The sequence below is a fragment of the Hibiscus syriacus genome, unplaced genomic scaffold (assembly GCF_006381635.1).
Source record: "Hibiscus syriacus cultivar Baekdansim isolate YM2019G1 unplaced genomic scaffold, ASM638163v2 tig00110864_pilon, whole genome shotgun sequence".
NCBI classification, from domain to species: Eukaryota; Viridiplantae; Streptophyta; class Magnoliopsida; order Malvales; family Malvaceae; genus Hibiscus; species Hibiscus syriacus.
The window spans coordinates 3,463,024-3,535,112 of NW_024062893.1; the positions used below are offsets into that span (position 1 = coordinate 3,463,024).

Consider the following 72,089-nt stretch of genomic DNA (forward strand, 5'->3'; position numbering starts at 1 on the left):
TGGACAACTTTTATAGGAGTGGTAAACTGGGGAAGAATGTCAATTAATATTTTTTAGTGTTGATTCTGAAAGTGAATAATCTATTAAAAAAATTGGAATATAGACCAATATCGTTGGTGAACAGCGTGTATAAAGTAATAGCTAAAGTTTTAGCTAGGAGATTAAGATGAGTGATAGGAAAAGTGATAAGTGAGACTCAATGTACTTTCTTAGCTGGAAGGCAGATTTTTTATGGTATTTTGGTGGCAAATGAAGTAATCCATTTCTTGAAAAATGAGAAAGGATGGAGAGGTGGTTTGATATTAAAATTGGATTTTGTAAAAGCCTATGATTGTGTATGCTGGGAATTTTTGGATTCAGTGCAGAAATAAATGAGATTTAGAAGCAAATGGAGACGGTGGATTTGGGAGTGTATATCAAAAGTAAGAGTTTATGTATTATTAAATGAGTCTCCTACAAAAGAGTTCAAAATGTACAGAGGTTTAAGGTAGGGATGTAACACCCGAACACGTACCCGACCCGAATACGAGTCTGAGATGTCACATTGACTTTCAAAAACAATATTCGTTCAAAAATAACAAAAATATTTGAACTCATATTAAGAAAATACAATAATATACTATTAAATTATGCTTCATTATAAAAAATTAAGTCAAAAACGTATTTATGAACAGTATTATATGGTATGAATAGTTCCATGAACATTAATGAATAGTACCATGAACAGTTCCAAAATTTCGAATACAAATTGAGCATCGATGCACTGCTATAGTGCATCGATGCACTTCTACAATGACTTTTGTAAAATGTACATAAAACTCGTAAAAATTTAACCGTTCATTACTTTGCATTTATATTTACATAACTACGTTTAAAACATCACAAAACTCAATCAGAGCATAAATACTTAATTTACCTACTTTATTTACATTCCAACCTATTTATCATAAAAAAAAACATATTATCTAATCTACTTCTGATCTAACCTTCAAGTGGAGATATGTTGTTCTGCTGAGCTTATAATGGATCTCTCTTTGCTTTTTCAGTACCTACGTGTAAAACACTTACACGCTAAGTCATAGACTTAGTGAGGCATAATAATAATGACAATAAAATATGATGAAAATGTCATAATGAAATGCAATATCATGAAATCATATATTCAATTCATGCAAATTGCATAATCATGTATCTTACCCATAATCTGATCAAATTAACCATCATGAATTCATATAATAAGTTCAATAGGTTCAATATGTCCCGAAGGACCACGTAGAATTATGTCGAACACGTAGACCCTCTACTCTTGGCATTCCAACTATACCTATAGTTCTCATCTACATAACATGGGCTTTCACAATTCACATAGTTTATATCGTATAGGCATATCATTTCCATACCTTTATCACATAGACATATCATTTTCCATACCTTTATCACATAGCTCAAATAACTTTTCCTGCATATTCATGTCACATAATACATATAATATGAATTCATGTCATGTATCATAATATAGAATGTGATCATGTATCGAAATATTGAATCTAGACTTATCACAAGTCTAGAACTGAATATACTATTATATTCATGCTATGCATATGCACTCACCTATATCTCTTTGCCTTTTCCTCGATCGATATTACTTGTCACTTGTTTCAGAACTTATTTAGGCTCAATATCTACATAAATATAATTTTCAAGACAATTATAAGAAGCCTAAACCTAATAATTCGATACTAATAACTTGAACTAATTGAATGACCCAAAAATTCAGTTTTCCTTTAGGGGTGTACCGATGCACTATGGATACATCGATACCCAAATTAGGTTCAAAATTCCCATGCATCGATGCACCCTTTAATGCATCGATGCACATTCACATTTGGTCTTAGTGCATCGGTGCCCATTCATAGTACATCGATGCACATGTCAATAATAAATTGATTTCACCCAAACATTTCACAACTTTTCATTAAATTTCCTCATATAAAACTCCTTTCATACCACTAAACTCAACTACAACCATTTTAACTAACTTTTCATACCACTTTGAGATTATGTTGAATTTCCCGAACTTTCTCTTCCACATCTTGAACCAAATCCAGACCAAGAACACTTCGATCTTTGAGTTCATACCAATTTAATGGCGTACGACATTTTCTTCCATATAATGCCTTATAGGGTGCCATCTTAATACTGGACTGGTAACTATTATTATAAGCAAACTCTACTAGTGGTAAATATTTCTCCCATGACCCTTTGAACTCAATTACGCATGCTCTCAACATATCCCCCAAGATTTGAATAGTCCTTTCTGATTGCCCATTAGTTTGAGGATGAAAAGCCGTACTAAATTTTAGGTTAGTTCCCAATGCTCCATGTAGGGATTTCCAGAATCTCGAAGTAAATCGAGGGTCTCGATCAGAAACTATAGAAACAGGCACTCCATGTAATCTAATAATTTCTCTAATGTACAGCTCTGCGTACTTTTCCATAGAGAAATATGTTCTAACCGGAACGAAATACGCTAACTTAGTCAATCGATCAACAATCACCCATATTGAATCTCTTTTGTTCGGAGTCAAGGGTAACCCTGAAATAAAATCCATTATCACATTTTCCCACTTCCATTGTGGAATAGAAAACGGTTGTAACAATCCTGACGGAACTTGATGCTCAGCTTTAACTTGTTGACATACCAAACACTTAGACACAAATTCAGTGATACTTTTTTTATTCTTGACCACCAATATCGATCCTTTAAATCCATGTACATCTTGGTTCCACCCGGATGCATCATCAATGGACTGCAATGAGCCTCTATCAATAAATCTTTCTTCAACTCCTCATCGTCTGGTATCACCATTCTTCCTTTATAATACAATTTCCCATCCGACTTAACCTCAAAATCCTTAATCTCTTTATTCTTTACTTGCTCTATTCTTTTCAAACACATTTCATCTTTACTTTGTAATTCTCCAATTCGATCCAACCACGTTGGTTTAAGCTTTAACTATGAACATAGGCCACCATCTCTTGTTAAAGATAATCTTGCGTCCATAGCTCGTAAAGCTGCAAAAGTTTTCATGCTCAAACCATATGCTACCACGTTAGCCTTTCCGGGATGGTAGTTAATTATCACATCATAATCTTTTAAGAACTCAACCCATCTCCTTTGCCTCAGATTAAGTTCTTTTTGAGTCATCAGATACTTCAAGCTCTTATGATCTGTATACAAGTAAAAATATGATCCATAGAGGTAGTGACGCCAGATCTTGAGAGCAAACACTACAGCAACCATCTCTAGATCATGCGTCAGATAATTCTTCTCATGCGGCTTTAATTGCCTCAAATTATAGGCCACCCCCTTGCCTTCTTGCATTAGCACGCATCCCAAGCTATTTTGGGACTCATCACTATACACCACAAAATTCTTACCTGATTCAGGTTAAACCAATACAGGAGCTTTTGTCAAAATTTTCTTTAAAGCTTCAAAACTTTCTTAGCACTTCGAAGTTAGATAAATGGTAAGTTCTTTCTCATCAGCTTTGTTAAAGGTAACACTATCATCAAAATAATTCTTAACAAATCTCCGATAATAACCTGCAAGTCCAAGGAAACTCCAAACTTCTGATACATTCTTTGGAACTTCTCAGTCCATTATAGCTTTAATCTTTTGAGGGTCCGCCCGAATCCCATCTACAGAAATTACATGCCCGAGAAAAATCGCTTAGTTAAGCCAAAACTCACATTTGGACACTTTGGCATAAAGCTTCTTATCTCTGAGAATTTGTAAGACTATCCTCAAATGTACGCTATGCTCTTCATGGGATTTTGAGTACACCAGTATGTCATCAATAAATACAACAACAAACTGGTCCAAATAAGGTTGAAATATCCTATTCATGAGGTTCATGAAAGCAGCAGGTGCATTTGTCACTCCAAATGGCATCACAATGAACTCGAAATGTCCATATCTAATTCTAAAGGTTGTTTTTGGAATGTCTTTCTCCTGGATCTTCAATTGGTAATAACCATAACGTAAGTCAATTTTCGAAAATACCAAAACTTCCTTTAACTGATCAAATAAGTCATCAATTCGGGGAAGAGGATACTTGTTCTTGATTGTCACCTTATTGAGCTGTCGATAATCAATGCAAAGATGCATTGAACCATCATTCTTAACAAATAATACTGGAGCTTCTCAAGGTGACACACTTGGTCGAATAAATCCCTTCTCTAGCAATTCTTACAATTGCTTCTTTAATTCCTGCAACTCTTTCAGAGCCATACGGTAAGGTGCCATTGCAATAGGAGTTGTTCCCATCATTACTTCAATTTGAAATTCTACCTCTCTATCTGGAGGTAATCCTGGTAATTCAGCAGGAAACATATCAGGAAATTCTCTGACTATCGAAATCTCATCTAACCCTTTCTCTTTAACTCTCGTATCTACTATATTTGCAAGAAAACCTTGACATCCTTGTAGCATCAACTTCTTTGTGGCCATTGCCGATATTACATTTGCTAAAGGATTAAACCTTTCACTGATCACATTCACTTCTATTCCTTCTGGACTTCTCAAGGTTATCTTTTTTCAATCTACAATCAACATTCCCATAACGAAATAGCCAATCCATTCCCAAAATTACTTCAAATTTAACAAAAGGTAGTTCCATAAAATTAGTAGGAAATTCAATTCCCTGAATCTTTATAGGATATCCCTTACAGACCTTATTCACCCGAGTATTATGCCCTAAAGGGTTAGTTACTATCACTTTATTACTCGTAGCTTCTAACGGGATTCTCAATTCCTTTACTAATTTACTGGTAATATAAGAATAATTGGAACCCGGATCAATAAACACCAATACTAATTGATCATACAACTGGAAAGTACCTACTATAATATCGGGATCATCGCGGTCTTCACTTATCTTTAAATCGTATACTCGTGCAGTAGAGAGAATTTCAGGTTATGCAGAGGATTCAGATTGATTCCTCCCTCTACCTCTTCCTCGTCCTCGTTGTGAGGAAGATACATTTCTCTCAGATGGTGTAGACTCACCCGCCATTAACGAACAATCTCGGATAAAATGTTCAGCATCTCTGCATCAAAAACAGACTCTGAAAGCCATTCGACATGTCCCAAAATGATTCTTCCCATAATACTGACACTGTCTTGCTTGACCTTGAATGGCTCTCCCAGTACTGGATCCCACTGATTGCGTCTGTCGAGCTCTCATATGACTTGCTCCTCTAGCAGAGGATGCAATTGATTCTGATCTATCTTGAGGTCAGAATCTCGAATCTCTTCCTCTTTTAGGTGGTACTGTGCTTGAAGAAGCACCAGTCCTCTTAGATGTCTAAACTCTTGAGTCCCCAAATCTTTTGTTCTGAGCTCTCTCAAGAGCTTTACACGATTAATCACCTCTTGGAACGAGGACAAGTTCAGTACTATCAGCATATCTTTCAATCTAGGATGCAAGCCCTCCACAAACCATTCACAAGCATCTTTTTATGTAGTCACAAGCTCCAAATCAAACTGACTCAGCTTATTAAATTCACATTCATATTCGTATACGGAGCAATTCATCTATTTCAAATTCATGAACTCCTGCTTCATTTGTCTGATGAATTGATCTCCAATATATTTTTGCTTAAACTCTTCCAAGAACAGAGACCAAGTTACTTGATCACTTGACATCCTCCTGGTGATATTCGTCCACCATATTCTAGCTTACCCTTTAAATAAAGACACAGTTCAATCCAACTTCTCCACGTCAGAATAGTGGAGACCATCTAACATGATTTTCAAATCATTTAACCAAAGATCCGCTGCAACCGGACCTTCCTCGGCTTCTCCTTTAAATTCGGGAGCTCCTAATCCTCTAAACTCCTTTGCTACATTTACTCTGGGAGTTGAAAGAACAGGAGGTTGGAAACGCATTAATACTGCATCTAATGTTCTAAAGAACACATCTTGATCAACTACATGCACTCCAGAAGGTGTTTGTTCTTTACCTTGCCTGGCCAGGGCAGATGAATTACTGCTTTCAGCGGGCCTATCATCTCCTGCTTCACTTCGAGAACTATCATGTCCGGACATCTATTAAGACACAACCATATTATTCTATTAGCAAAATAACATACTCATTACTATACCATATCAGAAGTTTTCACTATTTTGTTGGCGTATATACATTATAAGACACTCTATACTTCGATTTATGTCGAGAATCGACTAAACAGTAGCTCTGATACCATTAAATATAACACTCCAACCCGTACCCGACCCGAATATGAGACTGATATGTCACATTGACTTTCAAAAATAATATTCTTACAAAAATAACAAAATATTTGAACTCATATTAAGAAAATACAATAATATACTATTAAATTATGCTTCATTATAAAAATTTAAGTCAAAAACGTATTTATGAATAGTATTATACGGTATGAATAGTACCGTGAACAGTAATGAATATTTCCATGAACAGTGCTATAGTGTACCGGTGCACCAAAAATTTGAATACAAATTGTGCATCGATGCACTGCTACAGTGACTTTCGTAAAATGTACATAAAACTCGTAAAAATTTAATCATTCATTACTTTGCATTTATATTTACAAAAATACGTTTAAAACATCACAAAACTCAATCAGAGCGTAAATACTTAATTTACCTACTTTGTTTACATGCCAACCTATTTATCATTTAATAAAACATATTATCTAATCTACTTCTGGTCTGACCTTCAAGTGGAGATATGTTGTTCTGCTGAGCTTATAATGGATATCTCTTTGCTTTTTTGGTACCTACGTGTAAAACACTTACACGCTAAGTCATAGACTTAGTGAGGCATAATAATAATGACAATAAAATATGATAAAAATGTCATAATGAAATGCAATATCATGAAATCATATATTCAATTCATGCAAATTGCATAATCATGTATCTTACCCATAATCTGATCAAATTAACCATCATGAATTCATATAATAAGTTCAATAGGTTCAATAGCCCATAATACAATACTGAGAACCCGAGGTATGTGAGTACTGTGAGGTTGTGCACAAATGATGTCACCACAACTCGTATAAATTACACCGAATTGCCACGTAGAATTTATCCCGAAGGACCGCGTAGAAATGCACCGAAGTGCCACGTAGAATTACACCATAGTGCCATATAATATGTCCCTAAGGACCACATAGAAATTCCTTAAGAATCATATACATATACCAAGGATCAAGTATGTGTCTCAAAAGACCTCATACATGTTCCAAAGAATACATATATGTCCCGAAAGACCACTTAGAATTATGTCGAATGACCACGTAGACCCTCTACTCTTGGAATTCCAACTATACCTATAGTTCTCATCTACATAACATGGGCTTTCACAATTCACATAGTTTATATCGTATAGGCATATCATTTCCATACCTTTATCACATAGACATATCATTTTCCATACCTTTATCACATAGCTCATATAACTTTTCCTGCATATTCATGTCACATAATACATATAATATGAATTCATGTCATGTATCATAATATAGAATGTGATCATGTATCGAAATATTGAATCTAGACTTATCACAAGTCTAGAACTGAATATACTACTATATTTATGCTATGCATATGCACTCACATATATCTCTTTGCCTTTTCCTCGATCGATCTTACTTGTCACTTGTTTCGAAACTTGTTTAGGCTCAATATCTTCATAAATATAACTTTCAAGACAATTATAAGAAGCCTAAACCTTATAATTCGATACTAATAACTTGAAATAATTTAATGACCCAAAAATTCAGTTTTCCTTTAGGGGTGTACTGATGCACTATGAATGCATCGATACCCAAATTATGTTCAAAATTCTCATGCATCGATGCACCCTTTAATGCATCGATGCACCCTTTAATGCATCGATGCACATTCACATTTGGTCTTAGTGCATCGATGCACATTCACATTTGGTCTTAGTGCATCGGTGCCCATTCATAGTGCATCGATGCACATATCAATAATAAACTAATTTCACCCAAAAATTCCACAACTTTTCTTTAAATTTCCTCATATAAAACTCCTTTATACCACTAAACTAAACTATAACCATTTTAACTAACTTTTATCATTCCAACACTTTAGAATCTCCCATATCTCATTCAAATTCTTAAATCTAATAATCATACCAAATTTTCCATGTAATCCAAACTTATTTCTAACACTTATAACTTATTATTCACACCTATGACAAGTCAAATTCAACTTCTAAATCCATTTATGCATCCTTATTCAAAATTTCACATATCTACTACCTATCTTTAATCATTCATAACTTACAAATCTTTGAGTTTTTATGACCTTTTTCATCTCCATCATCTTTCCTAAAGCTTCATGAATCAAAACCATACTTTAATTTGAAGGATTAACCAAAAGAAATCAAACTCACCTTGAGCTTGAGGCTTCATGTTTGGGAGAAGAGAAGAAGAAGAAGATGAAGATGAATGAATTGTCTGGAAACTTTTGTTTCCCACAATTGTGCTCCACGTAGGTTATAAGATAACCCAAACAATATTTTATTCATTTATTTGCTCAATGACCCTTTTACCCTTTTACTTCTCCTTCACTTATTAATTCATCCTACACCAACATCTTTTAATTAATTCCTTCACTTTTTAATTTATTTACTTTTCTCATTGAATTTAAAAATCTTACACTTTAATCACTAACCCGGTATTGAGGATCTTACAAGGGAGACCCATTATCCCTATTTTTGTTTATTATGATAGCAGAGGCTCTTCATTTACTGCTGGAAGAAGCTGAGCGAAAAGGATTCATTGAAGGCATAAGCAATGTGGCACCAAATTCAAGTATAACGCACTTATAATTTGCGGACGATACAATATTATTCCTCCAACCAGGGCAAAGAGTTCTCATAAATGTAAAGAGGATACTGAGATCCTTCGAAATGGGGTCAGTGCTTAGCATAAACTTTAGGAAATCGTGCTTGGAAGGGGTGGGGTTGAAGATGTCAGAGTTTATCAATTGTCACTTTTGTGTGGTTGTTCTGTGAGTAAACTGCCATTTAAATATTTGGGAATACCATTAGGAGCATATCCGAGAAGAGTTTCGACGTGGAATCCTGTAATTGAAAAATTCAAAGTTAAATTGGCATGCTGGAAAGGCAGAATGTTATCTTTTGCTGGGAGTGTGGTCCTTATCAACTCAGTATTGTCAATGTTGTCGCTTTATTATATGTCAATATTTCCCATCCCAAAAGCAATAATATCAAAGATAGATAAAATAAGAAGAGGATTCCTTTGGGGCTATGATGGGAACAAAAAGAGGTTGTCAAGGGTGAACTGGGGAAGATTGTGTAATCCTAAAAAGAAAGGTGGGGCTAGAATTACGAATCTGAGGGTAAAAAATAAGACGTTATTATCGAAATAGGGGTGGAGGTATGCAAATGAAAGAAAGGCACTATGGAGGATAGTAATAAGCCATAAATATGGAACAGTCGGACTACCTTGGTTGGTTAGTCAAGGAAAAATTAAAGACGCTTCCATAATATGGAGAGGGATCATCAGCAATTTACAAAGCGAAGAAACAGGAAAGTAGATAAGTGGCGAATCATTTTGATGGCAAGTGGGAGATGGGAAAACAACACTGTTTTGGGAGGACGTGTGGTATGGAGAGAAAGCACTAAGGTCAAGATACCCTCGTTTATATAAGCTAGTGTCAAGAAAATATATATCGGTTTGTAAATTGCTAAGTGTAGAGGAGTGGCAAAGACTAGAAACGGCAGCTCTGTTCGACAGACAACTTTTGGAGAGGGAACGAACCATAGTCCATAACATAAAAGGAGAAGTAGACATGGTAAAATTAAATCCGTGTGTGTCTGACTATATCATATGGGTTCATGAAAAGTATGGAATGTTCAAGGTGAAGAAAATGGCAGGCTTGCTTCTTTGGAATGGAAATTTTGAAGAGGTTGCTTTGTTTAACTTCGATAAAATTTGGGGTCTAAAGGTTCCTCCGAAGGTAAAATATTTTTATGGATGTTAAAATTGAACAGAGTGCCTACAAATATGTTCCTTACAAATATGTTCCTTAAAAATAGTGGGATTACGTTGACAGACAATCAATGTTTATGTCCTTAGTGTGGAGATGCTGAAGAAGATGCGGACCATTTGTTTGTGCCATGTATTTTTATGGGGTTCTTCTGGAATGGTTTTTGCAGGTGGTGGCATATTACAAGACGCAATTTCCAATCAGTTGACGAAAAATTATTTGAATTTTTCTATCAGTTTCGATGGACAAGTACAATAGTATTGGCTTGGCATGTAAGTTTTGCAGCTACGTTTTGGAGCCTATGGCTGGCTAGGAATGAATTTGTTTTTAGGAATAAAGGCACTATTCTTAAAGACATACTAGTTTATATGAAGTTGAGAACGCTAGCGTGGTATAAGGCGCTAAAGGAATTCGATATTCTAGATGAGAAACGATGGTGGGATTATCCTAGGGACGCAGCTGGTTCAAGTGAAGACCAAAGAAGATTGAAGTAAGTATGGCAACCGCCTGTGTTGGGTCAGATGAAATTCAATGTGGACGGATCAGCTTCAAATGGGAGGTACCAGGGTGCGGGGGAGTGCTAAGGACTATAGAGGGACATGTAGTAGTGATTTTTTTGGGTCGGTTCTAGAGGTTAACTCTAAATATGCAGAACTATTAGTAGTTAAAAATGCCTTAGTGGTATTCAGTGAATCTAATTGGTGTGGTAAGGCTGAGCTTATTGTAAAATCGAATTCTACATTAGTGTTGAATTGGGTTCACAATTTTTCTGCTCGGCCATGGAGGTGGGGATCTACTTTTCAAGATATTAAACATTGTTAGCACTGGAATAGCTTCATTGGGTAGATGTTGAGAGGCAAGCAGGTATATGGGGTTTCTTAATCCAGCTAGTCGAAGCAAGGTCATGTTCAAGATTCTACAATTTGTAAATTGTCATAGCATGGGTAGTTTGGTATTTGGATTGTATCTTACTTCTTGATTTTGTGAATTTATGTTCTCTGGAAGGCTTCTCAACTGTGGAGTACTCTTTTCCCCCATTTAGGATTAGGGGATTTTTAATGAGACTCTTAGTCGGGGACATGTTTTCCATCTGAGTGAAATAAAAAATACAAGTTGCTGAGAAAAAAAAGTTAGGGCGCATTCTAATGCATATAATGATGGATAAATATTTTATGCATGCATAACTCACGTATTATGCAGTCAGCATTCAATAAGAAGCAGAATTGAAATGATTATTACCCAAATTAAAGTGGAATATCAAATTATGCTAACGGATTGTCTTTCAATAACAGAAACACACACTTGAGTTCTTGGCAGATATATCAACCGAGAAACCCTAAGTAATCGAAGATCTTCTCTTTATTCATCTGAAGCTGCAGGGTTAGAGATTCCTAGAAATTGAGTTCCATCAGGCAAAATTCCAATAAATAACTGACTGTCAAACTGATAAAGTTAGGGTAAACCCGACCAGATGTATATATATCAAATACTCAAAAGCCGTTGTCTTCATCATCCCAAGCTTTAAGCTGATTAAGAATGTGAGCGTCGATCTCAGACATCACTTCTTTCGCCTGCTGATTGCTTGCCCTGATTTCAACAAACATCGAAGAAAACTCGTCCAGTAGCTTTGCAATCTGGGTGACTAAAATCTTGTGATCCTTTTTCTTATCCTTTCTCTTGTTATGCTTTGGCTTTTCTTTGCCAATCTAAACACAAGTTCCAAATAAACAGTAACAATAAAGAAGAAGAAAAGCATATATTAAAATATTGAAAAATAAGAAGAATTTTTGAGGTTACGGAAACTACCTCAAACTTGTGTTTCCTTGACCTAAGGTGTTTCTTTTGGGAAGCCCTGCCTAGGGTTTGGTTTGTTGCACCCAGGAAATGGTTCATTTTCTTCCCCATCAGTGCATTTTAAAATAATAATTAAAAGAGTAGTGCTATTTTCTTTGAGGATTCCAAAGTATCCTATAAAATGCTTATTGTTTGCTTCAATGACGTTTTTCAGATTATGAAAGAAAGAAAAATAAAGGAGAACCAGAAACTCGAAATTGATATGCAGCAATCCGATAAACTCAGAGATAAACTGAGAATTTCAGTAGTTCATAAACAAAACTAACCTTGAAACCTTTTTTTCGATGATTAGAAATCTGCAACACCAAGCTGGCTCGGGAGTGAGGAGAAAGTGAACAACTTCTGAACCCTATGGCTCTCCAAGCAATTCACTTTATTATTTGTAATGCTTTTTTTTTATTAAATCATTTATGTTTTATCCTACTGTATTTATGTTGTATTCGGATTTTGTGTTTAAATTAATTTTTTTGTTATTAATCTCAATTCATTTAATCTCACGTAATTTATTATAATTGTTTAATTTTAATATAACATTCAATAGTACAAATTAAGTGATTTCAGTGGTTAAAGGAATTATTATTATTCTTAGAGATTTCAAATTCGAACACGACTGATTGTGAAATATTTGAGTATTCATTATCAAATAGTTGAGAGTATTTATAACAGATACTACCACTTGTAATCATCCTAGATTAGTAAAAAAAATATAACTTTTAATATGTTTATTAAATTGTTATTATTATAAGACTAAAAACAATATATTTAGAGTGTTAATTTAAAATTAATTTTATCGAATTGAACAAATTAATAATATTATTTATAAACCGAACATGTTTTTCAATCCTCCCTGTATAGTAAAATCATGCCCTTTGTAAAAAAAAATGTAGAGTCGTTTAGTTACATTTTGTTATTGCAAAAGTATTTTAAAGTTCAGGTCTTATTACAAGAAAATGGATACGCTTAATAGGTAAGGAATCGGTCAACTGCGGTCGTCAAACATAACGAATCTTCAATGTTATCGCGCGATCAACTCGTCGACAAGTTCTCATTAGAAAATAATTGAGGTCAAATATATAATTGGCGTGAAAAATAAGTTATAACCGCGAATTATTATTATTTCTTGAGGTTCGGATTTAATTTTTAAAAATATTAAATGAATGAGTATTTAATATCAAATGGTTAAAAATTATCATTCAACAAAAATTGTCTTATACTTACTCAGGTTAATATAAAAATCTTATTATTTATAAGGATAAATAACCAAAACGAAACATTAGGTACAATTTTTTTTAAATAACTAGATGGCCAAAATGAAATTATAAAATAATTGAGTCATGAAATATTTTTACCTATTATAATCAGATTAATATAACTAATTCATAATTGGGTTAGTGGCGGAGACCCTTTTATTTGGGTGTCATCTGACTTTTATTATTTATTTTTTAAATTTCTATAAAAATATTAAAAAGGAAATTATCAATTTAAAAAATATTGATATTATTTAAAATAAATTAAAAGTTATAATTTATTTATCAATTTAAATAAACCTTTTTAGTTTCTAATAACATAATTTAAACTTTTAACTAATATAACTAATTGATATCTATAATCGTTTGTATTCAAAATGTTACTTATATTATTATTTTTTCTTAACTGGCACTTCAATTCATCTTTCGTGATATATTTTTGTATTTCTTTTATCACTTTAAAATTGAAAAATATATTAATTTAATTAATAATCTAATAATCATATGTGATATATATTATGCCATCATCTAAATATATTCTTATATGTTTGAAATTAAAAAAAACTAATTTAAAACTAAGTGTTTGTGAATATATTCTTTTATCAATGGTGTTTGTCAATGGAGCAAACTAGGTTGGGAGTATCGTTCTCGCCTCTATAGTATTCGATTTGGATTAGTCGATAAATAGATCAGATATCATTGATTAATTTAAACAAAAGGCAATAAAATGTATACATATCATAAATGATAAAAGATATTTAAAAAATTAGAATATTTTTTTTACATTCTAAATCTGATGTTAATGTTATCAAGAGTGAAAGTAAAAAATGATTCTAGTAGAAGGAAGAAAAATTTTCATAATGAATTTAAAATTTATGATCAAAGAAATATAAAAAACGAAAATGAACAACTTTATCAATTGACCACGGGCGATTGTTGAATTTTAAAACATTTAAAATATCTTACAAATGTAGGTGGTGATTTATGCAAAAGTGGTGTTATAAATATTGTCCTATGATTCCCATAACTCTTATATGTAACTAGATCCAACATTAAATCATATATAAAAGGCTTAATTATAAAATAAATGTTTAACTTATACCGGTTTTTTATGAATTGGTGTCTAAATTATTTTTTTGATATGATGACTGCTGAATTTCATCGATAAAGAACACACGTCACTTTTATGAAATTTTAAAAAATTTATTTAATTTTATTTAAATGAAAAAAAACTTAAAAAATATTATTATATTTATATAAAACTATAATTTTTCTAAGATTACAAAAAATCCCAAAATTCGAAAAAACACTTGGGGGTTGTTTGTTTACTTCAGAATGATTAAGCGCTGAATGATTTAGAGGCTCTGGATGAATTAGCTCTGAATGTGACATGTTGTTTGTTTACTAGCTCTGAATCATTCAGAATGTACTTCTGTGCTGAATCATTTAGCACTGTTTTGCTGAATCAGTCAGCACTGAATCATTCAGAAGTGCGAAACAAACGCGCTGAATGTTGAACGGTTCAACATTCAGCGTTGAATGGTTCCATTAAGAGGCAAACAAACAGCCCCTTAGTCTAGTTCACTTTACTCTAATTGTCGGTCATCTCTAGCCATCCAACTGTCGGAGACCAACCACCCATACGTCGTCGACTACTCACTAACTGCTCATAACACTTGCTATCATCTCAAATCCCTACACATCAATCTCTAATCCCTAAAATCTAAAATACCTAATCTCTTAATTTCCTTTGGTCGATCGTGATAATCAGTCGTTTAGGTGATTGTGGAAGTCAACCATTTGACCATTTGGTCGGTCGTTTAATAGATCATTTGGCCATGGAAAAGTAGGGAGCGAGGGGTGCAGGTTGGGGAAGGATTTTTTTAAATTTTTAATAATATTTTTAATTTTTAAAATAAAAAATTTAAAATTCTAAAATATGACACATGTCACTTAACATGATTTTTAAATGGTCGTTACATCTTGGGCACCTAAAATCATAGTGTTTGTAACCTTAGACACTTGAATTATTCAAAAAAATTATTTAGGCACTAATTCGTGAAAAACGATGTAATTTGAGCATTTATTTTATAATAAAGCCCAAAATGGTAATGTATTTAATCCTTGACAAAAGTGTTTTTATTGGAGATAAAATGACTAATTTTGTCAAAAACATTATTTTTATTGTTTTGTTAAGAAAACACTTTAAATACAATTAAGAAAAAATAAATATAAAAAATTGTATATGTATATGATATGGAGTTTAATTTTGAATAAAAAAATAAAAAATAAAATATGGTTTTATCGTTAAATTGAGTTTAGAAAATACTCAAAATTAAAGAATATTTGATAAATTAAAAATAAGAATTAAAAAGGAAAATATAATTATAACTAACTCAAAATTAAATGAATTAATTAGAGAATTAAAAAGAAAATGGTTAAAAATTAAAAAAATTATGAAATTAAAAATTTTTGAGACCCCTGTTATAAATATAATAATTAAAGGGTTCTAATTATAAATATAAAAATCGAGGGACCTGAGCTACTGCTCGCAGTGCTCCCCTTAGAGCCGCCCTGACCCCACACGAAACAAAGACAACATCGCCGGAGACTTCAATAACAATAGATGGTTCATGGCCGGAGACTTCAATGCTATACGAAACAACAGTGAGAGAAGTGGAGTTTCTTTTAGACAAATTGAGATTGCAGTTTTCAATATGTTCATAGAAGAGTGTACCATTAGCAGGGAGGAAATTCACTTGGTTTGGGTCGGGAAATAGAAAAAGTCGCTTAGACAGAATTCTAGTTGAGGATGAATGGTTTCAGGAAAATAGTGATACATCACTATGGGGATTACCGAGAACAATCTAAGATCATATACCTATATTGTTGGGAAAGAAGATCATAGATTGGGGTCCAACACTGTTTAAGTTGATTAACAGTTGGCTTCAACAGGAAAGTTGCACTGAGATTATAAAGAAGACTTTACAGCTTGATCAGACAGATGATGAAGAGTTAAGTGTAAAACTAAGAAGAGTGAAAGGAGCATTACAAAAATGGAACAAGGAATGTTATTGGAACGTTGATATTGAAGCAAAAAAAATAGAGCAGAGGATAAATGAGCTAGACAGAAAAGCTGAATTAAATGGACTAGATGATCGAGAAAGGGAAGAGGTAGCAAGCTGCACAAGGAAGTTATGGGATTTATTGAGAGAAAAGGAGGATATATGGCGTCAAAAATCAAGATTGAAATGGCTGAAACTCGGAGATGAAAATTCTGCTTTTTTTCATAGAGCAGTTAAGATTCGGAGTAAAAAAATGATTTTAGGGGTTAATTTGGGGGAGGACAACGAGGTTGATCCATCAAGGCTGAGAGCAAAAGTATTCAATTTTTTCAGCAACCATTTTAGATGCAAGAAGGAAGAGTGTCATACGGAGCTTAATCTTCCTTTCAAGCAAGTATCATCGGTGGATGTTGAAGTGATGGAATCACCATTTTCTATAAACATATTAAATACTTTTTTATAAACATTTTTTTGAATTGTTAAAAATTTACAATAATGATATACAAAAGGTTTACCATCTTTTATTTTTCACATCAGCTAGTGATTCCTTGCAAACTAATCAAATTGATCCGTGGGTGCACACATCCCAAAATCTGAATAGCTTCTAATTATATTTTTTACTGTTAAATTAATGATTAAAAGATGTATTAAATTGAATACATCGAGTGATCTTAGTAAAAAAAAATAGACTACTATTCTACTTAGAGTTTATGTGTTAGAGTAACTGTGTCTACAGTATATTTGTGCATTATCTTAAATTAAGATATTTCGGAACATATATTATCTTTTAATCACCCTAGAATATTTAAAAAAAAAATTAACTAAATTCATAATGGTTCAATTGAAGTTCAAAATTTTCAATAAATAAAATTCATATAATAAAAATGTAACAATTTACATCAAAACATGTCAAACATTAGTTAAATTTAATTTTTAAGACATTAGGAATGAATTTTGTCACTTTTCCTAAATTTCAAAATTATGATCATTTAGTCTACTGTCGTGGGATGTATTTATATGAAAATGAAGCTCAGGTGTACTTGAATTTACAAATTCAGATAAAAACTATGGTGGCTGAAAACACATGTTTCCAAGGCCACGTCTGATCACTCTTACCCTACAAGTAATAAAACTAAAGTAGTTAAGGCGCATTCTAATGCATATAATGATGGATAAATATTTTATGCATGCATCACTCACGTATTATGCAGTCAGCATTCAACAAGAAGCAGAATTGAAATGATTATTACCCAAATTAAAGTGGAATATCAAATTATGTAAACGGATTGTCTTTCAATAACAGAAACACGCCACTTGAGTTCTTGACAGATAGATCAACCGAGAAACCCTAAGTAATCGAAGATCTTCTCTTTATTCATCTGAAGCTGCAGGGTTAGAGATTCCTATAAATTGAGTTCCATCAGGCAAAATTCCAATAAATAACTGACTGTCAAACTGATAAAGTTAGGGTAAAACCTACCAGATGTATATATATCAAATACTCAAAAGCCGTTGGCTTCATCATCCCAAGCTTTAAGCTGATTAAGAATGTGAGCGTCGATCTCAGACATCACTTCTTTCGCCCGCTGATTGCTTGCCCTGATTTCAGCAAACATCGAAGAAAACTCGTCCAGTAGCTTTGCAATCTGGGTGACCAAAGTCCTGTGCTCCTTTTTCTTATCCTTTCTCTTGTTATGCTTTGGTTTTTCTTTGCCAAGCTAAACACGTTCCAAATAAACAGTAACAACAAAGAAGAAGAAAAGCATATACTAAAATATTGAAAAAATAAGAAGAATTTTTGAGGTTACGGAAACTACCTCAAACTTGGGTTTCCTTGACCTAAGATGTTTCTTTTGGGAAGCCCTGCCTAGGGTTTGGTTAGTTGCACACAGGAAATGGTTCATTTTCTTCCCCATTTCAGCAAGTTACATCAGTGCATTTTAAAATAATAATTAAAAGAGTAGTGCTATTTTCTTTGAAGATTCCAAAGTATCCTATAAAATGCTTACTGTTTGCTTCAATGACGTTTTTCAGATCATGAAAAAAAGAAAAATAAAGGAGAACCAGAAACCGGAAATTGATATGCAGCAATCCGATAAACTCAGAGATAAACTGAGGATTTCAGTAGTTTATAAACAAAACTAACCTTGAAATCTTTTTTCGATGATTAGAAATCTGCAACACCAAGCTGGCTCGGGAGTGAGGAGAAAGTGAACAACTTCTTAACCCTATGGTTATCCAAGCAACACACTTTATTATTTGTAATGTTTTTTTTTCGTTTGACCAATTCTAAACCCTACCATTACAAGTTCTCCCGATAAAGAAAAGAAAGAATATCCGTTTCATGTGTTTTTATGTTATTTTGGTATTCAAGGTATTAAATTATTTATGTTGTATCCTACTGTATTTATGCTGTTTTGTTATTTTATTGTGTTTAAATTATTTTTTTTGTTAATCTCATTTCATTTAGTCTTATGTAATTTATTATAATTGTTCAATTTTAATATAACTTTCAATAATACGAACTAAGTGACTTCAGTGGTTAAAGGAATTATTGTTATTCTTAGAGATTCAAATTCAAACACGAGCGATTGTGGAATATTTAAGCGTTCATTGTCAAATAGTTGAGAGTATTTATAACAAATGTTATCACTTGTAATCATCCTAGATTAGTAAAAAAATATAACTTTAATATGTTTATTAAATTATTATTATAAGACTAAAAACAATATATATATAGAGTTAATTTAAAATTAATTTTATCGAATTGAACAAATTAATAATATTATTTATAAACCGAACATGTTTTTCAATCCTCCCTGTATAGTAAAATTATGCCCTTTGTAAAAAAAATGTAGAGTCGTTTAGTTACATTTTGTTATTGCAAAAGTATTTTAAATTTCAGGTCTTATTACAAGAAAATGGATAAGCTTAATAGGTAAGGAATCGGTCGAGTGCGGTCGTCAAACATAACGAATCTTCAATGTTATCGCGCGATCAACTCGTCGACAAGTTCTCATTAGAAAATAATTGAGGACAAATATAAAATTGGCGTGAAAAATAATTTATAACTGCGAATTATTGTTATTTATTGAGGTTCGGGTTTAAGTATTAAAAATATTTGAGGTATGATTATTTAATATCAAATAGTTAAAAATTATATTTCAACAAAAATTGTCTTATACTTACTCATGTTAAGAAAAAAATCTTATTATTTATAAGGATAAATTACGTATTTTGTCATCTAACTATTTTTATGATTTTATTTTCCTAACCCAATTATTTTTTTTAAATCATGTCTAACGTTACGTTCTATTTCCATTTTGATCTCACATTGCTAAAATACTAACATAACTACAGACGTGATGATTTTTTAATTTTTTAATAATGACATGAAATTACTTTATGGGTACACATCAACATCATCATTAAATTTTCAACGACGAATAACCAAAACGTAACATTAGGAACATTTTTTAAAAAATAATTAGATGAACAAAATGAAATTATAAAATAATTGAGTCAAAAAATATTTTTACCTATTATAATCGGATTAATATAACTAATTCATAATTGGGTTAGTGGCGGAGACCCTTTTATTTGGGGTGTCATCTGACTTTTATTATTTATTATTTAAATTTCTATAAAAAAGTATTAAAAATAAAATTATGAATTTAAAAAATATTGATATTATTTAAAATAAATTAAAAGTTATAATTTATTTATCAATTTAAATAAATATTTTTAGTTTCTAATATCATAATTTAAACTTTTAACTAATATAACTAATTGATATCTATAATCGTTTGTATTCAAAATGTTACTTATGTTATTTTTTTTTCTTAACTGGCACTTCAATTCAGCTTTCATGATTTATTTTTGTATTTCTTTTATCACTTTAAAATTGAAAAAATATATTAATTTAATTAATAATTTAATAATTATATGTGATATATATTATGTCATCATCTAAATATATTCTTATATGTTTGAAATTTAAAAAAAAACTAATTTAAAACTAGGTGTTTGTGAATATATTCTTTTATCACTGAAGTTTGTGAATGGAGCAAACTAGGTTGTGAGGGTTGTTTTTCCTCTACAGTACTTTATTTTAATTAATCGGTCAATAGATCTTATACCAATGATTAATTCAAACGAAAGGCAATAAAATGTATACATATAATAAATGATAAAAATATTTAAAATTTTAGAATATTTTTTTATAGATTCTAAATTTGATCTTAATGTTATCGAGAGAGAAAGGAAAAAATGATTCTAGTGGAAGGAAGAAAAATGTTCCTAATGAATTTAAAATTTATGGTCCAAAGAAATATAAAAAACGAAAATGAACAACTTTATCAATTGACCACGGGCGATTGTTGAATTTTAAAACATTTAAAATATCTTACAAACGTAGGTGGTGATTTATGCAAAAGTGGTGTTATAACTATTGTCCTATGATTCTCATAACTCTTATATGTAACTAGATCCAACATTAAATCATATAAAAGGTTTAATTATAAAATAAGTGTTCAACTTATACCGGTTTTTATGAATTGGTGTCTAAATTATTTTTTAGATATGATGACTGTTAAATTTCATCATTAAAAAACACACGTCACTTTTATGAAATTTTAAAAAAATATTTAATTTTATTTAAATGAAGAAAAAAAACTTAAAAAATATTATTATATTTATATAAAACTATAATTTTCCTAAGATTACAAAAAAATCCCAAAATTCTTAAAATCTCTTAGTCTAATCCACTTTACTCTAACTGCCGGTCATCTCTAGCCATCCATCTGTCGGAGACCAACCACCCATACGTCGCCGACTACTCACTGACTGGTCATAACACTTGCTATTATATCAAAACCCAAATTCTCAAATCCCTACACTTCAATCTCTAACCCCTAAAATCTAAAATACCCAATCCCTTAATTTTCTTTGATCGATCGTGATAATCGGTCGTTTAGATGATTGTGGAAGCCAACCGTTTGACCATTTGTTTGGTCGTTTAATAGATCATTTGGCCATGGAAAAGTAGGGAGAGAGGGGGGGTGCAGGTTGGGAAAGGATTTTTTAATTTTTAATAATATTTTTATTTTTAAAATAAAAAATTTAAAATTTTAAAAATACAACACATGTCACTTAATAGGATTTTTAAACGGTCTTTACATCCTGGGCACCTAAAATGATTGTGTTTGTAACGTTAAACACTTTGATCATTAAAAAAATTATTTAGGCATCAATTCGTGAAAAACGATGTAATTTGGGCATTTATTTTATAAGAAATCCTAAAATGGTAATGTATTTAATCCTTTACAAAAGTGTTTTTATTGGGGATAAAATGACTAATTTTGTCAAAAATGTTATTTTTATTGTTTTGTTAAGAAAACACTTTAAATACAATTAGGAGAAAATAAATATAAAAAATTGTATATGTGAATGTTACGGAATTTGATTTTGAATAATAAATAAAAAAACAAAAAGCAATGTATTGTTTTATCGTTAAATTGATATTAGAAAATATTAAAAATTAAAGAATATTTGATAAATTAAAAATAAGAATTAAAAAGGGAAAATATAATTAAAACTAACTCAAATTAAATGAATTAATTAGAGAATTAAAAAGAAAAGGGTTAAAAATTTAAAAAAAAAATTATGAAATTAAAAATTTTTGAGACCCCGGATATAAATATAATAATTAAAGGATTCTAATTATAAATATAAAAATTAAAGAATTCTAATTATAAATATAATAATTAAAGGATTCTAATTATAAATATAAAAATTAAAGAATTCTAATTATAAATATAAAAACCGAGGGCCCTGAGCTACTGCTCGCAGTGCTCCCCTTAGAGCCGCCCTGACCCCACACGAAACAAAGCAACATCGCCTTCTCCATAATCTTGTTGTATGGGAAAGCATCCGCAACTTGGGCCGATAATTTAGTTTATTGTTTGAGATTTATTTTTTATTTTAAAAAATATTTGACTTTTTTTTTATATATTTTAGAATTTATTTGATATTCATCATATTCTTGTGGTATTATCATACAGTTTTGGAAATTGCTGTTTCTCATCTTTATTCCCATCTCCGTGTCCATATGGGTGCAACATATATGTTGAGTTGGATGCCCATATAAGTTAACCAAATAATTGCCGCCCATTTTTATCTGCAAGCGATGTTTGAGGTTGGTGATTGTTTCACAGCTGAGGCTCCGGATGTAGAAGCTGTTGCTACTTTGGAATCACGTTTCTAGCAACTTCATCAAATGATGGAAGCCACAAAGAGTTGGGCAGTAGACTGCAAACTCTAACAAATTGAAAGAAAATGGTTCAGACCTTCAACTGAGACTCTTTTGACTCACCAACTTCAACTACTAAACAACTACGGAAATCATCTCTGTGCTTGACACAGAAAAGATTTTCGTAGCTTAATCTACTTTGGTGTAGGATGAATCTTCCTCGGTGTTTGTAGTATCAAAGCCATTTGATGATAAGAAGAAAAAGGATAAGAAAAAAGAACGAATAGCTGTAATTAGGAGACAGAGCTGACAGCATAAATGAACCTTCTACCTTTTCCTTGTCCTTCCTCTTCCTATCAATCAATACTTCTACTGAGCAAACAGAGATGAATCTGAGTTTCTCACAAAATAAACGAAAGAAATCAGCATATAAGAAAAATGCAGTCAAGAAGCTTCAAGAATTTTGTAGCTGTTGTACCAATAAGAAAAATATAAGTTAGTTGTACCAATTAACTTTTGTTTGACCAATAAGAAAAATGCAAGTTTCCACCACTTAAGCATGTTTTTTTTTTTTTTGTAAATTTAAGAACCAAAAGTTAAGTTACACCAACATTGACCGGTACTCAAGATAAACAGGATTTTTTGTTTGACCGGCAATGTCAAATGGACATATCCAAACTTCAGCTATTAAGAAGAACGTTCACCAGATGTGTTTCCGAGGCTACTTATACCCTAGATGTAATTTTGCTTTGTAATTTATCCAAGTCTTTGAAGGTTACAACATCTTGTAATCCCTTGACTTGATTCTATGCGCTTGGATGGGGGATATAACACCCTTATGTTTTGTAGGGATATGGCTGTTAAAATTATCAAGAGCATGGGTGCCTCCTAAGTGACTTCAAAGTTTACTTGCATGTTTCTCAGCTCAACCTGCAAGTCATGAACTTGTGCGAGGCTCTGATCATAGGTATACGTGCTAGTAAACTGTTGGGAAAAATTATTACCAAACTAATTACAGGTAACATAATAATCATGGTATGGTCTGTAGTATATCGGTTCATATGTGTTATGCTGCTGTTGGCCAGAGTAGTCAAATGCATTGGATGGATTTTGAGACAAAACCGATAGGTTGGGTTGGCTGTCTTGGAATGGCCGGAGTAGTCGAGTGCATTAGATAGATTTAGAGACATGACTGGTTCTCTTTAGTCTGGAATGTTGTCTTGTTGATAAGAACAAGTTAATTATATCAACTGTGGGCAGTATTTCCCTCCCAATTTGAGGATCGGAGAGTCGCTTCCAGAAACCAGAAACCAGAGTACCAGACAGTGATTGTTTGGTAGCACTCCATCTATAGAAGGAAAGAAAGTTAATAGGAAGAAGCTTGAAAGTTCTTAAAAAGAAGAAGGATCCCCTCCTAATTTTCACTGGGGTATATGTATTGATTTCCTTTGTATATAAATATATTTGTCTTAATAAAAAATATAATTGTCAATTGGTAAATTCGATCTTGATAAATCTTTATGTTTATTAGATATCTCATTAAAGATCTTATCAAGGATTCTTGGTCTCCATCATGGTCTTCAAAGATGATCTTAATGGATTGATAGAAAAATTATATTTCCGAAGGTAAGATTACATCTCCCAAGATTACATTTGCAAAAAATAATAATAATCATCATCATCATCATCGTTAATATTACATTACATAGTTTTATTGGTCTAAAATCAGCCACAAAATAAGTATCATTAACTTCTCAAATTAAAAAAATATATAAAATAATTTATTGAGTGATTTTAATAATTAAAAGAAATATTATTCTGTTTTGAGGTTTTAAATTTGAATAATTGTATATGTAAGGTATGTGCATGTTATCAATGAATACAAAATTATATATGAATATTATCTTATACTTTAATCACTCCAAATTATTTAAATATATATATAAATTAATACTTTCCCATGTACATTAAACATTATAAAGTAATGATTAGGATGGGCACGTTATCAAGCTTTTACAATTATTATCACATTGTAATGATAATTTTGTAATAGTTAGAAAATTTTAATGAACAATTTATAAATTTTAAAAGTTTATGATAAAAAGTATCATTTTAGAATAGTTAAGTTTCCTGTTGTGTACTTTACCCAATTTAGAAAAACTAAAGAAAGCGTAATTCGTAAGCAGGGTTAGCCTTCCCTGAGAAGTTGTTCAGATTCTTAAGTGACAAACGTCACCTTTCTTTCGCTTTTTCACTTTTGTCATCTTTATTGCTCCGTTTCTTTATCAAAAGCCTCCTATCAGTAAAACCAACAGGTACGAGTGCGCGCATGTTTTGTTAACTTTTTTTTTTTTTTTATGTTTAAGCGGAGATGTATTATTCTTTTAAAATGTTTAATATAAAATTATGTGTTTAATTTATGTCTCGAAAAATATTTTGATATATAAATTTTTTTTGTTAAAAATAAATATTTAATGTTTCAAACGTTATATTTTGAAGTGTTCGGACATTAATCGTCATTAAATATCTCCGTTAAGTGACAAGCGTCATGTTCTTGTAAATTTGAAAATTTAAGAAAGATAAAAGTAAAAATATTTTTTTATTATTTAAAAAACATCTCATGCACATGTTTATTATTGTTTATTTTTGTTAATTAGGAATTAGAATTATAACATATTTAGTTTATTATTATTTTTATTCATTAGTTATTTTAGGACTTTTAGAACTCCTCTCATATATAGAGGATCATTCAACTTTGTAATCACATCTTTTCTTGAATATAATACATTGAGAGTTTATCTTTTCAATTATTGATTAGTTGTTCCTTCAAAACTTTTTTCATTAAGTTCTTTTCAAGTTCTTTGTGAGAAAGATCTTCACACTCTGGTTTGTCTCTTTATTGAGATTAGGAGGGCTGGTTAGAGCCATTAATCGAGTTTGTCTTTTCATTGTGACTAGGAGGATTCGATAGGACAATTATCCATCTATTTCCGTCGTCCACAACTTCGTTATCTGTTTCTTCAATTCAAATCATTCTGTTTTCTTCATCGAGTCTAGAGCTTTCTAGGTTTGATTCTTTAATGACGAGTAATTTTCATCATCCACTACTGTATTTCTATCAATTAGTATCAGATTTGTGATGATTCTCGGAGAGAGTCAATTGGTTTTGCTTCATCTTGCATAATTGCACGCATACACAGTCAAGGTACCCCAATGGAGCTAGTTCACATAAGTTCATCATTTTTCAGGTTCGTTTTCATTTTTTTCAATTTATTTTCAATTACTTCTTGTTAGTTTGATGTTTTTCATTGAAAATAAAAGAAAAAAGGAAAAGAAAAAGCTAAAAAAAAATAAATCTAGAAATTGCAAACAAATGAATTTGGAGCTAATTTTTTTATAGGAACATTCTTCATTCTAAGAGAGATCTTCGGTCCAAAATCCAGGTCAGTTGGACATCAATAGACCCCTCTAATTCATCGTTCAAGATTGTTTGGAAGATTTGAGTACTGGTCCTTAACGAATTTCCAAAGAATTTTCCAGAAAGAATTTTGTGTTGAAATATTCTAGATTGCAACCACATCCATTGCATGTCATCCATAAATAAGTTCATAATTTTTAGAGATAGGAAACCCCTTCATAAATATTGCCCAAGTTGACCATACGTTTGATCGACAGATTTGAGTAATTGTCATTGAAGAATTTCTAGAGATTTCTACAAAAGAAATTTTGCACTTAAAATTTCCAGATTGTAACTACATCCATTGAGGGACACTAAAAAAATCATAATTTTTGGAGATTAGAAACCACCTAAAAAAACGTTTCTCAAGTTGATTCAACGATTCATATTTTTTCGGGTTTAGGTTTTCCAAATCTTTCTTTGACTCTTATTGCCTTAGGTTCTTTTGTCTTACCTTTTCCTTTTTCCTCTACATCATCTAACACGTTCTTCTCCTGGTGGTAGTAGGATTAAAATAGTTTGCATACTTATTCTTCCTTACATTCTCGTTAAAAGAGTTTGCATACTTATTCTTTCTTGCATTCTCATTCACTTGGACTCATGCCTTTACTTGGCCTCTTAAAGCCTTTAAGTAACTTTTTCCCTTTAATAGCGATTGAACTCCATATGAACATTGAAAAGCTTTTTGGACAGAATGCTTTAAAAAAAATAAAAGAACGACTTCATTGCCTCTCCGAATATTCCTTTCTTGGAGTGGTTTGTGAGGTTTCTTGTTTTCTTTGATTTTTTTTATACTTAAATTTTCTTTGATTATTAACTTTTAGGGTGACAGAAGATGTAAAAGAATCTGAGGCCTTCCGAGGCCTCATGAATGCCATTGCTCAACAAATAAACATGCTTAATGGACTTCAACAACTAATGGATAAACTTAATGAAATTCATCAATGACAAGCAAATCAAGATGTTGATGATCAACTGAAACAAGTTGAAAACTACAGACACAACATCATACAACATAGATGTGCACAATCGAGTTTTCAGATGTCGAATCTTTTTGTTAAACCAGAGATCATAATCGCAAGATTTGAAGGACCATCTAATCCAAATGACTACATTAACTGGGAAAACATAGTCGACATCATACTCTTCCACGATAATTATCCCATGGAAGAACAAGTACCACTGATCACCTCTGTAATACCCCAAACATCGGGTCAGAGACTAAAGTGTAAGGATTTAAAATTTAGCGATTAAATTTTGATAAATTGAAAAGTTTAATGACTAATTTGGAAATTTTTGTCTAAAACCTATTATCAAAGATTGAAGGATGAAAGGGCAAAGTAGTCTTTTAGCATGAAATAAATTTAAAATTCATTTCCATGTTAATATAACATGTGGAAAATAGAGGAAAGAGAAAAGAAAAACCTAGAAGTTTGTTCATCTTCAAATTCTCCTTCATTTTCTACCGTGAACCTCCCATTTTCTAAGGTAAATGATTGAAGTTGGTTATTTCTTTTATTTTTGGTTTGGTTTTGAGTCCTTGGTAGTATAGAAGCTTAAGGAAGCTTAAAGATGAATATAAACTAAGAGATTAGTGAATTAATGATAATTTGGTATCGATACTGATGTAGAGGTATCGATACCAATAGTAAGGTACCGATACTGTAAGTGACGATGAAAATTCCAGAATGTTATAATGGTATCGATACATAAGTAGGTATTATGTACCATAGAAGAGAAATATCGGTATTGTGTGTATAGTATCGATACTATTCAATATGAAATTTTAAATTAGGAGTTTCATTTTGTTTATGTAAATGCTAATTGGTTAGATGTTAATTGAGATTCGATATTTATCTTGGACATGTTGATGTGTAGATTTGGATCGAAAGCGTATCGAACGAATTGACGTAATAAAGAGATTGAACGAAAGTTAAAAGGATTTCGTTTAGGACTCACGTGAGGTAATAGTGAGTGCAACTTATTTATTTTATATTATATATGAGGACGGCTTGCGATAAGCTAACCTCGAATGTTTTCGATCGAAAACAATTTTATTTATTTTATACAATATCTTTATAATGTTTTATATAAATTGTATTTCTGAAGTAATGTTTTGACTTTTTAGTATGTGATTATGTTATATGTGAATGTTTTTTATGTAAAAATGTTCTATGTGAATATGTTCTAGGTGAATGTGTTCTATGGTTAAAGCCCAAGGTATATGTTATGGAAATTAGAGGTATAGTTGACATGCCAAGAGTCAAGGGTTCTACGCGGTTCTTCGAGACAATTTTATGTGGTCCTTCGAGATAATTCTACACGGTCCCTCCTTCGGGACAAATCTATGTGGCACTTCGGTGCAAATTCTAAGCGGCAATTTTGACTACAATTTCAGTGCACAACGTCAAAGTACTCATATACCTTGAGTTCTCAGTAATATGCGTTGTGATATTTAAAAAAATATATATGAATTAAACAGTGTATAAGAATATAAGTATGTTTATTAAATGTATATTGGTTTTCATATACAATGTTTCTTGAAAAACGTTAAGCAAATGCTTTATTGTTTTTATGCTCATTTATGCCTCACTAAGTCAATGACTTAGCGTGTGAGTGTTTTCACACGTAGGTTCGAAGAGGTCCGATGATTAAAGTTAGGATAGGACAACATACACTTTGGAGAATATCATATCACATCGATTTTAAACTGTAGGTTCTTTTGTTCTTTTGTGATTTTGTTGGCATGTATTATAAAGGTTTTAAATCGTAAATGGTCTGATCTATTTTGTAACTATATTATTTAGAGTTTATGTAAATATATTAAGTATTTAATTTCATTATGAAATATGAATTTTCAATATGAATTTTTTTATGAGAGTTTCACCACTAAATTCAAAGTAAAAGTTTAAATTTTAAACGGATTTTCAAAGAGTCAAAGTTTTGAAAATTCAATGTGACACCTCAGATTCATATCCGGGTCGGGTACGAGTTGGGGTGTTACAACCTCAGAATTTATAGGTTATGCTCTCGCATGGTGGAGGCAAATGAAATGAAAATTTTCAGCAATCATTTCATGGTATGCACTAAAACAAGTAATGAGAAAGCGTTTTCTCCTGACAAGTTACATTCAAGAAGTTAGACAATGATTTCATCAACTTCAACAAGATAAAAGTTAAGTAGAATACTATTACTACAAGGATATGATATCTTTAATGAATCGTGCAATATACATGAAGCAGAAGGATATACAAAAAACAAATTTGTCATCGACTTGCATCGAAACATCGTTGATCTTCTTAACCTACATGGTTATGAAAGCCTTTAAGATACACTGAAGAAAGCAATGACAATTGAATCACAACTCCAAAGGAAGTATCATTTCATAGACACTTACCAAGGTGTTACGATTTATGATGCTCTATTGATCAAACGAAAAAGTGCCAATAGGGTGTGAATTGGCTAAATAAAAAATTCTGGTAGTATGGAGAGAAATGATAGAAAATTTGCATAATAATTTAGAGTGGTTCAACTTCCTCAATGAAGTTTAGATTTACTACCTTAGCTCCGCACTAAGGATTTCTAACAAATTCACTATTTTTTTCTTTTTCTAGACTTAAGAGTAACCTTTTACAACTCCCTGGTTTTCAATGGCTAAACTAGAAACCAACCTCTTTTTCAAAACGATAGAAAGAATGTAAACAACAAACCTCTCAAAGGAAGGTGTTTACAAATTAAGCTCACTAAAAACATAGTATTTACAAGAAAATAAATAATAAAGAATGCAAGCTTTTCTCTTCATGATCAATACTTGGATAAGTGTTGTGTCACATTCTTCAAGTGTTTTGAAATTCATTTTATACGTTGGAATGTTTTTGTGACTGTTTCTAGCAGTTGAAGATGTTTTGGAGCCGTTGGGGGCTTAATTGCTACAAAACAAAATTTCCCATACCAGGAAGTATCAGTACTAGGGCTTGGAGTATTGATACTACACTAATAAAAACTAGTCATTTTTTAACCATTGGGCTGAGAGTATCGGTACTGGGGTCATGGTATAAATACTATTATATAAAGTAATTTTGATACTTCTTTGAGTATCGGTACCATAAATGCCTACTGGAATCTGAACACATTTAAAACAAATAGGAAATATCGATACCGACATGAGGGTATAAACAATTTCCTTACCTTGGGTATCGATACTATAAGAACAATATCGATACCGTTCATGTGGTATCGATACTGTAAGAACAATATCGATACCATTCATGTGGTATCGATACTGTAAGAACAATATCAGTACTTTTTTCAAGAAAATCATTTTTGTGTCGAAATTCAAGTTTTATGGACTTTGAATTATTTTTGAAAACTTTTAATAAATTCAATGTAGTCCAAAAGCATTTTGCCCTTAAAATTGTTATATCAAAATAGGTTGAACAATCTCCTCATTTTTTGATATAACAAAACACTTGAAAAATGACATTGTCAAAACTCCCCTTAAAAACATTTAATGAAAAAAGTAATATGTTGGAAAAATATTAAAGCTCCCATTTTTTCATTCTTGAAATTGATTGTTTCAAACCTATACTTCTCCCCCTTTTTGTTATATAAAAAATAATTCAAACATTTATGTTCAAAAATAACAATGGAGAGTAAGTAGAAATTTTAACATAAAATCATTTGAAAAATCAAAAGATCCTCAACAAATGCATTAAAAAAAATAGCTTTAAAGGACTGACACTTAAAAAAATTGAATTTCAACAAAGGTGAACAAGCATGTTAGTAACACATGAAATTCAATAAATCGAAGTCTATATTACTTTATGCAATATTAACATGAAACATTAAAGTTCATATGCATAAAGCTATTAAAAATGCCATGCATTTGAAAATTTTGATATCAATTGTTAGAGAGATCATTTTCAATAAGCATACAAGAATAGACATTTAAATTTAAGGTAAAAAGTAAAATTTTGTAAAAGAAAACAAAGCATTAAAAAAATTTGACTAAAAATCATTGAACTTTAAAATGTTCACCATAACACATTTTAATATACATGAGAAGAAAAACAACATATAATCATTTTTCTCAAAAACTCATGCATGCATAAAATAAAATAGGCAACCAATTATGTAAAAAAAAAGTTTAGAGGTTACCAATTCCTCATTTTGTGTGGCTATAGCATTTGAATTTTTTCATTTTTGTCGACATTGCCCCCACACACCTATATTTACTTTGTTTTTTATACCCAAATTTCTTTGGGTCCTTGAATGTTAGTTTCAATGCCCCTTGTTCCCTTAGGAATCCATACTTGTCTGATTTTAAAACGTTTTCTTTTCTTTATAGGACAAGTATGTTCCATGTGACCATGAAAATGACAATGTGAGCATTTTGCCATTTTTAAACATGATGAATTGTTTTTGAGAGATTATTTCTTTCTATTTTGTTAAACATTCAAGCTTAAATTTCAAATCAAAAATTTTATTTTCTAAATCATTGATTTTGATTTTTGAAACCTCAAAATCATTGTTCAAAATTTCATTTTGCTTTTCAAAATCCAATTTTACTTTCAAAAGAAAATCATTTTCAACTTTAAATTTTGAAATTAATTATCTTATATTTGGATTTCATGGTCTCAAATTCCAAATACAATTCATCATAGACATCTTGTAACTATTTAAATGAATAAGAATTTAAATCAAAAGAGTTAGAAGTTACCCTTGAATCTTTTTTTATGGTCATGAGACATAAGTTGGATACTTCATCATCGGAGTTGTCTTCATCACTCCAAGCCACCATAAATGCTTTCTTTTTTAATTGATCCCATATTCTTTAAAAAAATGACATTAACATTTGACATGTCATGTTCTTTGGCATTCAAAGCACACCAGGGGTCATTCCTTTTACTTGATTCATGCTTCACTTCTTTTTCTTTGAAAGACATGAATTTAGAGAATCTTTTGAAGAGCTTGGCCATCTCTTCTTCTTTATCCTCTTATTCACTTGAGGTGCTTTTATTTTGGGTAGAGGATTTCAAGGCAACACATTTTTCTTTCTTTTCTTCTTTCTTCTTGTTCTTCCTCATTTACCATCATCTCATGAGTGATAAGGGAGCCAATAAGTTCTTCGCTTTGATGATCGCCATCTTCTTTGATTACCAAGACTTTGGAAGAGAATATATCATCTTCCTAACAAGCTTCTCATTAGGGATGATCTCTCCATATCCTTTGAGACCATTGGCAATCACAAAAAATCTATCTGTCATAGCTTTGATGTCTTCACCTGAATTCATCTTAAAATTCTCATAGTTATAGTTGAGAAGACCGATTTTAGTTTCCCTCACTTCATCGATTACTTCATGAGTGACTTGGAGCTTTTCCCAAATTTCCTTGGCATTTGAACAAGATGAGACTCTTCCATATTCATCTGGGCCTAAAGCACAAAATAATATGTGCATGGCCTTGGGATTTTGTTGGAACTTCTTCTTTTTCTTCTTCACTCTAATCCTTCTATCTTATTGGTTGGAGTTGAGTTACCAATTAGGATAGAATTCCAAACATCTATATCGGTGGCTTGAATGAAGAGCATCATCATATTCTTCCAATAAGCATAATTTCCTCAATTAAAATAGGGTGGCTTGTTGATCGATTGAGAATCTTCAATATAATAAGCACTGGAGGAAAATTCCATATTCTTGGTGTTAGAAATTGATAGAGCTCTTCTAGGATATTCACAAGGTTGTTAAACCATCGATTGTGACATGTTCTGATACCAACTGTTATTATTTGAGGCTAAAAAATTCAATCAAAATTGTTGCTAATAAGGGGTAAATTGGAATTTTTCAAAAAGATAGAAAGAATGCAATTAAGCTCACTAAAAATACACTATTTACAAGAGAAAATGAAGAATAAAGAATGAAAGCTTTTGTCTTGATGATCAATGCTTGGATAGGTATTGTGTCACCTTCTTCAAGTATCTTAAACTTCATTTTATATGTTGAAATGTGTTTGTGAGCGTTTCTAGCCGTTGAAGATGTTTTGAAGTTGTTAGGGACTTAATTGCTACAAAATAAAACTGCTCAGACCAGAGAGTATCGATACTTGTGATTGAAGTATTGATACTACACTAATAAAAACTAGTTGTTTTCAACTGTTGGGTTGGGAGTATCGATACTGAGTTCATGCTATATATACTACTATACAAAGTAGTATCGATACTCTTTTGAGTATCAACACCACAAATTCCTACTAGAATATGAACACATTTAAAACAAATAGGTAGTATCAATACTTTCCTTACCTTGGGTATCAATACTACTAGAACAATATCGATATTGTTCATGTGGTATCGATACTATAAGAACAATATCAATATTTCTTTCTAGAAAATCATTTTTGTGTTCAAATTCAAGTTTTATGGACTTTGAATTATTTTTGAAAACTTTGAGTAAATTCAATTTAGTCCAAAAACATTTTGCCCTTAAAATTGTTATATCAAAATAGGTTCAACACAAGGTACTTCATCTATTTACCAAGGTACTTCATCTACTTCCATATCTTATTCTACTCCACCTTTTATCACGGATACTGAATCAAACAATGACATCAACAAATACGATGCTAGTAGAATTATAATAGAAGATATCGATCTTCAGTCACTTAGCCTTACACCATTGGAATCAAAAGAATTGAGAGAGAACTTTCTTCACAAAAATCCTTACATCCTTGTTTGCTTAATGGAATCAATTGTTTCAATTTCTAACATTAACAAAGATTTGCCTAGTGTGTTTATTTCCCTCTTATAGGATTTTCAAAAAAGTGTTAGCTGACCAACTTGACGGATTACTATAGGAAAGAGGAAAACAATACCAAACTAATCTAATTTAAGGTTCTATTGTACCTCATCAAAAAAACCAATGAGTTAGGTTTAATGCGAAAAGGATACATCTAGGAAAGCCTTAGTCATTGTGTCATCTTAGTGACAAAACAAGAGTTAAAACATGCCACATGCTTTATAGTAAGTGAACAGAGAATCCATATCGAAGTTGAAAAGGTGAAGACAATTCAAGAATGGCCCACGCCATCTTCCATAATTGAGATAAGATCCTTTCATGACTTGGCAAGCTTCTACTACCGTTTTATCATGGATTTTTCTACCATTGTTGCACCATTAAAAGAAATCATCAAAAAGTTGGTTGAATTCAAATAGGGCCACAATAACAAGAAGCATTCAAACTCCCCAAAAGTAAGATATGTTCTACTCCCATTCTTCATCTTCCCAATTTTTTAACACTTTCAAGCTAGAATGTGATGCTTCAGGTATAGGCAGAGGCACAGTTCTCATGTAGGAAAGACAACTTATCGCTTACTTTAGCGAGAAGTTAAAAGTTGCACAACTGAATGACTCCACCTATGATAAGGAACTTCTTGCATTAGTTCAAGCACTCGAAGTGTGAAAACACTAACTTCTTCCTAAAGAGTTTTTCATACAAACGGACTACAAATCCTTGAAGTGGTGAAATGGACAAGGTAAGTTAAACAAACGACAAGCTTGATGGGTTGAATTTATTGAATATTTTCCTTACGTCATCAAATACAAGCAATAGAAAGATAACATTATAGTCGATGCATTATCTCAAAGGTACAAACTTATTACTCAAATGCATGATACTATTCTCGAGTTTGAACATATCAAAGAACTTTATTCTACTGACTCGAGTTTTATGAGATTTACTCACATTGTTTAAAAGGTGTTTTTAACAAGTTTTATTTTGTAGATGGGTTTTCTTTTCAACTAAACAAATTATGCATTCCACAAAACTCCCCATGAGAATTATTAATTCCTGAACCATACTTAGGAGAATTCATGGATTATTTTCACGAACCACTTGACATGGTTTTTAAACACTCATTTTCTCCACATACGAGTGAAACCATGGAGAACATATGAATATGTCACATACAATGACAACAGTGGTTGATGCCATGTTGAATTTCAACACAAACACTATGTTACAAGACTCGTGTACAAAAGAGGATTTTAAGACAACAAGAAATAAGTTCCAAAAAGGAAGAAACCTATACTAAAGCGCATAAATACACATCATATTGATCTAAGTAAGTGTTTTACAAGCTAGCCATTCAACACATCTAATTCTCTTTCTTTTGAATTTTTAGATTCGTGGACGAATCCTTTTTGAGGAGAGGGAGAACGATATATGCTCCAGAATCCATGATGAGGAGAATGCATGCTTATTTTGACTAATGTTTCTACTTGAACCTATTAGAAGAACAAAGTCTTGAAGATTCAAAGAATATCTATTCGCTGAGTATAATATAAGTAAATTCTTCAAAGGCTTTAATGTTTCTCCCTTTGATGTTTCAGATTTGAGTTCAAATCCCTTTGAAGATACAGAGGATGATACATGCACCACAAGGCTCACATCAAAGGAAGATAGACTAACGCTTCCAATTGATCCACCCGACCAAGCCTCGAAAAAGAAGACCATAATAATATCATATTTGTGAAAACTTTTTAAATGGGATACATGTGTTATTTGATTGATATGTCTTCTATATATATGATCATCTATTTCTTATCTTTCCAACGGTTCTTGAATCGCATCAATCCGATGTTAAGAACTCAAGATACACTCATTTTAGTGAAGACAACGCATGCAGAAATTCTTATACGGGATTAATACAAAATTTTGTAAATATTAGAAATTTTCAATATTTTTATTGATTATTTGTAATATAATTTAATATATAATGATATATTATCTTTTAGGATTAGATTTATTATTTTATTGGGAATTAATATCGAGTTAAAACATTATTCTTAGTTTATTATTATTTATTAGGAATTAGAATTAGAACATGTTTAGTTTATTATTATTATTATTATTATTATTATTCATTAGCTATTTAAGACTTCTAGAACTCCACTCCTATATAGAGGAGCCTTCATTCAACTTTGTAATCAAATATTTTTTTTAATACAATACATTGAGAGTTTATCTTTGCAATTATTGATTACTTGTGCCTTCGAATCTTATTTTCATTAAGTTATTTTCAAATTCTCAGTGAGAAAGATCTTCACACTCTGGTTTGCCTTTTAATTGTGATTAGGATGGTTGATTAGAGACATTTATCGAGTTTGTCTTTTTATTGCAACTAGGAGGGTTCGATAGGACAGTTATACATCTATTTCTATCTTCCACAACTTCGTTATCTTCTTCTTCAATTCAAATCATTTTGTTTTCTTCATCGAGTCTAGAGCTTTCTAGGTTTGATTCTTCAACGACGAGCAACGTTCATCATCTGTTGTCGAATCTCTATCAGTTTGGGTTACCTTTGATGAGGTTTGCGGAGCTTGATTTGCTTCTTACTTTAGAAAGGGAGTATATATAAGGTTTTTGAGTGTTGGTAATTGTTTCTAAATCTCAAGTTGTTTTGTTATGGGTTGCTTCAATCCTTTTCAATCCTAGAGGTGGTGGTACAACTTTGAAGTGATCATTTTCATGGCTTGCTTAGTATAGTAGCTTTATTTTGATGGGTTTTTTTTTGTTTTTTGTTTGTTTTTTTTTTTTGCAAAGACGATCTTAAAAGGTCATGAATAATTCAAAGCTTGGTATTTATGGATAGTTTAAGGGTTGTTTTGGAAGCTTAAAAGGACTAAGGCTTTTGCTGGGTTAGAATTGTGTTGCAATCTGTTTAATATGTGGTGTCTTTGTATTGATGAAGTTGTCTAATCTCTTGTCGGATTGTGTTGTACTCTTTTTCTCCTTTTTAGGATCAGAGAGATTTTTAATGAGGTTCATAATTCAAAATTTAGTGTTGTTATGATTAATTAATAAAATTAAATTTGTCGAGAAAAAAAGATTATTTGTTTTTCAAATGTTTTTATATATATGTTAAATTTATTTTGATTGATGATTTTTATGTTAATTTTGAAAGACGATTATATTGATTAGGATAAAATTATTTTTAAGATAATAATTCTTAAAATTTGAGTAACATCTTATTTTCTTATATTTTATTTAACTGTCATTGTTAATTACCTGTTATGTATTAGTTTTTTTTTTAATTGCTAACATCTGACCATCAGTTTGCGCCTTAATTTGCTTGCCATAGGAGATGGGCAAGAGAATCGAATTCCATGAGTCTTGATCCGATTTGATCTGATCGGGTTAGATTTAAAAAAAATAATTTCGGATCAAGTCGGGTCGGATTTTTTAGAGGTTATTTCGGGTCAGATTTAGGGTGAAAAATACTGACCCGACACGACCTGAAGAAATTGTAATTCTATCTTGTATATTTAAAAATAATTACAATATTACCCCTATAAATATTTTTCTCAAATAAACTCCTATTTTTTAAATAAAAGTAATAATTTTTTATAAATATATTATTTCAGACTGGATTTGAATTTTATCTAAAAAATACGGGTCAAATTCGAATCGAATGGAAGGTATAAATTTTTAAGTCAAATTTAAATCAAGTAAAGTATGTATAATTTCGGGTCGAGTTTTCATTCCACCCAACCCAACCGATGTCCATCCATATCACCACCATCAGCATTCACTGTGGGTAAATTGAACGATATTTAAAGGCCAACCCCCTTAATAGCATACCCATTTTGGGTTGGGTCATTATAGAAAAGAATTGGGTTAGTCAACGGTAACTTCTATTTTGATTTATTCAGATACTTAGTGGTAGTATTTATTTTAAAGAGTTTTAATTGTTTGACAATGAATGTTTAAATATTTTGTAGTTTATGGTGCTCGATTATGAGATCTTTTCTTTAACTACTAAAGTTGTTTGGTTTGTGCACGACCACTTTTAAAATGTAACAACAAGTTCTACGATTTTCTCTTTAATAATAATAATGACAATAATGCCTTTTTCTTTAAGTAAAATGAAGCCAAAATCTTTGCACTTAGATGTACATGTGAAGATGTTCAGGGCATAAATCATACATATGTTCAACTCTTACCTCAATAAACTTGTATGAAGCCTCCCCTTCCTTTAGAAGCCCATGAACATCAGGTGTTTTTACCGTAAGTCTCGCACAATTCAAATAATTGGACTTTGCTATGATTACTGGTTCCACCTGGAAATCTTGTTTCAACCTCTTTGCCAACAAAATCTCTTCTTTCTCATTGGAAATCCTTCCAATTTCACAACCTTAAGATCTTTTAATGGAACACTTGCCACTTCTACTGAATAGTCACACATTGTGTTTGTCCTTCTATAGCTTTTAGGATCAATCTATAAGGACCAAATTGTTGAAATGGTTAAACTCAGAACGATTCATGAGAAATGATTGTTTAATTATTGAGGCTGTCATCCCCTATAAAGATGGAGCAGAGATACCAGTTTAAGGGGCAAAGTATAATTAATCATAGAAAATGAATATAACAAACTTAGAGAGACAGCCCCATGATTAAACTATGACAGGAAAATTTATTTAATTTTAAAATAAATAGGGCCTAAAAAGTAATTAAACCATAAAAATAAGAGATTAAGGGTTATTTCAGTAATTTTTAAAATTTAAAGGTCTTAAAAAGTAATTAAACCAGACAAATTTGAGGTCAAAGTTTAATTTTATTAATTTTAAAACTTACAGTATCCTAAAAGAAATAATATATCAAAAATTTTGGAAGACATAATGGTTTAATTGTAATAGTTTGAAAACTATGAATGACTTGAAAGGTAATTACTTTATCAAAGTTGAGGGCATTACCCCTCCTATAATACGGTTCGTCTCTTAACAAAATCAAAAATTGATTAAAATTAAGAGGTTCAATTTAATATTTAATCATATATTTTTTTAATTTATGAAAATAGTGACGGCAATGCCTCTGGGATGAAGTATATTTTTAGAAAATTTCAAATTTTAATATATTTTAAGTATTCTTTTTATATTTTTTGTTTTTCCGAGTCTCTAAAAATTTCATATGTTTTTTTTTTAATTTTTATAGATTCTTCTCTTAGCATAAAATTTTGTATTTCTACCTTAATATAGTATGGAGAAGAGATGGCAAAATAAGGAAGGTTGAGAAGAAAAAAACTTACTGTGATATAAAGCCTGGTCAGTCGAGGGCAGTGCTTCAAAGAGGAGATTAAGGCATCACCATTGAATCTATTCTTTGCATAATCAGTCCACCAAAGCTCTGTCAGGCATTTGAATTCTAAGCCCCAGGAAAAAGGATGTAATTGTAGCGTAGGATAGATCAGTGGCTAAATTCAGAGAGAAAACGAACCAAATCAAGATGACATAAAAATTTGGAATAATGTACCCTAAAACAAACCATATTATAGCTGAAACATGCCTCAAAAATCCAACCGCAAAGCATAAGAGATTTAACATCTTTGTAGCCGCGAAAGAACGACCAAACACCACAACTTCCGATGTTGCTACCAGGTTTTAAATTGCGGACCGAAAACGCGCGAAACCGGTTTTCATGATTTTTGCGGTGGGTAACGGATTTACACTAATAGCGGTATGTCGCACCCGTAATTTAATGGGTAACGGTGGATTGCGCTGATCACGGGACGCTATAAGCGTTATTCCAACCGTGATTCCAACAACAATTTTGATTTGTTTCAAAAATGAATGGTCGGGGGAGGGGGAAGGGGGAGTTGAGAGTGAAAGAATATTTTTTTTTTTGTTTCAAACAATGAAATCGAGGGAGGGGAGAGTTGAGAGTAAAAACATAATTTTTTTTGTTTCAGAAAATGAAAGGTCGGGGAAGGGGAGGGGGAGTTGACTTTAATTTTTATTTAATTTAGTCTTAATTTCAGTAATATAAATTTATATAATTTAAATTTTACAATTTTATTTTAATTATATTTAATTTAGTCATTTTAGGGTAAGTTGTATGATATTTAAAAAATTTCACGATCGCAATACCCGCAATGACATCCGTTATGTCCGCAACCGTGATAAATGCGACGTGATCAAAAACGTGACTGCGAAAGCTATTTAAATCCCTGGTTGCTACAATGAGAGCCTTGCCTGAAATCAAGCATGGCATCCACTAAGTCGAAATCAGTAAGCCAAGGCCAAAGCCAATAGGCGCTACCGTAACCTCGCTTAAACGACAACAATTTGTCTCGAAGTCGAAGCGATTGCAGGCTGTAAGCTTCGAGACGGAGAGATTCCAGTTGTTGCAATCCAAGATTGTTAGTTTTTTAAGCCTCGAATTACACGCGCTGGCGTCTAGTGTTAAAGCTCGTAAGCCATGGCAATTTTCTATCGTCGAACTCTCGAGAAACTTAAAATTGTTCATCATGGAAGAAACTACCCTGCTGAAAGTGCACGAAACTGATTTTAGATGCAGGGTTTTTACTGTAACCAGAAAAGATGATTGTTTATAAGAAAACAAGTTGCTGTAGCTTGGATCATCGATATTCAGGAACCAATCGAACCACCATGGCAATTCATGCCTCACGTTGGAGAAATCAAGCTGAAGTGCTGTATCAGGTTCCTTTTCGTTATGGAAAGTTTCTCTTCCAAACATCTTTCAATCGGATCAAAAGGAAACTGGTTTCAACAGCGGATTTGAAAGGAAGAAACGATATGACATGGCTGAGATTATCATCGGGCATGCTACTGATAATATCTTCATTTCTTGGTAATTCCAAGTCCAGTTCTCTGTAAACAAAAAAGTCCGGATATTTATCTTATTCTTACTAGAATTGATTATTGTCAAAAGTACTTACTTGGGAACATCTAAAATGGCTATGGACCATCTGCTTCCAGGACTTGAATCAAATTTCTGCTTTTCCAATCGATTTCTTTTGTTCATACTCTTCTATACCATGGATTTTGCTCTTCAGCCTATTATTTGTTTTTGGCAAAGATACCACTTCCCTTAAAACCTATAAATATACGTCGTGAGGCAGTAACTTTGAACTTTCGGGGCAATTTCTTGCCTGTGAAATAAATTTTAAAAGAGTATAATAGAATTGCAGGGAGCTTTACTTGTTTAATTCGATACACGCAATGGACCTTGACTTTATCTAAAAGAATCGTTTAAAAAAGTTTTGGGCTGGTAAGAATATATTTAATTTTGATTTAAATTAGTTGTAATTTATGAGTGAAAAATAATCAAAGTGATATTAACATTAAATAACAAATATAAGAGAGGAGATTTAATTTTATTTATTTTTACATATAAAAAATAAATAATTTATATAAAAGTAGAGATCACAAGTAGCATAAATATATAAAATTTCTTTGTATTACAATCTTTTAATATCTTTACAAAGTTCGTCTCTACAACTTAAAATCTAAAAGTTATATCATGAAAATGATTATAACTCTTCAAAATAATTCCTTTCTATAATTTTAAAGGTTAAAACGTAATCTATAATTATAAATGATACATAGTTGGTCGTCAAAATTTTTTACCTAAAAAATCTTAATAATCTTCCATTATAATAAAATCAAATGTAATTAACAATTAGAATTTGAAACCATGAGTAATAATCTCCCCTTGACACAAATTATATCATAAAATCGACTTTTAAGTTTTCAACAACTTTAATTCTTAAATAAGTTGAATATACGTTGAAGTATTGTCGCCAAGTTTTCAACAACTTCAACACTTATACAGTATTTGTTGAACCATTATTAGATCGATTGAGGATTACTCCTACAATTGAAAACTCATTTGATCAAAACTCTTCTTGAATATCTCTAATAACACTAACGAAATCTAAATCAATAAATTCCTTCAAAAGTGAACAACTTGAATTATAACTATGATGCTACTTATTAAGAATTTGTAAGGAAAATAATCAAAATGAACTCAACATAGATTAAAACATACAGAAGATACAAGTTTCATTGTTGTTCAATCTTATTTATCTCTAACATAAATCCTAAAAGCTATATAGATAATGACAATGATTACAACTCTTATGACAAAAGGGATGAAATTGAAGTTGAAGAGATGACCGATCAAGCGGGAGTCCAGGCCCGTATTTGAGCATGAACAAAAGGAGCATTTAACTAGGGACCTCCCCTACTTGATAGTAACTCACTTATTATTTTATTTTTGTTTTGGTCATTTAATTATTATTTTTTAAAATTATATTTAACGTTATATTTTAATTTTTTGGTTATTCATCATTAAAGAATTAACAACAATATTGTTGTGATATTTTAATTATTTTTCACTTTTCATTCAATTATATTTTTATTAATTTTTTGACAAGTTGGATGAAATTAAAATCGAACTTGGACCCTCTTAAAAGAGGGCCATGCTTATTTTGTGTGAGTAATTGGGTGTTTAATAATTTTTTTATGTTTTCTATTTAAATTTTGTTGTATTTATTAGATAATTTATTAAACGTAATAAAGAAAATAGTTTACAAACAAATTTATTTAATTTTTTTACTCTTACTATCTAATTTTTTACGGTACTTATTATTGGAGGCCTAATTTCCATATTCGTCACGGGCCATTAAAATCTCATAAACGAGCTTGAGGGAGTCTAACGGGCTCTTCAGCGTGACAATTGACATTACTAGGCAAGCAGTTAACGGGCCACATAAACTTTCCGCCACTCACGTTAACGACTATTAACATCGAGTGACTGATTTATTATAGATTGATAACGTTAATGACCGATCGTTAGTTTTAAAACTTTATTGGAGAAAACAAAAACTTACTGAAACATTAATGATTGTTTGTGTAGTTTACCCTTTATAATTTCAAAAGATATTAATATATGAAATTACCCGGAGTTTGCAACATAGATATTCTTTTGCCTAAGTTTTAATTTCAGTTTACATATATGAGCTGCAGCTCCTTTGAAGCTACTTGGGCCAGACATTGTGCCAACAAAATTTCATCTTCGTTACCCAACACACCTTTCAATTTAACCACATTCAGACCTTCCAAAGTTGTAGCGTTGGCTACTCGGTTCGAATACTCCTTCCAGAAGCTACATATTCCTCCCTCGCTTGGACCGTAATAATTTCTAGGATCTACCTGCAAAATCACAATTCCCAATTATTACTCCTAGAACTTCAAATGATTTCCACGAAATGTAATAAGACTCTTTACATGTATGAATAGCTGCTCCAGAAAAGGACATATTCTTATAACAGAATTTAAGGTAGTATGCTTTGATTTCCCATTGAGCTATCAATCCAACACAACTCCTTTAAATTGTTGAAGGCAAAGTCATTTCTCTCCCAAATTGCTCCAGCTAATGGTAGCCACTTTGGAATTGGTACCTGAGGAACAAAATCCAAGTATTCTCAACCCCTTTTCCTACAAATTTGATCGAACAATCCAATACATGATACAACTTACTTGATAGAATCAAATCAGGATCTGTTATACCAAATCATTTAGTACAAAATACTATAATTACAGAAGCGTACTTAAATTCTTTGTTAGATATCGTTTAGAAAGTTGATATCTTCCAATAAGATAAATTTTCTCTCATCGAATCATAAATGCAACTTATGATATTTACATTTTGTTTTTATAACAATTTAATATCTATGACACATAACATAATTAGTCACTTAATTTTAATTTTATGTCATACATTATACATATGTGAGATATGTTCAGTTAACAATTTAGTTTGTACAATAAAGCGATCCATTTGTTAGAGCAATGCATATGTACTTTAAAAAGCCAAGCAGAGACTGTCAGAGCCTTGACATGTTTGATATCCATTAGAAGTGAAGAAGGTTTTCACATGCAAATGGATTGTAGCCTGGACCATGTCTGAAATCAAGAACAGCACTCTCCAAGTTTGGAGAATATTTCAGACAAAACCAAGAAAGTTGTCCCTGAAACACCAACTTCCTGAGGTTATACGCGAAGAAATAGATTTCGTTCAACTGTAAACAATCCAATATCGTCATGGTCTGGAATCTTGAACCAGCTTCAATGTTCAGTGATTGTAATCCCTTGCATTCAGAAATCTGCAAACTTTCAAGGAACTGGGACTTTGAAATAACAGATGAAACTATTTGACTTGTCAGCTTATTCACAGACTTCAAATGAATAATTTTTATGCATGAAAACAGTTGAGAAGATTGAGTATGAGGATTCAGCTCAAGATTCCAGTCAAAAAGGCTAAAAGTCCCAGGCCATGGCTGAAACTCAGATCAAGTTCTTCCTTGTCTTTAATGGCGGCTAGAGTACTGCCTTGTCTGAACTTCTTCGATCAGTTGAAACATTGTCAAATGGGACAAGAACCGATGTGATCACCCTTGGAACATCCTCGACTGTTCCTTTAAATTCTATTGCTTTCCTCCACAAATTTCTCCAACGATTTGACAGCAAACTAGTTTGTACTGAAAATCTGAAAGGGACTAAAGAAAGGATGTGGCAAAGGATGTCATCTTCTAATCTGCTAAATAAATCATCCTTATTTTCCTCTAAATCAAGATATCTGTCCAAAGAAAAACGAAATTAAACAATCATGATCTTAATATGGAGCCATCAAGGTCTTGGCTGGGGCACTTGCCGAAAGCCCAAGCAAGGCGTTTAAGGGCTTGGAGCAATAATATGGGTGTCAATGAATAGAGCATTCAACGAACTATTCATAAATGAATAGAGCATTCAACGAACTATTCGTAAATTGTTTGTTTAACGTTCGTTTATTAAGCTAAATAAATGAGTATTAACAAAATTATTATGTTCATTTAATAAACGAATAAGCACGAACAAACGTATGCTCAATTCCTTTATGTTAAAAAACAAACTCGTTCAAGCTCAATTCATTTATATCCTTAAGCAAGAATTGCCTCGGCCAGTCGAGGCACCATCCGGCCATTGGTGCAAGGAATCTGCCTCGAGCATCATTAGAACATCTAAGATGCCAGAACTTTGGTTCTAGGGTCACGGCCTGTGCTAGTCTCTCCACCGGACACAAGCACCTACCTTGGCCACTGTCGGCACCACCAGTCAGGCCTTGGTGCAAGCAGTTATCTCGACTACTAAAATAATACTAAAGCTCGTGAGAAGAAATAGAATAAATAAGTACTTACTCTATGTGCCTTGAAATTGCATTGATTTCCTCGCGTTGCATCAGTTTCTTGTTTCTGTTCGCCTTCTTTTTCTTCTTTCTTTCTTTCTTTCCCATGGCTAACTCAACTCAAAATGACGGATGTGGTTGTTAACGTATGTTTCTTTTATTGCCGTTGATTTTCGTTTAATATTGGACTGACCAAAATGAAATAAGGTTCTATATTTAACAAGGAATCCGAAACAGAAAGTAACTTTCACCATAGTTGACTTCTAAAGGGTTGGTTTAAAGGCCAAGAAAGTGCCAGCAAGGTTTCTAACGATGTAAACTATGAATCAGCCAAAGCCCAACCTAAAAGGGCAAATGGTAGAATACAAAAAAGAAAAAGGCTTAATATATATATATATATATATATATATATATATAAAAAGTGACCAAACACTTGGTTAAACCATCTGCATCTTGATGAAGAGTTGGAATATAGTTGACTTGCAAACACTTCTCATTTACTTTCTCTCTTACAAAACCAACATCAAGATCGACATGTATAGATCGAGTATGAAAACATAGTTAGCACTCGTAGTCATGTGTCTAAAGTAACCCCTTTATCCAGTTAATTTCAGAAACAATGTTTGTTATACTCGATATTTTGCCTCCATGGTTGACCGAGAAATAAACTTTTACTTCTTCGAACTTCAAATGACTTGATTGTTACCCAGATATACACAATTCCTAGAAATGCAGAGTCAATTATTAGGGGGAGTTCCTATAAAAAAAAACTATTAGGTGGAGCACTAGAAGCTCTTGCTTAGGGTTTCGCCTTCCATCTTTATATTTAAGTGCCCTTATTTTTTTCTCAATCTCATAAAACTCTTAAATTGCAATCTTTTTACCATCTCTTTCATTAATTTATTCAATTTCAAATTATATCAAATCATATTTCTCTCCTTTTCAAATCTTTAACTTATCAAATATTATTTAACTCTTATTCTTTTTTCAATTTCAATTTAATAATAAAATAATACAATATTCTACTTTTTTTCAAAATCAAGCTACATATCATACTCACAATTCAATTCCTTCGAATTCCAGTAGAAGAACATTGGATGTTTTAGGTTTTTGTATTTGCTAATTTCAAGAATAACAAAATCTTAAAGATTCTGAAATAAAATCTAAATTTTAAAATTTATTTGATTTAAAAATGTATACAAATTTATTTTTGATTTTTCGCTCAAAACCTAAAAAAATGTCTTATACAACTCTACAAAAATAGATCTCTAATCATCCATATCGCTTCCCCAGTCAACATCAACAGATGCCATTAGATGCAATCCTATAATCAACATGTGATTTAAGTGTCTCAAAATTCTCTTAAAAATGGTAAATGTACTTTATAACGAGTATGCATAAACTGTGTTACTTTATTTATCATTAATAATATTGTATGATCTCGAATGACACAAATATAATAAGAGCCCTACAATCCTCTTGTAATGTTGTGCATCCTTAACTGGACTTCCTGCATTCTGAGTCAATTATAGAGAAGCTATCTTAATGTTTTGGAAGTGGTGACCTGTAACATGAGAGAAACCTTTCGCCACTAAACGTGATTTGTACATTGCTACCGAACCATCTGCATTGTGTTTTATTCTAAAGATCCATATACAACCCATAATTGATCTTTCATGGGATAAATGCATCAACTTCCAGGTTCCATTGCTTAGAAGTACATTATGTTCAGCAAACATTGCTTCCTTCCCTTTTGAAGAAGCCAAAGCATTATGTATCATGGCTAACACAGTTGTTGCTGTGGAGAACTTCTGACTGTAGATTCCCCTACCAAAGAGACAAACTATTGTTTTTTAATTGTAGGGTTCTGTGTAAAGCTTAGAATAATCTTGTATGGCTTGTCTGCTCCATGGACTTGTAAAGGATCACACACAACTCCAAAATTATTCTTCATGAAATGAGAACTAACTGAACAAGTAACATACAGAAGAAAATATACCTTCATCAAAATTTACATGTCGAGAGAAATAAACCCTTCCATTAGGTGCAAGGCATTGTTATCTTGGATGTTATAACATATAAATATGCTTTTATAGTAATCATTTTCGTGGATAATTTAAGTTTTCGTTTTTTCTATTAAAATTTTAAAAGTAATAAATTAGTCACTAACATTATCATTTATAACAAAATGATCACTTTACCGTTATTTCTATTAATTGATAAAGTGACAATGTTAACACAATGACTAATATTTAATTTTACCCCTAAACTACTGCTAAACATCAAATAGGTCCTTGATAATAATTTTATATATAATTTAACCTAAAAACTTTCTAATTTTCAATTTGTTTCAAATACCCGCCACCGCTGTATTCCTTTTCTCCCCACCTCTCGCATTCCATCAGCTCCCACACCCAGTTGCAGTCGCTTAGCCCTCTCTCACTCCAACAACAATAACCCTCAAAGATTAGTTGAACCTTTGAAGAGGTGTAGTGAACCAATTGATTTTCTCACTAATTAATAGCAAAGGAATTTTCGCACTTTCGAAGCTTTATATGTTGGAAAAATTGACTATTGCAAAACGGGACATTAGCATTGATTGGAAATATTAAAAAAAATATGTACATGGAACAATAACAGTTTCGTGGTAATCTACTGCCTTATAAGTGAATTCAGTTCTATGTGTGTAATCGCTACAATGGATGAACGACCACCTGAGGTTAGCACAACTCTCCAAATTTCGTACACCCGAAAAGTGGAGTGGAATTTGGTGGTACTACTCTTCTCTTGAAACTCATAATTAGAACTCAGAAACATCATGAAAACACTACGTAGAAGGAGAATGTTTCAAAGTAAATATTTGTTTGGGATGATTCAAAATAAGAAGACTTACCCACTATTTATAAGCTAAACAGTGAAGGCAAAAACATCATTTCATTCAACTACATTAAAATGCAATTTAAGCCAAATTCAATAGCATTAAAAATAGTATTAATTTTTAGTATTAAGAACGTTCTCCCACTAATGTGAAAGAATTTTTTTGTAAAAAAATGAAAGCATTCAAGTTAAAGCACGATAAGAGTAATAGTGAGATTAGTTGCTTAAGCATTAGTGAACATGTATGGAACTAATACATAATGATAATGAGTAATTGTTTTATAAAATAAGTGAATAAATCTTGAACTTTCTAAGATTATGGTGAACTCATAACACATAACTAACCCTTTCATCCACCGAAGTATTCGATGTGTCTACAAAGTATATATACCAATGTATATATATAACCATATTTCCTCAGGATTCTAGTAAGTGTATTAGAAAAATGACCTAATGTTTTTCATAGAATGTGGCTAGTCATTCTCACATACATAGGTTATTTCATCATGTTTATCTCAATATAAACCTTCCAAATATAGGCTATGAAATAATTAAGAGCTTTTTACAACAACTCATCCTTAAAATTAGTAAGGTGAATTTCTTCAAGTTCATATTAAATTAACCACCCAAACTCTAAGATAAGAAATTATTAAGAATAAATACTCAATCTCTTTATTCGATGAATTCAATAAGTCCTTCTCAAAGAAGATCACCCCAAACTCTTGGGATTGAATTTATTAAGAGTTTAAGAAAACTCATTCTCTCTACCGGTAAGTTCACATAGTCTTTTGTAATAGGACTACCCACTTAACACTGAGTTATGAACTTATTAGGATTAGATATTCAACCAAAATCGATAAATTCATCAAGTCTTTCTCACTAAGCCCACTCAAAACCTGCATTTTGAAATTATTAAGAACAATTAAGCTTATCATGTGCATGTACATTATTTGTCATATGGATAGGAAAATAGAAATATACACTATGAGTTTTTTCATGGTTTCCTATGACCACACTGAACTTAGATAAATAAGTTGTGCATCCACCATGAATTCCTCAATTAATGAGTTTTAAACCCATCCCTTCGAAGAATCAAGAACCAACTTTAACCTTTGGTAAGAGAATCAACTAGGTTTATCTCTCACTTTGATCATCATTTAAGACACCCCACATTTCTAACATTTTAGGATAAAAATAAATCCGAAGTGTCATGAGTAATGTGTAAACAATTTTTCTTGCACATATACTCATTCATATTAGAGTAAAATTTGTTATAAGTTTTAACCATAAAATATGCTCTAAAAAACTCAAATCTTGTTTACACAACATTATACTCAAGTTTTGAGAAATTACTAATTACTAAAATTAGTATTCATAGTATCAAATGATTATGAAATTTCTTATATCTCATCAATCATTATTCATGATTTTATCTCATTTAAAAGGAATTTCAATTTTTCCTAGTTCTTCATAAGAAGTGTTTAAAAAATTATGAATATTATGAGGAGTTTTCAACTTTTCCTAACAACAAAAGAATTATCTCAAGTTTACTGCAAGAGATTTAACACAACTCCTGATATACACCATCTATTTTCTTTCCTCTACCGAGGAAAAAACTTAGAGATATAGTAGTTAGAACCAACTTTTAGTAGCATTAATGTCTATCATATTCTCATTCATATATTCAACATGTTAGCCGTAAAGAGACGGTCACATATTTATTTACTAGGACTAATTTGGTATTTCACTCAAGCAAATCAAAATGCACTTCTTTTTTCGTGTTTGGAAATTGAAAGTTCCACCGAAGGTTAGAAACTTTTTATGGATGTTGTGCTAAATAGGCTTCCTACAAAAGAAATTCTCTTGTCTAGGGGCTTCAATCAGGCTGATTTTGATAGCAACTGTTGTTGGTGTGGTTTGATTGTGGAGGAGGTTAATCATTTGTCCGTGTCTTGCTCGATTATGATGAAGTTTTGGAGAGAGATTGATGCTTGGTGGTGAGTGGGTTGGCACGATTTCAATAATGTGGTGGAGATGTTGAATTATTGTTTTGTGATCAAGCTAAAGTCTAGATTGAAACGTGGGTGGTTAATGTCTATAGTTGTTGCATTTGGAGCTGTTGGTTTAACCGGAATGAATTGGTGTTTAAGGGGGAAAATTTTGTTTTTTATTCTAAGTTACGAGCGTTGGTTTGGCTTAAGGCTCTGAAAGATTGTATCTTGGTTAATGATGAAAGCTGGTAGGTTAATCTGTGTTCTTGTTTGTTGGATGGTAACTTTTATTTGTCGCGGAGTTGTCCGAGTACCACTAGTATTGTGTTTGAGGTTGTGGGAGTCACGTCGAATGGAGCTGGTGGGTTTGGAGGTGTTTGTCGTTCAACTTCTAGGGACCTCAAAGCTATTTCTTTGGGCCATGTTTTTTATTCTAATGTTGATTTTGTTGCTATGGTTGGAACTAAGTTGGCGTGTGACATTTTTGTTGAAGCTGGCTGGATTGGAAATACCTCTTTAGTGGTTGTAATTCGTTCCCATTCGGTTTATAATTAGTTGCTTGATTATGATTTGAGACCTTGGAATTTTTGGCCAGTTATGCACGAGATTGATTCTCGTTTTAGACAGATTGGAAGTTGTGTCAGTGGAGAAGGCTCTGGTTAGTAGTCGTTCCTTGGCAAGTTGGTTGGCAGTCAAGGGTGCTTCAAGCTTGGATGTATTTAAAGGGTGGTAGTGATTTATTTTAATGCGCTTTTCTTCATTGTCTGTATTTTAGCCTGCATGTTTTGATTTGCTACTTGTGTTTTGTGGCGAGGTGGGTGGCTGTGTTTTTGTAAGTTTGGTTTTTTTGTCCTTGGAGCATGTACTCTTTTCCCCATTTAGGTTAGGGGATTTTTAATGAGGCATGCTTCCAAGTGTGTTTGGCCCTCTAAAAATACTTTCTTGGCTAATAAAAAAACACAAAATTTAAAGAGATATTAACTTGTCATTAAAATTTACTTATAGTAATAAATTTTTATTAAAAAATATTGATAGAAATAAAATCCTTATCTTTCGTATTCTTTGTCGTTATTTTCAACTAGGGATGTAAACGAGTCAAGTCGAGTTCGAGTATTGCCGAGTTTGACTCGACTCGAAAACTCACGAGCATAAAATTATCAAGCTCGACTTGAACTCGAAACTATGAACTGAAGATTGTAAAAGCTCGAAATGAAAAAAATCTTAAACTTAACTCGATTGAAGCCTTAAACTCAAACTCGAACCTGAACCTTAAATGCATGAAAACCTTAGACTGTATTTTTTTTTAAATCAACACATAAATATTAATGTTATTAATAAATTTTTTTAAAAAAATAAAATCTTAATATATTATATTTTTGAGTTTCTCACAAGCTTTTCGAGTCGAGTATCAAGTAGTCGTTTCAGTTTGTTAATAGCTCGAGTCGAGCTCGAGATCGAGATCAAATCGAATATTTATCGAGCTTTTACCGAGTCGATCTCGAATAGCTCAATATATGTTTCGTCTCATTTATCGTCCTATTTTTAACATATATGTAACAACCCAAAAATTTGAAAAAATATATATAATTGTAATTTGAGTTTTTAATTAAGTAAATTGGTGAAATTTAGGGACCAAATTGAAAGATTTTAAATCTTGTAACTTGTTTTAGAGTTAAAAGAAATTTAGGGACCAATCCTTGAATTTACCCTAGAATGGTTGGTGAGTTTGGTATTATATACGTGCAATTGGTTTCTGAAAATCAGAAACCAATTGCTCCCAAAATTGCCTCCCCCAACATCATCTTTCAACCACGATCCCGACACCGTCCGAATTTCGATCGTCGTTTTGAAACCACCATCGTGTTCATCATCGAGTGAGGAATAAACCCCTTAAATTAATTGAAATGAAACGATGCCAAACGCCGGGAATTTCAAGTCAAAGTCTCGACGTTTTTTTAGCACAATAGCCAAGAAAATCTTAAATTCACCGCCGATCGTTGATCCGTTTATGACACCTCCTGCACCATCGTGTTCCTTGTGCCGTTCCGAGTCCGCCGGTGTCATCCTTGGTCTCCGTTGACTGCGGCGCGTGAGGAGGTGAGACGGTCAAAGTTTCCGATTTGTTGAAATCGAGCTCTCCTCCGTTCAAAAATTTGAACCGATCTTTGTAAGTATCTCGAAATCACTCAAAATATTTTTTAGAAAATTTTCCGTGAATTTTACGCTGCCGGAAGATGTCCCACGTGCCGCTACTGCGCGTGGGGAAGGTCAAAATGATCGGTTTGACCGGTTACAACCCGACCCGACCCGTTGACCCGACCTGACCCGTTGACTGTTGACCGTTGACCGTTGACCGGGTGCTATTCTGGTAATTATTTGGAAAAAGGGTGATATTCTGGTAATTATTTTGAAAAGGTGCTAATTTCGTAATTTTTTAAAATAAATATAATTTAATAAATTTTTTTAAAAAAATGATATTTTAGTAATTATTTTGAAAATGGTGATATTTTGGTAATTTTTTTTGAAAATGATGCTATTTTCGTAAAATGGTTGTTCATATCTTGACCACCTACCAGAACTTTGACCGGCCATTAAACGGCCGTTAATCTTTTCCGAGAATATCTACCTGACATTTTTTTACGTCCCGAATCCGTTTCACCAAATTCGAATCTGAAATTCTCCAAATCATCAGTCAAAACCGTTGACTTTGATTTTGACCAAGAATTCAGAATTTCGGAAGGTCATACTTTATGTATTTCGACATCCTGAATCTGATTTCGAAGTTTGTTTTGTCAAATTCTGACCCAAAACTCCCGAATCGAGCATGTGAATCCAAAAAGGCTTAGTATTTTAGTATTTTGATCATTTATTTGAGAGTTGGTTAATGAATTGATTCAGTAAAAATATTTTATGAACTTACTCGTGTTTCACCTAAGCAAGGATCAGTTAGGTCCAGTGTTTTCCGTTCGTTAAATCATCCCGAATTACATACTACAAGAATTACCTGTAGGTTTTCGTATATTATTTAAATAAAGATTAAGATTATTTATATTAGGATTCCAATATGAATTTTTTCAATTCGTAAGATCTAGCGCTGTAGCAGAGCGTGATCGACAAACCCAGTAGTAGGCTTCCCTATCTGATTTCTCAGACTGTTACAGGTGTGTTTCCTGACAGGGTTATCTTACTGTTTAAAACTATCATATGAATAGTTTATATGGTTTTTGACCTGGATCTTGATATGATACTTGTCCTGGATTTTTATATGATACTTGACCTGGATTTTTATATGATACTTGACATGGATTCTGATCTGCTACTTGACCTGAATTATGTTTTAATTTTGATATATATATATACGTTATGAGCGGAACGTGATTTATTTGGGGGGAATAATGTTGGAGGAAGTATACCTGGAGGCTCCTTTGCTGTGTGCTCAAGGCCTTACCTACCGGCTCCTCGGCTGTGTGCTCAGGGCCTTACTGGACTTGACGGTGGGTGTATGGTTCTGGGGAACCTACACATTTTGGACTTGACGGATGGGGGTAGTGTTCATATTTTAAAACATGTTTGATAACCGATTTTAATGGAATATTTTATTCGTATGTTTTTATACATTGTTTGGAGCACACTGGGCTTTTTAGCTCATTCTATAGTTTTTACCTTTTTCAGATAATAGTATACCGTAAGCTAGCAGATTTGGCATCAGGGGAGATCAACTACTTATTTTGTACGAACGTATATTTCTATATGTTTTTCAGTTGTGTTTTGTGACATGTATTTGCTATCGTTTTGGATATATATGTATTATTTATATTTTGTTATGTATTATATCTAATGTATTATAAGTTGTTTTAAAAAAAATTCTCTAAATGGGATAGGTGACCACTTAGGTTTGGGTCTAATTTATAGACTGGGTCTGAGGGGTTACATTTGGTGGTATTAGAGCTTTTGATTTTAAACATTCGGACTATATATGGGTCCTAAACTTTGGATTTTTAAGAAATTTTGAAGAAAAAAAATGTCACCTTATTTTATGATTTACAGTTCTCTCGAGATCCCTGATGCTAATCTGACATATGTTTCAAACTCTTTCTGTAGAGCCTTATAGATCCAACGATGAGTGCTGTTAGAGGTCGTAGGACAGGACGTGGCCGTGGTCGAGGGCGAGTCGCTCGACCTTCTGTTACGATCGACGATCCTATGTCTCCACGTGATCCTCCTATTCCGCAAGTAGATCTGAACCTTTTCTTATGATGACCAGTTTACTCCTATGATAGATCCTCCCTTCACTGGAGATGAGGATACTGACATGAACGAATATGCCATTAATAGAGTTATATTCTGCATGTTTCAGAGAGCTGCCAGAGCCCCTAGTAATATGACTGCGGTTGAGATTTCAAATTCTCTTGATGCTGCTGGTGTAGTTCCATTCGAGGGTATTACTGGTGGACCTCCGACAGACGCTGAGTATTAGCTGGAGGACACAGAGAGGATTATGGATGAGATGGACCTCAGACCTGAACAGAAGTTGAAGGGGGCCTAACTATGTTGAAGAAATAGAGCTTCAGATGGTGGCAATCAATTTCTGGTAGTATTCCGTGAAACCAGTTAATATGGGATCTTTTCAAGAAGCACTTCCAGAGTCGCTACATCGGAGAGAGATACCTGCAGGAGCGACGTCAGGAGTTTCAGAATCTGGAGCAAGGTAGTATGTCTATTATGGACTACGAGGTTGAGTTCATCCGATTGAGCCGTTATGCTCCTGGACTTGTTGACACGGAGACTGATCGATGCTTGAGGTTCGAGAATGGACTCAGGTATGAGATCAGGAGTCGAGTCGCTACCTATCGAGAGAGGAATTTTGATGCCTTGGTTGAGATAGCCAAGATTACTGAGGAAATAGAGCGACTGGGTATGGAGCACAAGAGAGATAGTGATCGAGCGCAAACCCGATTCAGGAGGCCTTCTAGTTCTGTAGATTCTTCTGCACACCCCAACAAGAGAGGTAGGGGTGAATCCTTTCAGAGAGGTGGTGCGAGTGTCAGGCTTGTGGCATCTGGTTCTTCAGCTGTATATTCTTCTAGACATGGTGGATCTTCTGGGTTGCAACCTTTGAAGACATGTGATTACTGTGGTAAACAACATCTTGGAGAATGCAGGATGAAATTGGGCACATGTTATAAATGTGGTTCTGGTGAACATTTTTTGAAAGACTGTCCAGAGCGAAATCGTTCATTTCAGACGCCATCTCGTACTCCTGCTAGTTCTCATAGTACAATCCAGACTCCAGCACGAGGTCATACTCAGGAGAGAGCACTGCCAGACTTCGACAAGATCGTGATGGGCCTAATGTGACTACAAGTACTGTTACTATTCATTCAGTTCCCTACTTTGCATTGTTTGATAGTGGCTCTACCAATTCCTATGTATCGTATTCCGTTTCTGAGGGTCTAAATATTCCTGTTGAGAATACTGAGCATTCAGTGATAATTCAAAGTCCCTTAGGCAAGTCTATTGTGTTGGATCATATTTTTAGAAAGTGTCCTATAGAGATCAATGGGGAGATTTTTCTGGATGACCTTATGGAGTTACCTTTGGAAGAGTTTGATTTGATTTGATTCTCGGTGTAGATTGGTTGGACAAACATCAAGTAAATATTGATTTTGAGACCAAGAGAGTTGTTCTGAAGACCCCAGATAATCGAAAAATTGTAATGATCGGGGAACGTCGTGGATTTATGACGAATGTTGTATCTGCTTTGGTAGCTGAGAAGATGATCAGGAAAGGTTCCAAGCCATTTCTTGCTTATATATTAGATACTAAGAGTTCTCAATCTGATATTGAAGGCATCCGTATTGTTAAGGAATTTCCCGATGTTTTTCCCGAGGAGTTGCCTGGATTACCGCCGGATAGAGAGGTTGAGTTTGAAATTGAAGTCTATTCTGGTTCCACTCCAGTTTCAATGGCTCCTTATCGTATGGCCCTAAAGGAGCTTAAGGAACTGAAAATCCAACTCCATGAGTTGTTGGATAGGGTATTTATCCGACCCAGTGTATCACCGTGGGGAGCCCCAGTTCTTTTTGTCAAGAAGAAAGATGGGACATTGAGACTCTGTATTGATTATAGGAAACTGAACAAGCTCACAGTTAAAAACAAATATCCTTTTCCCAGAATCGATGATCTATTTGACCAATTTCGAGGGGCTTCTATCTTTTCAAAAATAGACTTGAGGTCTGGGTATTATCAACTCAAAGTGAAAGATTCGGATATTTCGAAGACTACTTTTTGAACTCGGTATGGGCATTATGAGTTTTTAGTGATGTCGTTCGGGTTAAAAAAATGCCTCTGTTGCTTTTATGGATCTGATGCAGATGGGGTTTCGACCTTATTTGGACCAGTTTGTAGTTGTGTTCATTGATGACATACTGGTGTATTCTAGAAGTGAAACAGAACATGATGAGCATTTAAAGATTGTTCTACAGACTCTAAGGAAGAATAAGTTATACGCTAAGTTGAGCAAGTGTGAGTTTTGGCTTAGCGAAGTGACTTTTCTTGAACATATCATTTCTGCTGATGGTATTCGGGTATATCCCAGCAAAGTAGAGGCTATTCTGAACTGGAAGTAACCCGTGAATGTTTCTGAGATTCGTAGTTTCTTAGGCTTAGCTGGTTATTACCGTCGGTTCGTTGAGGGGTTCTCCCTTATTACAACTCCTCTGACGAAACTATTGAGAAAAGATGTTCCATTTGTCTGGTCTGAGAACCAACAAGCTAGATTTGAGAGATTGAAGACTGTTCTAACTCAAGCCCCAGTACTGATTCAGCCTGAATCTGGGAAAGATTTTTCTGTCTACAGTGATGCTTCTCACTCTGGATTAGGATGTGTTTTGATGCAAGATGGGAAGGTTGTCGTTTATGCTTCGCGTCAGTTAAAGCCGCATGAACTTAAATATCCTACTCACGATATGGAGTTAGCTGCCGTGGTTTTTGCTTTAAAGATCTGGAGACACTACCTATATGGAGAAAAGTGTTATATTTATACTGATCATAAGAGTCTGAAGTATCTGCTTACTCATAAAGAATTGAATTTGAGACAGCGTCGCTGGTTGGAGCTTCTAAAGGACTATGATTTAGAGATAGAATATCATCCAGGGAAGGCTAATGTAGTGGCAGACGCCTTGAGCCGTAAGGCGATATCGGATCTCAGAGCCTTATTCGCCAACTTGAGTTTATTTGATGATAACAGTCTGTTAGCAGAGTTGCAGGTTAAACCCACTTTGGCCTAGGAGATTAAGGCCAAACAACTTCTGGATAGCTCATTGCTCCCCATTATTGAACAAGTTAAGTAGGGATTGAGTTCAGAGTATACTGCGGATCAGGATGGTATTTTGTGTTTTCACGATCGTTACTGTGTCCCTAAAGATAATGAGTTGAGACAGGTTATTCTTCAGGAGGCTCATAGTACTCCTTATGCTATGCATCCTGGAAGGGACAAAATGTACAATAATCTCAAAGAGCGCTACTTTTGGACTAGTATGAAAAAAATATTTCAGATTTTGTGGCGAGGTGTTTGACTTTTCAGCAGGTTAAGGCAGAACACCAGCATCCATCTGGATTGTAACAGTCAATTAAGATTCCTGAGTGGAAATGGGAGCGCATTACGATGGAATTCATTACTGGTCTTCCTCTGACTCCTTCCAAAAAAGATTCTATTTGGGTGATTGTTGATCGACTCACCAAGTCAGCGCACTTTATCCCTATCCGGATTAATTATTCTCTAGACAAACTGGCTAAGTTGTACATTTCAAAGATTGTTAAACTTCATGGTGTACCATTGTCTATCATATCTGATCGAGATCCGAGGTTCACTTCTAGGTTCTGGAAAGCTTTGCATGAGGCTCTGGGTACTCGTTAGAATTTCAGTACATCTTTTTATCCTCAGACTGATGGACAGTCTGAGCGAGTAATTCAGGTGTTGGAGGATATGTTACGGGGTTGTGTGATTGATTTCCATGGTAGTTGGGAAGATTTCTTGCCATTAGCTGAGTTTGCTTACAATAATAGTTACCAGGCAAGTATTCACATAGCACCGTACGAGGCTCTGTATGGACGTAGATGTCGTACTCCTATATGTTGGACAGAGTTGCATGATAGAAAAACTTTGGGTCCAGACTTGGTTCAAGAGACTGAAGATATTGTCAGATTTATCCATGATCGCTTAAAAGAGGCATTCGATAGGCAGAAATCATACGCAGATAAGCAACGTAAGGATATTGAGTTTGAGGTTGGAGATTAGGTTTTTCTCAATGTATCCCATGGAAGAAGGTATTGAGATTTGGACGTAAGGGTAAACTGAGTCCGCGATTTATTGGGTCGTACCTTATTTTGTAGAAAGTTGGACGTGTTGCTTATCAGCTCGAGTTACCTCCCCAACTCAGTCGTATTCATGATGTTTTTCATGTGTCTATGTTGAGGCGATACCGTCCAGATCCATATCACATCATTCAAGTTGATGAGGTAGAGCTGAGACCTAATTTGTCATATGAGGAGGAGCTTGTTCATGTTTTAGAGAGGGATGAGCGAGTTCTCCGAAATAGGCGTCTTCCAATGGTCAAAGTTCAGTAGAGTAATCGTAATCCCTCAGAAGCTACTTGGGAAACATTGGAGTCAATAGAGGCTCAATTTCCTCATCTATTTTCATAAGGTAAATTTCGAGGACGAAATTTCTTGTAGAGGGGGAGAATTGTAACAATCTGAAAATTTGAAAATATATATATAATTGTAATTTGAGGTTTTAATTAAGTAAATTGGTGAAATTTGGGGACTAAATTGAAAGATTTTAAAATTTGTAGCTTGTTTTAGAGTTAAAGAAAATTCAGGGACCAAGCCCTGAATTTACTCTAGAATGGTTGGTGAGTTTGGCATTATATACGTGCAATTGGTTTCTGAAAATCAGAAACCAATTGCTCCCAAAAGTACCTCCCCCAACATCATCTTCCAACCATGATCTCGACGTCGTCTGAATTCCGATCGTCGTTTTGAAACCACCATCGTGTTCATCATCGAGCGAGGAGCAAACCCCTTAAATTAATTAAAGTAAAACGCTGCCAAACGCCGGGAATTTCAAGTCAAACTCTCGACCTTTTTTTAGCACAATAGCCGAGAAAATCTTAAATTCATCGCCGATCGTTGATCCGTTTACGACACCTACTGCACCATCGTGTTCCTTGTGGCGTTCCGAGTCCGCTAGTGTCATCCTTGGTCTCCGTTGACGGCGGCGCGTGAGGAGGTGAAACGGTCAAAGTTTTCGATTTGTTGAAATCGAGCTCTCCATCGATCAAAAATTTGAACCGATCTTTGTAAGTATCTCGAAATCACTCAAAATAATTTTTAGAAATTTTTCCGTGAATTTTACGCTGCCGGAAGACATCTCACGTGCCCCCACGCGTCGCCACTGCACGTGGGGAATGTCAAAATGACTGGTTTGACCGGTTACAACCCGACTCGACCCGTTGACCCGACCCGTTGACCGGGTGCTATTCTGGTAATTATTTGGAATAGGGTGCTATTCTGGTAATTATTTTGAAAAGGTGCTAATTTCGTATTTTTAAAAAAAAAAAAGATAATTTAGTAAATTTAAAAAAAATGATATTTTAGTAATTATTTTGAAAATAGTGATGTTTTGGTAATTTTTTGAAAATGATGCTATTTTCGTAAAATGGTTATTCATATCTTGACTACCTTTGACCAGAACTTTGATCGGCCATTAAACGGCCTTTAATCTTTTTCAAGAATACCTATCCTGATATTTTTCGACGTCTCGAATCCGTTTTTGAGGTCTATTTCACCAAATTCGAACTCGAAAGTCTCTAAATCGTCACTCAAACCCGTTGACTTTGATTTTAACCAAGAATTCAGAATTTCAGAAGGTCATAATTTATGTATTTCGACATCCTGAATCTGATTCCGAAGTCCGTTTTGTCAAAATCTAACAAGAAATTCCCGAATCGAGCATGTGAATCCAAAAAGGCTTAGTATTTTAGTATTTTGATTATTTATTTGAGAGTTGGTTAAGGAATTGATTCAGTAAAAATATTTTATGAAGGTACTCGTGTTTCACCTGAGCAAGGATCAGTTAGGTTCAGTAATGTCCGTTCGTTAAATCATCCCGAACTACGTACTACAAGAATTACCCGTAAGTTTCCGTATATTAATTAAATAAAGATTAAGATTATTTATATTAGAATTCTAATATGGATTTTTCCAATTCGTAGGATCTAGCGCTGCAGCAGAGCGTGATCGACAAACCCAGTAGTAGGCTTCCCTATCTGATTTCTCAGACTGTTACAGGTGTGTTTCCTGACAGGGTTATCTTACTGTTTAAAACTATCATATGAATAGTTTATCTGGTTTTTGACCTGGATCTTGATATGATACTTGACCTGGATCTTGATATGATACTTGACCTGGATTTTTATATGATACTTGACATGGATTCTAATCTGCTACTTGACCTGAATTATGTTTTAATTTTGATATATATATACGTTATGAGCGGAACATGATTTATTTGGGGGAATAATGTTGGAGGAAGTATACCTGGAGGCTCCTTTGCTGTGTGCCCAGGGCCTTACCTATCGGCTCCTCGACTGTGTGCTCAGGGCCTTATTGGACTTGACGGTGGGTGTATGGTTCTGGGGAACCTACACATTTTGGACTTGACGGATGGGGGTAGTGTTCATATTTTAAAACATGTTTGATAACCGATTTTAATGGAATATTTTATTCGTATGTTTTTATACACTGTTTGGAGCACACTGGGCTTTTTAGCTCATTCTATAGTTTTTATCTTTTTCAGATAACAGCAGACCGTAAGCTAGCAGATTTGGCATCAGGGGAGATCAACTACTTATTTTGTATGAACGTATATCTCTATATGTTTTTCAGTTGTGTTTTGTGACATGTATTTGCTATCGTTTTAGATATATATGTATTATTTATATTTTGTTCTGTATTATATCTAATGTATTATAAGTTGTTTTAAAAAAATTCTCTGAATGAGATAAGTGATCACTTAGGTTTGAGTCTAATTTATAGACCGGGTCTGAGGGGTTACAGTATATGAGAATGTAGACTAGGATTTCACAACTATTCAATTTGGAGAATGTTCTGATTTCAACTTCACCAGTTTCATACTTTTTCAAAATTACAATCATGTTGTCTTTATAAATTTCTTAAAAAAATTTATTAGTACAACAAACTACAATTTTTCATCTTGGATTCTTGGGACTAAATAATATTACCCTCGCTAAGTCGTTATCATTGAATTGAATTTGACAACAGCGAAATAATAATAAACTGTTTGCATCATCATCAGAAGGGTAAATTACACTGATCACAGAATCTTACTCTATTTACTATTTCACTTATTATACTTTAAATTATTTAATTTCCTCAATGAATTTAATGTAATTAGTATTTTTTATCACTCAATCCTTTTCACCACTAATGGTATTATGACATGGATTTTTTTTATTAAATTTTTAATTGTCATATTCCAAATCTAAAGAAAAGAAAAAAGATTTAAAAAAGGGTAAATGCCTTTTTTCCAACACCACTCAACTTTTTTCCTCCGGCGCCTCCTTCCATATCCTCTTCTCCACCCTCTTCTTCCCTCTCCTTTCCCTCCACCATTACTCTCATCAAATTGCAAAAAGCACATACAAATCCAGTTTGTATAATTCAATGTACAATTAACTCCAAAATTTTCTTTACACACAAATAAATAATTTATTGATAATACATAGTTGAATAAAAAATTTCTCTCTACACATGGAAACTTACATTCCACCAACGCCGCGGGTGGTCTCGGAAGAAATATTTGAAAATTGAAGCCCACAGATAGCAACAGAAACACCAAAATTGGCAGCGAAACGGGAAGCACGAACACCACAACTTCCGGCGCCAATGTAAAGAGGTCGAAATCGTAGTACCGCAACGACTCAGACCCATTCTTGAATTCTGCATCAACAACAAAACAGAGCCGCTGGAAATTGTCAATGAGATGATGTATGCTGAACCCATGAAATGTTGTTGGGAAGTTTGCTTCCATAGCATTACAATACCCTTGTTAAGCCATATAGAAAAAAGGCAAAACCATACAAAAAAAACTAAAATTGAATGTATAAACAAGAAACAGACAATTCCCAAACCAAAACCCACCATACAAAATTGATAGGATATGCAGATTTTAGATGCAAAAATCATAAAGATCAGAGCTTTTAAAAGATAAAAGGTACACTTTTAAACTAAATAATCGTAAAATTTAAGAGAAATAAAAACGTAGCGAATATGTCCCATATCTCGTCTAATCGTCAACAAATCAATCAAAAGTAAACAGAAAAAAACCCAGAAAACTCACCTCGTTTTCTCTAGGCAAGAAAAAGAGAAACAAAAATAAAAGAAAACCACGTGAAGAATGAGAGGAGGAGAGAGCTTTTGAGAGATAATATGAAACGAAAATACCATACAATGAAACAAATAGAGGAGAAAAGAGGGAAGAAGACGGGAGGTAAGGATGGGAAGAAAGCAGCAGAGAAGACGGTTGAGTGGAGGAAACGAAAATACGCTTTCTTTTATTCTTTTTTTCTTTTGACTTGAAATATGATAATTAAAAATATAATAAAAAAATTCATGTCATAACATCCTTAGTTAGTGGAGAAAAAGGTCGAGTAACCAAAAACGTTAATTATATTAAATTTAGTGAGAAAATTAATTAATTTTAAAATACAATAAATGAAACAGGAAATAAAATAAAGTTTATTGATGATCGATATAATTTGTCCTACTAATAATAATAATGCAAAAAAACAAAGTGAGAAGAGTTTAAATCAACTTCAAACCTTTTAAAGCATTAAACGTTTGCATATAAAATTCATAAAACATTTATATGATTTTAACTCAAATTGTTTTTATGCTTTAAATTCATAAAGCATTCGCTTTAAAATATTCATAAAACATCATCAAAATATTGCTTTTATGTTTTAAATTAATAAAACTATTTTACTAATACACTCGGTTATCAAAAACATGCTTTCAATCACTAAACTAATATTTTTACTATTATTTTCTTTTAACCGAATGTAAATTGAGACCATATAAGTATGCTAAGAGATAAAAGCATCGACTTACACATACCAGACATATCTACTTCAAAACGCCTTAATGTCGTACAACAATTTAAATTCGCTTCTAAATTGTTGGAAAATTGTATTAGCATTGACTAGAAATATTAAATAAAATATTTAAATGAAACGGTAACTAGAAATATTAAATAAAATATTTAAATGAGACGATAACTGTGTTGTGGTAATCCACTACCTTAGAAGCGAATTCGCCCTGATGTGTAATCGTTATAATGGACGAATGGCCATCCGATGTTAGCACGAGTCTCTAAATTTCATACACCCAAAAAATAGAGTGAACTATGGCGGGAATGCACTTCTCTCAAAACATAGATTTAGAACTCATAAACATAATGAAAAAATTACGAAGAAGGAGAATATTTCAAAGCAAATATTTAATTGGGATGATTCAAAATGAGAAGATTTGCCCACTATTTATAAGTTAAATAGTGAGGAAAAAAATATCATTTCATTCAACAACATTAAAATACTATTTAAACTAAATTCAATAGCATTAAAATGCTATTAATTTTGAGTATTAACAACATTATACAACTCAAATAATCGGGTTCCCCCATCGAGTTATCAACCCGCTTCTTTGAGAACGACTTGGAATGGATAAGAGCGAAAATTGGTTTCTTCATATGGGAAGCTTTGTTGGAAGTGTTTGAAGAAATTGAAGGCTTGTAATTTTACAAAAAAAAACAAGGAGATGGAAGAGGAGATGTAAAAAAAAGATTACAATGGTGACACGCGTCGTTTTCACTTCAAAATAATTCTTTCTTCTCAAATAATAAATAAAGGATATTAAACGTAATAAGAGAGAAGTAAGGGTAGATCCCACAGGGACTAAGAAAACTTCATGATTTATGCTTGTTTAATCTATGAGCCAAGAAGTGAGTTGAGTTGAACAATATTTAAGTTCAGGTGGGGGGTTGTTGATGAAAAGAGTAAAATAAATAAAAGTAGGAAAATAAGATATTATAAAGATGATTAAAAAGAAATAGATTCAATATGGTGTAAGTCAGTGTTGAAAATATTTTGATATTTCGATATAACAAATTAAGTTAAATGAATTTTAAGATTTTCCAAAATGATTTTCTAAGTATATTCGATATAATTATTCGAATATCAAAACATTACTCAAAATATTTCAAAAATCATTTTTAATCCTTACTTAAGTGTAAAATTAAGTTTTAATCTTAAAACAATTTCAAAATAATCTTTCAAAGTATTTCGAACCATTTCAAAGCCAAAAATTCCAGATTGCTCAGAGGGAACCGATTCCCCCCCAAGGGGGTACCGATTCCCCCTGAATGGTTTGGCTCCGAGATTTCCAGAATGCTCGGAGGGAACCGATTCCCCCATAGGGGGTACCGATTCCCCCCTGTTCAACGGTCGAAATATTTGAATTTTACACTTAGGGAACTGATTCCCTATGAGGGGAACCGATTCCCCCCACGCTCCAAACTGTTTTATTAATTGTTTTCACACTAAAACGGCTATATGATCTTCACTAATCATCCCCAACGTTCAGAAGTGATTCAAGGTGTATTTAAACAAGTTCTGAAGCCCTTGATCAACAAGAAATCATAGAGAAACAAGAGAGAACGCATCAAACATCAAGTTTGTGCAAATCAAGCCAATTTTCCTTTCAATATTCATTTTGCTTTCAAGAACACCATTTGTGCTCATTTGTAATTATCTTTGAGTGTTCTTTTCTTGTTCTAGAATTGTGCAAACATCTTACCTTGTGAGGTTTTCCTTGTAAGTTTGCAAATTTGTAATCTTCTCTTTGGGAAAAGAGTGTTCTCAAGAATTGGGGTATATTCTTGAGGGTGTTGTAAGGTTATCTCTTTGGCCTCAAAAGAAAGAACAAATTAGTGAATTTGTTGGAAAATCCTTAGTGTGGATAGCTAAGGTAGTGGACGTAGACTTTGATTGAGAAAGTCGAACCACTCTAAATCGCTGTGCAAATCTTTTCAATTTTCTGCAAAAGCTTCCACCAAATGTTTAATTGCCAATTCACCCCCCTCTTGGCTAATTCCGTCGATCGATTAACTCAATAATTGGTATCAGAGCCTAACTCATTTGAAGGTTTAATCGCCTCTTGAGTCGATTCAGGAAGAGTTATATCGATTATCAAAGTCATCAATGGCCTCCGCTTCAAACTTCGACTCCGGTCTAGATTCGATGCCCGTCAACAAGCCTCCTTTCTTCAATGGAGCTAACTATGCCTATTGGAAGAATAGAATGATGTACTTCATTCAAGCAAGTGACATGGGAGCATGGAATGCTGTAGAAGAAGGATACATCAAACCTCTCACTCATCCAAGGTTGTGGAGTGAAGGAGAGACAAGAATGTTCCAGCTCAACTCCAAAGCCATCCATATCATTTTTTGTGCTCTTGGACCAGATGAATACGGAAGAGTTTCATCGTGTACAACCGCCAAAGAAATATGGGACAAACTTCAAGTCACTCATAAAGGTACCGATGAGGTAAAGAAATCTAAAATTAGTATTCTAACGCATAGCTATGAAAATTTCAGGATGAAACCAAATGAAGATATCAAAGCTATGACGGATAGATTTTCAACGATTGTCAATGGTCTCAAATCATATGGAGAGATCATTTCAAATGAAAAGCTTGTGAGGAAGTTAGTCTACTCCCTCCCAAAATCGTGGCAATCAAAGAAGACGGCAATCATCGAGTCTAAGGACTTAACGTCCTTAACTCTTGAAGAGTTAATTGGGTCACTCCTCACTCATGAAATGATGCTCGAAGATGAGGTGGACCTCGACAAAATTGACGAGACACCAAAGGAGAAGGAGAAGAAGAAAAACATTGGAGTTGCTCTCAAATCCACAAAAGATGAGAGTGATTCGAATAACGATGACGATGACGAGGAAATGGCATTGTTTGCCAAACGGTTCAGAAAAATGATGAGACCTTATCGAGGAAGAAAATTCAAACGAAATGAAGGCCTCAAAAATGAACCGAAAGAGAAGGACCCAATCATTTGCTACGAATGCAAAAAGCCAGGGCATGTTAAATATGAATGCCCACAATTGAAGAAAAAGGGTCAATCAAAGAATAAGCACAAGGCTCATGTGGCTACATGGAGCGATGAAGAAAGTTCCGATGAAGAGGAACAAGAAGTAGCTAACTTGTGCTTGATGGCATTTGTGGAAGATTCTAAGGTAACCTCTAACTCATCCGATTTTGATGATTTATCCTATGATGAGTTATTAGAGGAATATAATGGGTTGGCTTCGGATTATGAGAAATTATTTTTAAAATATAAAAACGATGTTTCAAAATTGAAAAATGAAAACAAACTCATATCCAAAACCAACAACGATCTTGAAAGTAAAATCAAAGATGTGCAAATCAAACTAGAAGAGTTTGAAAAGAAAAATTTAGATTTGCAAAATTTACTTTCAAAGATCAATGATGATCATCAAAAGAAAATTGATGATCTTAAAACTTCTTTTGATAAAGTTGGAACAAAATATTTTGAAAAAGGTGGAAATTCAAAATCCAACTTTGTTAGAAAAAGTTTTAGAAACTACAATCATAGAGGTCCCCAAAGAACTTCTAATGGAAAAATTGTTAGAAGTATGTGGGTTCCTAAAGAACTCATTACTACTAAAGATAAAAATATCCTACACAAATGGATACCTAAGGGGACTAGGATTTTGGAAACTAATGAATATGGACCCAAAAGAATTTGGGTACCAAAAATCAAAAATTAATCTATGTTTGTAGGGAAAGGAGCATTGCTACAAGGCACGGGAAACAAATTCAAATTCATGGTACCTTGATAGTGGATGCTCAAGACATATGACCGGAGACAAAAGCCGGTTCATTGAGCTTAACGCCAAAAATGGAGGAGAAGTGACTTTTGGAGACAATTCAAAAGGTCACATTGAAGGTATTGGTACAATAGGTAATACCTCTTCCATACAAATTAAGAATGTTTTATATGTGAATGGATTAAAGCATAATCTATTGAGTATTAGTCAATTACGCGATAAAGGATTCAATGTCTTATTTGAAATTAATGGTTGTAAAATCATTGACATGACATCTAATCGGATTATGCTTATTGGTCATAGAATAGGAAACATTTACATGGTGCATTTAGATTCTTTTGATATGACTAATTTATGCCTAGTTGCTAAGGATGAACATGATAGTTGGTTATGGCATAGGAGACTAGGACATGCTAGTATGAGTGTTTTGCAACGGCTAATTCAAGGTGATTTAGTTCGAGGGTTGCCTAAGCTTAAATTTGATAATGATAAAATCTGTGATGCTTGTGCTAAAGGAAAACAAAAGCGTGTTTCTTTTAAATCCATTAATGACGTATCAACTAGTAGAGTATTACAATTGATCCATGTAGATCTTTTTGGGCCAACTAGGACTACTAGCTTGGGTGGAAAACAATATGCATTTGTCTTGGTAGATGACTATTCTAGATATATTTGGGTTCTATTTTTAAGTACTAAAGATAAAGCATTAGAACAGTTCATCACATTTTCAAAAATAATCCAAAATGAAAAGGGTTACTCTATAACTAGTGTTAGGAGTGATCATGGCACTGAATTTGAAAATCTTGGATTTATTGAATTTTGTAATTCTAATGGTATTAGTCATAATTTTTCAGCACCTAGAACCCCTCAACAAAATGGATTTGTTGAGAGGAAAAATCGAACTTTAGAAGAAATGGCTAGAACCATGCTTTGTGAAAATAATTTGCCAAAATATTTTTGGGCGGAAGCCACAAATACTGCTTGTTATGTTGTTAATCGAGTAATGATTAGTCCAATTTTAAAGAAAACTCCATATGAAATTTTCAAAAATAAAAAGCCTAACATTAGCTATTTCCATCCTTTTGGATGTAAATGTTTTGTTTTAAACAACGGTAAAGAAAACCTTGGCAAATTTGATGCTAAAAGTGATGAAAGAATTTTTCTGGGTTACTCCTTAAATTCTAAAGCTTATCGAGTATTTAATAAAAGAACTTTAGTTGTAGAAGAGTCTATACATGGTGTTTTCGATGATAATCCCCTTCCAAGGAAGGATTCTTGTGTGAATGATGATGTAGGTGTTATAAATACAAATGATGTTAGACATGAAGTTGGAGAACCATCATCAAAGGAAGAAACGAAAAATGAGGAAACTCATGATCCTCTTGAGAATCCAACCATTGAAGAAAGGGAAGTATCTTATCCAAGAGAGTACAACTATGTCAAGGATGGTGAAATTATAGGTGATCCATCAAAAGGAGTAACAACTCGATCTTCTCTTAGAAATATTTGTAATTATGTTGCATTTATCTCATGCATAGAGCCTAAGAATATTAAAGAAGCATTAAATGATGAACATTGGATTATGGCTATGCAAGAAGAGTTACATCAATTTGAGAGAAGTAAAGTATAGACATTAGTTGAAAGGCCTAGTAATAAATCTACTGTAGGTACTAGATGGGTATTTAGGAATAAGCTTGATGAGAGTGGTAATATAGTGAGAAACAAGGCTAGACTTGTTGCTCAAGGGTATACTCAAGAAGAGGGCATAGACTATGATGAAACATATGCTCCCGTAGCTAGGATGGAAGCAATTAGAATGTTATTAGCATTTGCATGTTTTCATGAATTTAAATTATATCAAATGGATGTTAAAAGTGAATTTTTAAATGGTTTTATAAAAGAAGAAGTATATGTGGAACAACCTCCAGGTTTTGAAGATTCAAAATTTCCAGATCATGTTCTTAAATTGACAAAAGCTCTCTATGGTTTAAAACAAGCTCCTAGAGCTTGGTATGAAAGATTGTCAAATTTTTTAATTGAAAAAGGTTTTTCAAAAGGAAAGGTTGACAGTACATTGTTTTTAAAGCATAAAGGTAAAGATTTATTAGTAGTTCAAATTTATGTTGATGATATAATATTTGGCTCTACTAATGATGTTCTTTACCAAGAATTTTCTAAGCTAATGCAAAGTGAGTTTGAGATGAGCATGATGGGGGAGCTCTCATTTTTCTTGGGACTCCAAATCAAGCAAAGAAAAGATAGCATCTTCATTAATCAAGCTAAGTACGTCAAAGATATGCTCAAGAAGTTTGGACTGGAAAATGGGAAACCTCATGACACTCCAATGAGCTCTTCAACAAAGCTTGACTTAGATGAAGGAGGTAAATGTGTAGATGTTAAATTATATAGGTCAATGATTGGCTCTTTGCTTTATCTAACTGCAAGTAGACCGGACATTATGTTTAGTGTTTGCTTATGTGCTAGATTTCAATCATGTCCTAAGGAATCACATTTACTAGCTGTTAAGAGAATCTTTAGATACCTTAAGGACACTCCTAGTTTAGGACTTTGGTATCCTAGAGACTCTAGCTTTAGCTTGCATGCTTTTTCTGATGCGGATTATGGAGGATGTAAATTAGATAGGAAAAGCACCTCCGGTACTTGCCAATTCCTTGGAAATATGCTAATTTCTTGGTTTTCAAAGAAACAAAATTGTGTTGCATTATCTACCACTGAAGCGGAATATATTTCAGCCGGTAGTTGTTGTGCACAAGTTTTATGGATGAAACAACAACTTTTTGATTATGGAATTGAAGTAGGTACTATTCCTATCAAGTGTGAAAATACTAGTGCTATTTGTCTCACTAAAAATCCCATCCAACACTCTAGAACTAAACACATTGAAATTAGACATCACTTCATTAGAGATCATGTCACTAAGGAAGATGTAGTTCTAGAATTTGTTGATACTTTGCATCAATTAGCGGATATTTTTACAAAACCCTTAGATAAGGAAAGGTTTTGGACACTTAGGAGAGAATTAGGTTTAACTGACCTATCTTCACTTAGTGTTTAAAATAATTCAGTACTTTTAATAAATACTGAAAAATGCTCATAATAGTAATTTTTGATTGCATTCATTGCTATTAGTTAGGGGGAGTTTATGATTCTTGATGAAAAATTAATTTTATGTTCAAATATCGATTAAAGATTAATTTAATTGTTTGAACATAATTATTTTTCAATATATGAGTTGCCTATACCACTAGAGAAAATTAATTTAGCATTTTGTGTGCTTAAAAATCGGATTTCAACATTTTGGTGCAGAGGGAATCGATCCCCCCATGAGGGAACCGATTCCCCCTTTGAATAGGAACCGATTCCCCCCCACAGGGGAATCGATACCCCCCTGGGGTTCTGTTAAAATCGGGTCAGAACACCCAAAAACCCAAAACCCCAAAACCCTTCCACCGTTCTCTCTCTCAATTTCTCAAATCTCCATTCTTGCCTCAAATCATTGATTTTAATCGGAAAACACTTCAAATATCATCTCCTAAACTTGCAATCATCATTAAAATCGTGCAAACAACATCTAAATCCCCTCAATCTTCATCTTTAAAGGTAAATTTTTCTAAACTCTCTATTTCATTGATTTTTGAACATAGGATTAGTTTTAATTAGTTCTAGGTTGAAATAGTGATCGGGCATTGATTGTTTAGTGATTAGAAACTAGATGTTACAACTAATTTCATCAAAAACACAAAAATTTTCCAAAAATTTTAAATTTTCGAAATTTTTTTTTAAAAAAAATTATTTTTCAAATCATTATGTTTTGATTAAATTATGTTGTTGTTATGAAAACTATACATATATTGTTTCTCAAAACCATATTTTTCAAAAGTTTTTCAAAAACTTTGTCCATTAGGATTGATTTAAAGAACCTTGAAATATTGAGGACTCAATTGAGTTTTGGGATTAATTGAATTGCATACATTTGTTTTTAAATTGCATGTTATCCAATCTATTCCAATTTCCTTCACCATGTCTAATCCTAAACGTGCTAGGTCTTCATCTAGTCGTTCACACCGTCAACCAAATCCACCTCCAAATCCTCCTCCTATTCCTCAAAATCCTATTCCAAATCTGGATCCTAACTTGACTATCCAAAATTCTTGTTTCAATCAACCGGGTCCTAAAGATTATCGTTATTGGTTTTACCAATATTTTGACTCGTATAAGATTAGGGAAGAACGTATCCCATCTCTTCAAACTATGGTTGCTATTAACTTTAAATATCTCCCTATCTTGCACGAATGGAAATTTGATAAACTTTTCGAACTTGAACCCGTTGTCTATCATCAACTTGTTCGTATCTTCTACTGTAATGCCGTTTGTATCAAGAATCGTGACAAAACCAAAACCATAGGAGTACGTTCCTACCTCCTAGGTCAATATTTCCATCTTGATCCGGATTACATAGCCAATGCCTTAGGCTTGGATAATGAAGGTTTATCAAATGAAAAACAAGTTTTAGGCTCACGATATAAACGGAATGATAGTGCAAGTGTTCTAGATCTTCATGAGCGTTTTCTTCATCTCATGATCACTTGGTGGTTTCGACCATCCGAGGGTCGTTATTCTACTCTTAGAGCTTTAGACCTTTGGTGGTTGCATTGTTTTGAACACAACATAAAAATAAACCTTTTCGAGATTATCTTTGCTGAGATCGTTGAAACCGTTAACCTAGTGCCAAATAAGAAACTATGTTCTTCACTAGTTTACGGTTGTATCCTTAGTAATCTCTTTTCTAAATCCGAGCTTCGAGTTGGTCTAGATGCCGCTTTTCCTCTTAAGAAACAAATCAATCTTCTTTCTTTAACAAGATCGGGATGGGTCAAAAATAAAGAAACCGGTGAATGGGTTCGATCATCTGCAACTACTCCGGGAGCTAGTTCTTCACAAGCTCCACCCGAAGCTGACGAAGATCTCGAGCAATTAATGCGAGACATCGATGAAGCTGAAGATGAACCTGAGCAGCCCGAGGAGCAGCCCGAAGAGCAAGCACAACAATCGACTCAAATGCCTCCATATTTTCAATCTTTTATGGAGACATTTGATTACCGATATGCGACCATGGATTCGCGCTTTAATTCTATAGAGTCCCATTTATCCACAATGGGAGCTCAACAATTAGAAATTCTTCGGGAAATGCGTGCAAATAATGAAGCAA

General features: G+C 33.0%; 1 protein-coding gene and 1 pseudogene across 1 annotated transcript; one reads left to right on the top strand and one right to left on the bottom strand.

Annotated features, from left to right (window-relative positions):
• The first annotated feature begins 15,830 nt into the window (after positions 1 to 15,830).
• Positions 15,831 to 16,725, top strand: LOC120143906. The gene is made up of 2 exons (XM_039158108.1): positions 15,831 to 15,959; positions 16,153 to 16,725. The coding sequence occupies exons 1-2, from the start codon at positions 15,831 to 15,833 to the stop codon at positions 16,723 to 16,725; spliced, it is 702 nt and encodes a 233-aa protein (XP_039014039.1).
• A 26,033-nt stretch (positions 16,726 to 42,758) lies between these two features.
• On the bottom strand, positions 42,759 to 45,210 carry LOC120143798 (annotated as a pseudogene).
• Positions 45,211 to 72,089: the final 26,879 nt, after the last annotated feature.

Excerpts from the sequence above, each read along its gene's own strand:
- LOC120143906 (XM_039158108.1), top strand. The coding sequence starts at position 15,831 with ATGGCCGGAGACTTCAATGCTATACGAAACAACAGTGAGAGAAGTGGA. Across the intron at positions 15,960-16,152 it reads GCAGGGAGGAAATTCACTTG|GAAAGTTGCACTGAGATTAT; the intron begins GTTTGGGTCGGG and ends TGGCTTCAACAG.